Below are 72,089 nucleotides of genomic sequence, written 5' to 3'. Positions count from 1 at the left end.
CTGGGACCGGCCCGAGGAGTTCCGCCCGGACCGATTCATGGGCAGCACGCTGGATGTGAAGGGCCACCACTTCCAGCTCCTGCCGTTCGGGGCCGGCCGCCGCGGCTGTCCAGGCATGAGCCTGGGCATCGTGGTCTCCCAGACCATCCTGGCCACCCTCGTCCACGCCTTCGACTGGTCTCCCAACGGACCCCTGGACCTCACCGAGCTCTTCGGTGCCACCGTCTGTATGGCCTCTCCCATTTGCGCAAAGGCTACCCCCCGCCTCCCGGACCACGTTTACCCAAAGTCTCAGCTTTGAACATGCTGCTGTCCTTACTAGATCCTCCCTCGCCATCACAAGGATCTACCAAGCACTCTTTCATTGTAATATCTCGAGTCACAGCTTTGAACATGCTGCTGTCCTTACTAGATCCTCCCTCGCCATCACAAGAATCCTTATAATATCTCGAGTCCGCCCACGTAAAAGCATGAATGGCTCTATTAAAGGGGCACATATCTTCAGTAATCATAACTTTTCCACTACAGACATATCCTTTTCACAATTCAAAAATCATTATTCCCAACTATATCTTGTTACCAAGCGCTCTTTCATTGTCAAATATTGCCACACAACAATCGCTAACAAGAAAACCACAAAAAAGCCAACCCAGTAGTAAAATCTAACTTTTTTACATTGCGAAATGATGCAATCTAAAGAGAGACTATCCCACACATGGAAGCATTAAACCAACACTAGAAAGAACTTCTCTTTGACCTAGAACAAATACACACTTAGGTGAATTCCACTTGCAAAAGATGTGTAGCTAAACTTAATAATGCATGGATGACTTACTTAACCACACTCAACTTTTGTGTCATGACTTTTGGAGTTGATGCATTATCTCCAAAACTAGAGGTACTCCATGGACTAGCTAGAGTTAAAATGACATAGTGGTCATTCATTGGTAGATTTTACATTGTCTCGTCAAGTTTCTCTCCTCTAAACAGTTGCATGCACACACACTCTCTTAGTTGACTCTAGTGGGGTAAGTGAAAAGTAGGGCGACTGAGGAGAAAGGCAAGCCGATGAAAAGCATTGACTAAATATGAAGCTTGGTTTTTTTAATTTTGCATTACCAAAAATATAGGTGGGGTAGGCTTTGGTACACCTTCAACGAGTTTGGAGATGACTTGCATGTTGAGAAATCAAATTATGTATGTCCAAAAGAGGTTGGCCCATAAGTGGCTTTGTATGAGAGATATGACAAAGATGTATGCTCTAGACGCTCTAGGAAGAGATGTCCAAAATCCCATAAGCACCGTGTGAGGAACAGTGGTACTATCCAAAAGATATATAAGCATGTACTTGACACTCATTTCAATGTATGGTATCTTTTTAGTTTGAGTCACTTAAGATTGTGTTTATGAGTCCAAGCTAATCTATCTTGGAACCTAATTCACTTGAGTTACAATTCCTTATTCTGATAATGTATCATGTGTTTGATTTGTGTCCACCATAGTTGATCTAGTTCTAGGTCCATGTTTTTCAATATGGTATCAGAGCCATGGCTAAGCTAGGTAGCTAGTGGTGTGTTTTCTTCTTCTTTGCAAGCTCTACAATGTTTTAGCCTATTTCTATTCCAATCTCTCAAGCTATTAAACATCCATTGGTGTGTATGAGGTACAAAAGCTCCAGAAAGGAGGTGTTGTGGTGTAGCTATTGAAGGCTAGTTCACGGTTCATGTTGGTATGAGGGTAGCTAAGGGCCTACTTAAGGAAAGGGTTCTATTTTCTGGTTTCGAGATCGAGAGAGAAGAGAAGAAAAAGTGGATGAAACAACAAGTCATTTGCTCTTTTTCAGCTTGATCAATCTGTTTTTTTTTTCAGAAGCAAATCTGAGAGCCATTGCTCACAAAAGCCACAACAACTAACAAAGAAGATTGTCAAGCAGGTTTTGAGTCGGAGAGAAGAGTAAAGAGAGCCTTGAAGCTCTGTACTCCATAGCCTCTACAAGCAAACCCTTAGCTCCCAGCAGCTAACCCGCCACAGTGCTTGCCAGTGCCGTCACTACAAGTTACAGGCCTTATACCGACGTTCAAAGCGACAAAAATGTTCATACAGAAATTTACCCCCGTTGTCGCAAAAAACATCAATATTAGAGACCCCATAGAATAGTCGATATAGATACCGATGTAGATAACGACGCTTTGCGATGCATATCGCGATGCTAATAGCGATGCATGCAGTAAATTTTTGACGCTAATAGCGACGGTAACTGGGAAAAAAATTTGTGGCAGTAATGTGTACAATGCTCATATAAATGAAGGCAAAGTGTACTTGAATCATAACACTGATACATGAAATAAATACATGATCGCATAATGAAAGCAACAGTACAATCATGGCAAGATACTACTACTACATAGAAAATGCCTACACAAATCACATGACCAAAAAAGAAGAGTATGTGAGCTCCACGGATCCAAGGGTGAGCTATAGATCCTTGCCATCCGAAACCTCGTCCCGTCGGCCCCGCAAAGGAACATTGAATGAACTCTGCAAAAAAAGAAACAACTACACATCAGTCCACCATATAATAATGCATTTTAATTAAATTTAGTAACTACGGACAAGAAAGATGAGTGACTTACAGGGCCGCCGCGTCCATACAATCGGTCGATCAAAGCAATGAGGCCGTGTCTCTCTACATATCGAGTCTCTAGGCCAATGGGATCGCAGTTTGTAATGGAGTGCTGCAAAGAAAACAAAATACAACTATTAGAAATACGATTGTTAGTACAAGGGATATTGCAAAAAAATAAGCAAGAAAAACAAAAGAAAAACTTACAGAGTCCTCCAAATATGTCATGTGGCCGCCACTCCTAAGATGATGGACCACTCCTGCCTCCAGTCGTACCCTCATCGCCTCACACTGATGTCTCCAACCTCCTGGAGAATCTGCAGACTCCTCCCTGAGTTGGCACCAGTCGTCCGCGTCTAGCCACTCGAGCTTTGAGGCCCCACTCTTAAGTGCCTTGTGTGAGTTCAATCGTTTGTGTGACATGTACGCACGCATGTACTCCATCATCCAGTCGATGGAAAACCTATTTACTGCAGCAGGTACCGAAAACTTCTCACGCAAGGATGCTACTATGTAGTCCTTGCTTCCCCCTCCAATATATTCTTTCAATGATCCAAGACGTTGTGCCAAAAAACTTGTTGGCACAACTCTCTCATACGAGCCATCACCCTCCTCTCCGCATCATTCATGATGATGGCTCTTGTCATATCATCTACAAGGTATCCATACCCCTCTGGGATATGCCTAAGATGTGTCTTCTCCTACCCGCAACCATCCTCCTAGGCATATCCAAGAGACCCATATACATCTGGTATAGCTACGGGGGTAGTATCTCTCAGAGTAGCACCCATAGGGATGCCATCTGTGGATGATTGGGAGCAAAAGCTAGAGTGATTGGAGTAGACGTCCCCACAGGTGTGACAAATCCCATAGGTGATGCAACTCTAGTAGAACGACGAGATGGAGACACTACGTCGATACCTTCACAACAACCACCTGAGCCACGCTCTCTCGAACCGCCACGAGAGCGAGGAGTAGCATCTATATCCCGAGCCGAGCGTGGGCTCACTGCATCCATGCCTCTACAACATCCCCCAGAACCACTCCCTCCGTCTATCCCAAGTCTGGAGTGTCGACCACGTCTACTGGAAACTGAAGCATCAGAGCGCACCAAAGTAGATCTAACAAAACGGCATGATGGTGTCTAAGATAGCTCCTGGTCCGCCATATCTCTGAATTGATCCATCTGATCTAGAGATATATGGGTGAATATCTCCTGTAGCTGGAGCCCCAAGAGGAACACTAAGGAAAATGAAATTCTCTTGCAAGAAAATCTATCTTGTAACATCAACAAGCTTTTATTTCATTCTTCTGATCATTAAAACAAAGAAAACAACAATTCTTCACGCAGCATCATAGTAGAGATCTCCCACGGATTTGATAGAATCAACCATAATCTTCAACATCTTCATAGAATCCATCAATATAACAAAGAACACAAAGGAATACACCATCTTTGAATGGAAATCAATCACATATTATTCATCTTCAATGTCTTCATAGTTCTCTCTCTCAATCTCTCATATACAGTTACACTGTTTTGATAGAATTGACTATCTCTCTCTCTCTCTCTCTCTCTCTCTCTCTCTCTCTCTCTCTCTCTCTCTCTCTCTCTCTCTCTCTCTATCAATAGTACATCATATCCTCACTACAATACTCTCATAATAACTCTCAATAATCCCCCTTAGATCGTGGATGCACCTCCCAAGAGGTATGTCTGATATGAAGAGTCACCAGAGCCACTACAGTGTCTTTTCACAGCTCACTATTGTCACTGTCAGTTAGTCTTCTCTTCAGTCTTCAGCAGTTGCTTCTTCCACTTGTTTTAGCTCTTTTGAACTTAGATTCATCCTTTCCAAAGATCAGAAAACTTTCCCAAAGTCACGCATACATTCTACAGAACACTTACAGAAGGTCTGCAGAACAGTTACAGTACAGCACTAGAACAGCTACAGTGCAATTACAGTACAGAGACAGAGCAGAGACAGAGGCTCTATAGAGAGTCTACAGAAGGTCATCAGAACCTCATAACTCATACTCAAATCATTCCATACTATCAAAAACTATTTAATAAGCTTTCAAAATATCTCAATCTTCATCTCATCAATCCATGCTTCATACAGAAGAAAATTAGAAAAAACAGAAGCTATACAGAACCAATCATAAGCTCAACAGAACCTACCAGAACATCACAGAGCTTCATATCTCCACTGAGAATCATCATGAACTTCTAAAACATAATCAATATAATCCAAAACACTCTCAAATACTTCCATTAACAACCATACATCACTCTAAATCCATCAAAAATTAATCATTTAGACCTCAAAAACAACAAAAATCAGTCAAAAATTAAATCTTTTTCCACTCTCAACATATCCCCACACTTAGAAAGGAAGCTTCCTCGCGACCTAAGGAAAAGAAGAATATAAGTTCACTAAATAGCTCAATTTTATCTTCCATAGGATCTTCAATAATCTCTCTAAACCACGACCCCAACTTATCACCTATATCTGATAGAAAATACTACTAAAGGAAAACTTCCGTTATTTATTAACTCATCTGATTAATCATTTAAAAAATTATAACAAATTTGTAAAGGATATGAGAGGTTCTCTTCAGCTTTCCACCATAGGCTTTTCATCCACTATCAATAGCTTGAAACGAGCTCTCGAACAAATTATGCTCAATCAGCACGAACTCATCACATACAATTATTACAACACACACACAAACACTAACACAACCATCTAAATGACACCTTCAAAAAGATATATATATCATTAAGAATCATCCAAGATACATTACAAAGGCATCAATGAAGATGATTCCTTTTGAAGGCTTGGTGGTTTCGAAAACTATCCATGGAGAAGGATTTATCTACAAATGTCTTTGGAGGATTTTGAAAGAACTGCAGGCAGCACATCCTTTCTAGCAAAATAAGATATCTACTAGGGAGACATAGGACATGAAAATACAGGACATCCAACTGGTGGGAGTCAATGTTTACATTGGCATTCATACAAAGTTTTGGAATGGCCTTTTGATCATTATGGGAATGCTTATGCATGTATGCTAGATACCAAGCAAAATGAGTTGTCAATCTCACCGAAGAATCTAGAGATTGTGAATATTGATGAGCAAAATGAAGGTAGTTGTGGTATGCTTGACTGGCAGTTGTCCAATCTCCTGAAATTATTGGCCAGTTTATCTGGGGTCCTGTAAGAGAATCAGTCGAGCTCCATCCTCTTCTTCTAGTAATCTGCTGATCAAACCCTTCATATTCACTAACCAACTGAGGGGGTTGAGAAATAGAAGTGACAGGAGATGGAAGTGGAATAAGTAAAAGAGAATGAAGAGATGGGTAGGCAAAATCATAAAAGGAGGAATAAGTTAAAGAAGGAGTGGCTGAAAATTTTAGGGAATCAATTAGGAAATGTGTTAATTGATAAATAGGAAAGGTAGAAGGTACATGGATAGATGGAGAAGGGCATGGTGGAGAAGGGGAAAAAACTCTATCTTCGATAAAAGAAAAATATGTAAATATTGGAAATTGAGGAAAAGATTGAGGTTGGAAAAGAAGGGGTAAGATTGCTGTTGAATTGGTTTGATAGAGGGAAAGATAGGTATCATAACGGTGAGCCATTTGTTGATAATATAGTAGCCTAGGAATAGAGGGACCTAAGATAGATCTTCTCTGATAGGCATAAAAAAAGGTTGAATCAAATGGATGGTTTTTGGAAAGGTGAGCTAAGAAATTCACCCTCAATTGTGGTTAGTGCTCTGTACATAGGTAGAAGTTGTGTTCTGACGTTGATTCAAGACCACAGAATCAATCATTGAGTACCAGGAATTATCAGGCCAAGTAGCCACTTTTGAGGAGTAACTCTGGAACATGTCATTTATTCGTAACTCCAAATAGTTTAGATATAAAATAGCTTGTAAAACCACATATCCCACATACCAGGCCATATCTACTTCATTTGGAATCAACAGATCTTCCCGTAGATACATATATGACAACAACATGGTATCCGTCGTCACAGAATCTTCAAACACCATAAGGACCACTTTTGTTAGCGACTCAGGAGACCAAGCCCTACTCCAACCATCCTCTAGAAGAGGAAGATCCATCGTTGAAAGCTTCATGTAAAAGGCAAACTTGTAACATACTCTTGGAAATGCTCAAATGTAGACCATAGCAGATCCATCCTTGACTGCAATCGTTCCACTTTATCTTGGAATAAAGGACACAAGGTAGCCTGTCTCTAGAGAACTGCCAAGTCCTGCTTTGAGAGAGAAGGGATCATAGGAACATTGGGGCTTGGAGGAACAGACATTGACTGCGTTAGTTGGTCTTGCAACTACTTGATTTGGAAAGCTTGTGATTCCATTGTGTCAGTAGCAGTCTGTAAGGCTGAGAGTTTTACATCTAAGAGAGTGTGAAACTCTTGCGCTTCTTTGGACTTCCTCTCTTTCTCCTCTGAGATTTTAGTGACCTCAGATTGAGCTTCTGTTAACTGAATCTTCAAAGAAGATATCTCTTCTCTTTGGGTCTTAATCATTTGGGTTTGTTGCTCTATCTGCTTAAACAGATCTGCTAGTGTGTCTTCAGCAGAGGCTAATTCTAATGTTGCCTTATGCAACAGGTCTTTGGACTGCATCAGTTCTTCATAAAAGAAAGCATACAGCTGTTGAACACAGGCTGTTTACTGAAAGTTCAATTGAACTCTGGATGTCTTTACAGAGGAATGGAATGGCATCTCCTGACACTAAACTGTTCCAGTGAAGGGATTGATATGTCCAAGTAACCCTCTCTATGTGTCCTAAATAGGTTGTTACATGTGAGATAAGCAGGAAGGTCACTGCTAGATGTAGCAAGAATTATAACTGAAGGAAGAACTGAAGGAGCTTTATCTGCCACCCACTTCAAGTGCTTTCACTGAATGACCAGGGGAGGAGGACAATCCAGATCCTCTATATCAATAGGTTCTGACTCTTCTGAAGGTGGAGGGGGAGGTACTGGATCAGATGGAGGAGGTGGTAGCACACCCTTCTTTAAACCTGAGTATGTCAAGAAAGCATACAAATAGGATCCATATGTAACATTTGTGACATTGCCCCTAGTTACTTTAATGAAATGTTGATCCATCTTTGTGAGTAGGTAAGTGCTCCAATCAATAGTTGCTCCTTTTAACACCATCCTGGAAGTCATAAAGAGCTCTTTGGACAAGTAATGGGATGATGTTTTTGTAGGCATAATCCTGTCTTGGAGGAACTGGCATACCAACTTCCACACAGGATCAGTGATCATGGAAAAAGAGACTCTTGAAGTGTTGATCACTTTCTTGACATCCAGAATTTCCTTGGTCTGCTTCTGCAACAGCTTGAAAATCTCATTGTTAGAGAATAGTTGTCTAGCTGTAACAAAGGGCTCTCCTTTGCAGGGAAGAGACAGAGCCTTCCCTAACCCTCGGAGTGTCAGTGTTATGGAAATAAAATGGACCAGTCTCGACTTCTTACTGTATGAGGCAAGGAACTCATCACACATGAATGGATCTTTTGGAATCAAGGGGAAGAAAGCAACCACGAAAGTCGCAAGGCCTACTTTCGCTATAGGCTCAAAAGTGAGTAGGGAAGAGTAATCCCTACTAACCAGCGGGACATATTGAAGAGGAGGAGGAGCATGAGGCGCCATTCAGATGGAAAACACACACACCACAACACAAACAGTCACACAAAGAATGCTTACAAAACAACCAAAGGGCTATAAAAAAGAAATCAAGTAAAAAAGAAGGACACTCATACAGACATAGATGTAACTAACCCATGTACCACCCCAGACAATACACATCCTAGAAAAAATTTGGCATGACCTCAACACATATGCGACCGAAAACTTCATGCGATGCAACAATCAGGCACCCAAATCCCCGTATCAGGCAAGAAAGAAAAAACATCACACCGCACCGGTAATCGTAATACATAGACAAATCAGACTACCAGAAAAATGTACATCAAGACTTGACCATAACCTGGACCATCAGTGTCAACTAAAAGACATTTACGCGTCCATCCCACGAAGCGTGTTTATTAAAAATGAAAAAAAAGTGCAATGAGGGGAAAGTATGTTAATGAAGGGTTCATTTTAATAAATTATTAACAATGGGTGGCATTTTATTAGGTTATAAACCTTAATAAAAAAACGGCGGTTCCTTCTTAAAATTTAAATTACAAATTATTATGGTGAAACGGTGCTTTAGCGCAACCCAGACTACGATTTCCAAACTGGGTCTCTAAATGCAAATTCCTTAATTAAAAATTAACAGTGATGTGAACCGTTTTTTGACCAGCGTGTGCTTCTTCATGATGGTTGATTCATTTTTATTAACAATTAAGGTGCCTCTAAAGCGCACGTAGCGTGTGCAAAGTAAACGGTTGGTTGATTTTTAAAATTATTAAATTGTGTGTTTAGCGCGAATGTGCGTGAAAAATGTGGGTGAATAAAGTTTATTTGAATAATTAATTGTGATTAAGGAGATAATGAAAATAAATAAATCTCAAAAAATAAATACCTAGTAGGGGTGTGTATGCAATGGCCTGAAGGCGCACAGAGGAGTCCCCCAAAAGCAATGAATCCAGTCAAACAAAATCAAAGACCACTGATGACTGAACAAAAAAATAAAACTCCTTAGTGTGTTTGTTGATTTGTATTTTATTTTTAATTTGTTTTTTATTTTGTATTCTGTTTGATTTGTATTTATTGTTTGGTTTGGTTTATTTATTTTTATTTTTAATAATAATAATAATAATAATATCAAGATATATAACACATGGATATGTGATAAAGGGAAAAAATAAAATTATAGCCATATAAGAAATGCCCACAATTTATGTTAATTCAACCAGGATTTTCAGATGGTTTGTAGGATTTAAAATGAATTTTTATGATGGTTTTGATGCTTCAAAAAATATTTTTATATTTTACGAAAATATTTTGTTAAGTGAAAAATTAGTAGAAAAATGGCAGGGGAATGTGTGAAATTTTTTGAGAGTTTTTTGAATTTATTTCTGTATTTTTACTAATTTTAAATGAATTTTATCTATTTTTTAGGGAATTTTAAATGAATTTTCAAATTGTTAATTTTCGGTATTTTTAAAATTTTTGTTTAAATTTCCACCTTACAAATATTTCAAAAATTTACAAAAATAGGGGAGAATTTGTAGAAATTTTAATGTAATTTTTCTAGGTTTAAATGAATTTTTGAAATTAACTAAATCAATTAAATGATGTAAATCAGATTAGTTGAAAAAGTAAGGTCAAGTTAAGTCAACTAAGTCAAGTTAGTCTAGGTAAGTCAGTTAAGTCATGATAAGTCAAGTCTGATCTAGGTAGGTTAGTCAAGGGTGATTAGGCTAGTCTAAGTTAGTCTAGGCTAGTTAGGTCAATTAAGTGAGTCTAGGTTAGTTAGTCAAGTTAAGGTAGTTAGTCAAATCCTAAGTAACCAGGGTTCAGTTAGTAAAGGTGGAAACTAACTAGGGGTTAAGTTAGTGTGGGTAACTAACTGGGGTCAATTAACTGGGGTCAACTAACCCTAGGTTAGGTTAGTGGGGGGTGGAACTAACCTGAGTTAGGTTAGTGATACTAACTATAGTTAGGTTAGTAGGGACTAACCCTAGTTAGGTTAGTGAGGACCTAACTACAATTAGGTTAGTTGGGACTAACCCTAGTTAGGTTAATGAGGACCTAACTACAATTAGATTAGTTTAACTTGAGTAGCGTTAATAAACTAAAGTTGGGTTAGTTTAACTAAAGTTAGGTTAGTTACTAACCTGGCAGTTAGATGGTGGGGGGAGGAGGAGGAGAAGGAGAAAGAAAAAAAAAGAAAGGGGAGGAGAAGAAAGGAAGGAGGAAGGGAAGGAGGAAGGGAAGGAGGAAGGAGGAGAGAGGAAGGGGAGCTGGTGGCTATGGAGAAAGAAGAAGCAGGGAGGGAGGGACGCGACACGCAATGGACAGGTAGGAATTTTTTTTAAAATAAAAAATAAAAATAATGCATTTTCTTGATTTAGTGCTTCGTTCTTTTCTTCTTCTTTTTTGTTTCCCTTTTGTTTTTCTCTTTTTTTTTTTTTTTTCTTCTTCTTCTTCTTTTCTTAGTTTTTTTCTTTATGCTTGGTTTTCTTTCAGTTCTTTTGGTTTTATTTTTTGTTTTTGTTTTTTAAATTGTGTGTGTTTTAATTATTTTGGTTTTGTTTTGTTTTTTATTTTTTTTTCTATTATTTATTTATTTTTTAATTTTTGAATTGAGGTATTATTATTTTTATTCTCTCTTTTTTTTAAAAATATTTTTATTTTTTCTTCTTTTGTTGTGTTTGTATTTTTTGTTTTTTTAATCATGAAAAAAGAAAAATAAAAGAAATAATAAAATGGAATAACACATCCTTGGCCCGTGCGCATGCGCGGGTAGGGGTGAATTTTTTTTTTTGCAATGACAGGGTCAAACATGCAGGGATGGGAACGCGCTAGCCACAAATGCCACAGGGCGTCCCGAGGCGTGTAAATCCAAAAATAGGCGTGTTCATGCGCGAGACAAGAAACGTGGTTAACGGGAAAAATGAAGAAAATTTAATAAAATCCAAACCGTTTGTCGGATCAAAAATTTGTAAAAATGAAAAATAAGCCGGGAGACGAGGGAAAAATGTTGGAAACATGCAATACGGGTTCCGGGACAAAATCAGGGTATTTACATGAAAAAAACGCAAAAAAAACCTAAAAACACATACGGGCATTCATATCGGAAAATCCGCGTATCAGAACGAAGGGCAAAAAGAAGAAAAAGTGTGTAGAACAATGTGTCTGACAATCTTATCAGGAGCAAACACAGTTCGGATCGAGATAGGATGCGTTCACATGGGAAAAATCCCAAAAATGGGCCCGAAAATGGACTCGGACATTAATACGTGAAAAATCGTGCGTCGGAATAACAGGCGGTAAAAAGGAAAAATGTCTGAAAAAAATGAATTCACAGGACTGGTGCATCAAAACTCAGTTTAGGAGAAATTAGAAAGGGTTCACGTGGAAAAAAACACGAAAAATGCATTCGAAAACACTCGGAAAAATTAATAAGTTAAAATCCGGCAGTTGAAAAAGGGGGGAGGGAAAAGGAAAAAGTGGGGGAAAGGCTGACAAGACACGACTATCAAATTATATTGGAATTCTGGTGAAAATAGGGCATGTTCATATGGAAAAATGTAAAAAATAGGCACAAAAAATGCTCCAAAATCCGCAAAAATTAATAACGGATGAACCGTGCATCGGAATGACACGGAATAAAAAGAAAAAATATTAGGGAGAATGGGTAGGATAGGGCTGGCACATCAGATTAGGGTTCCGAAGCAATAATGATGCGTTCACATAGAAAACTGTCTAATTTATGGGAATTATTTCAAAAATTAATAACTTGAGAATCATCTGTCGGAACAGGGATTGGTAAAAAGAAAAAATAGGTAGTTCGAAGGGACGAACAAGGCTGCAAGATTGTATTGAGTTTTCGGTGAGAACGTAGGGTACATTCTCATGAAAGAAGCGCAAAACCAAGAATAAGGGTAAATGATTAAGAAACAACCCCGAGGACAGGGTGAAATAGAACGAAAGGGTAGGGAAGGGACCCCATCAGGGTAAAATGAAATCATGGCATAGATGCATGATTAGAACATGGCGTATGCATGGGGGTATGCAACATAGACGTGCAGGGATGCGTCCCCACACTTAAGACCTTAACAGAAAGGTTAAACCAAACTTCAAGGACTTGGTACCTCACATCAGACCGATGTCCCTACACTTAAGACATGACCAGTACTGAGAAACAGAAGGTGTAGGGTTAGAAAAACTTGGCCCATATTGCCGAGAAGGAATGTCGACTATCGAGGTTGCATCTGGAGGGTGGCTGCAGGAGGTAATAAGGTATCTTCACAGCACTCATCCCACGTCCTTTGTGGCAGGGACCACGCGGCATCACCCACTAGGGAGGTAGCTGGTTGAAGGAATCACAGGAAATTCGTTGATGGCAAGAGAGATATTGCACTCAACTCATAATCACTCAAATGGATTGAAAGAGCAGGCACTCGCCCCATAACTAATGTCACTCGAGGAAATCAAGATGAAACCCATAGCTCACACCTGGTTTAGGAATCGACAAAGAAATGATGCAAAGGGAGTATGCCAGGGTGCACAATTGATGGTGCATCAGTGCGTCCAACCCGTGTGGCATAGGTGCAAGGAGAAAGGCCAGGTAGCCTTACAGTGCAATGTATAGAACAAAGTGACATGTCCTGTGCTGATGGCAGAAACCCAGCCCGTGGGTGCATAGGGAAACAGGAACGTACCTGACTCCAAAGGTCATAACGTCCCTCAATCATCACCTCTCGATAATTGATTGAAAAAACACTAGTCACACTCAGCCCACCCTCTGTCTCATGCTCTGTTGAAAGATACAGAGGGCAACCCTTTCCTGAAACCCATTGATGTAATCCTCACTGTCACTTGTGCAGAGGTTGTATGCCTTGTGTGCTTTTGATGGTGCAACATGTCAATATTGTGGGAGAGAAGGAAGGAGTCTCACTTGTAGCTTTCTTGCTTGCACAATGGGGGAATACACACAGAGATGGAGGCTGAAACAGTTTTCCTCTTCTTAGTTGTGTAAGCCAAAAAGAACTCTCTTACAAAGAAATAGAAGAATCCTATATATGGGTCTCACACCAAACTCAACTAACTAAGGTGGCATACTAACTGAGCCACGAACTAGAGTAGATAAGAATAGCTATCATGTAGCTATTATTCATGGGCGGTGTACCAATCACATCTGCACAACTGACAAGTCGGTGACATAAATACACAACGGTCACCCTGGCGTATCACGAGTAGAGCTCGATATCTCAACACTCCCCCTCGAGCTCAATCCCAATTCCTGCACACCAAGCAGGTCTCTGAACTTGCGCAGCTTCTCTGCGCCCAATGCCTTCGTGAATATGTCAGCTACCTGATCCTCTGTGCTGACATAAACTAGATCAATAAGACCTAGTAAAACCCTCTCCCGCACATAGTGATAATGCACCTCAATGTGCTTTGTTCTAGCATGATAGACTGGGTTATTTGCCAAGTGTATACTACTCATGTTATCACAATAAATGACAACTGGCCCATCTGTAGACTGATGCATATCATAAAGTAGCTTATGCAACCAAGCTACCTCACATGCAGCCATTGCTGCACCCCTGTACTCAGCCTCTGTGCTCGACAAGGCAATTGTAGGCTGTTTCTTACTGCTCCAAGTGACTGCAGCACTCCCAAAAGAGAACACATATCCACTGGTAGATCGTCTATCAGAAATGCTACCAGCCCAATCAACATTAGTGTATCCATGCAACTGTATATGAACCCCAGTCTCATAGAATAGTCCATACTGCAATGTGGACTTCACATACCTGAGTATGCGTCTAGCAGCATCCAAATGCGGTTTCCTTGGAGCCTGCATAAACTGACTTACCAATCCAACAACATAGCTCAAATCCGGCCTGGTAATAGTCATGTAAATCAAGCTTCCTACTATGCGTCTGTACATAGTAGGGTCTTCCAGAAGCTCACCTGCATCTGCGCTCAGCTTCACATTCTGCTCCAAAGGAACTGAAATAGGCTTACAGCCTGTCATCCCATATTTGGACAGCATGTCCAATCCATACTACCTCTGCAAGAGCTGTATCCCACTTGGTAATCTAATCACCTCAATGCCCAAGAAATAACGCAGCTCTCCCAAATCCTTCATCTCAAACTTCTGCTTCAATAGCATTTTCACATGAAGGATATCTTCATCACTGTCACCTGTCATAATCAAATCATCAACATAAATGACAAGTAGCATAATACATTTCTTTGTTTTTCTCACATAAAGTGAGAAATCTGCCTTGGAAATCTGAAAGCCAATAGTGACAAGATACTGTCCTATCTTGTCAGACCACGCTCTAGGTGCTTGCTTCAAGCCATACAATGCTTTCTTCAACCTGCAAACAAACTCAGGATGAACAGCATGCACATAACCTGGTGGCTGCTCCATATAGACCTCTTCTTGCAAATCACCATGCAAGAAGGCATTCTTTACATCCATCTGATGTAAAGACCATTCCTTTGATGCAGCCATAGCAATGACTGCTTACGGTTGCCATCCTTGCAACCGGACTGAATGTTTCTTCATAGTCAATGCCATATGTTTGTGCATACCCCTTGACTACTAATCTTGCCTTGTATCTGTTCACAGAACCATATGCATTGTGCTTCACCGTATAAACCCACTTACATCCAATTGCATTTTTACCTTTAGGTAAAGGTACCAATTCCCATGTAGCATTTGCTTCCAAGGCATCCATTTCTTCATCCATGGCTTTCTCCCATTTTTCTTTTCCCATGGCTTGCTCAAAAGAAGTGGGTTCTGGTTCCTGTATCACTTTGACCATATATGCATAGTGAATGGCTGTAAATCCATCATATTTCAGCCTATCCACGGGATACCTAGCTCTCGTAGACCTGCGCAAAATAGGTTCACTCCCAGGTGCTCTCAAAACATCCCTAGTCTTCCTTACTCCAGGTGTAACAATAGAAGGAATACCCAACTCATCATCAATGCTCTGTTCTGAGCCACTGGATTCACCATCCACATAAGAGTGACCTGCATTCACATCAAACATGGGCTGATCAACCTTCTCTTTTCCTTTTCGTGATACCTGCATACCACTATCTGCATTGCTTTGAGAAGATTCTCCTGATCTCAATCTGCCTGTCCATGGTGAAGAATGTGAACCATTGGTAGAGGACGCTCCAGGTCCACTAATATTTTGTGACTGTTGTTGTGAATTCTGTGCAGCATTACCATTTTGTGCATCTATATCATCAATCACATTTACTGGTTTATACCAGCTACTCATCTCATCAAAAACAACATCTCTGCTCACTGTAAACTTACGAGTAGAAGGGTTATAGTATCTATACCCTTTTTGCTGCAGAGAGTAACCAATAAAGATGCACTTCTCAGCTTTTGGATCCAACTTGGATCTCAACTCATCTGGCACATGTACATAGGCAATGCAACCAAAAATTTTCAAATGAGAAATATCTGGTTTCCTACCAATATACCTCTCCTCTGGAGTCATCCCATGTATTGCTGCAGTGGGAGTCCTGTTCATTATGTAGACTGTTGTAGCAACTGCTTCAGCCCAATAAAAATCTGGCAGGTCTTTTTCATTGAGCATGGTACGAGATACCTCTCCAATATGCCTGTTTTTCCTTTCTGCAATTCCATTTTGTTGTGGGGTATGACTGCATGAATATTGCTGCTTTATGCCATGCTCCTGCAAGAACCTTGCAAACTCATTTGAGAGGTACTCTCCCCCTCTATCTGACCTTAGGCATTTTATTTGCAGGTCTGTTTCTTTTTCAACCATAGCTTTAAGAGTTTTGAAATGCCCAAAAACTTCACTTTTCTTTTTCATAAAATACACCCAAACTTTTCTGCTATAGTCATCAATAAAAGTGACGAAATAATAATAGCCTCCAAGAGATGCAGCTTTAGTAGTCCACACATCAGAGTGGATTAATTCCAATGGCTTCTCACTCTCTTGAACATGTCTAGGAAATGGTTTCCTTGCCTGTTTTCCAAACTAACAGGCTTCACATACCTTATGCATTTCTGCAACCTTGAATTTGGGCAATCCTGCAACAATATTTTGGACCTGCATTGATTTAAGTCGTTGTACATTAACATGACCAATGCGTTTATGCCAGATATCAATATCTGCAACTACACCGGTCCCATGTGCAAACATTGCTGCACTCAATTCAGACATGTCTGCATCCAATGTAAACATTCTGCCCTTCTTATTTCCTTTTGCTATCAAGCGACCTTTATTTTTCATATCCTCAACAAAGCATCCATGAGGATTAAATCTGACCTGCAAGCCCTGCTCAACCATTTGACCAACAAAAACCAGATTCTTGGTGATATTCGGGACATGAAATACATCGGACATGTATTTCTTTTTCCCATCCTGCATAGACAAAGGAATTTTTCCAATCTGCACAACAAGATGTGCAGTATCATCACCAGTCTCCACAAATCCTGGTTTTTCCATTTTCCTTGCATCCTCCATCCATTCTGCATGACCTGTCATGTGGTTTGATGCACCTGAGTCAACATACCATACATCATTGCTTTCTTTTGCACTTGTCACAGAATTGTTCATGTGCTACACCATAAACAAATGCTCATTTCTGTCATCACCCTATCTACTAGAAGATGCATAATTCCCTTGTTGCAGTTTTCCATTCATGATGTCATTCTGCTTTTTATAGCAGTCTTTAGCCATATGACCCATTTTACCATAGTAGTAGCATTCAACATTACTGTTTGCATTTTGGCCTCTTTGCCATCCACCACGACCTCTTTGGCTCCCCTTGCCTCTAGAGTTACCACGTCCTCCTCCATAGGACTGGTTTTCTTGAGCTTGCTGCATATTCTGATTTCTACCACGGCCTCCAAATCGGCCTCCTCTACCTCTGCCTCTACCTCTTCCAGCATTTGAGTAGAAGACAGCTTCTTTTGAAGTTTCTCCTGAATAAGATGCACCACCATTTCTTTGCTCCTCAAAAATTAGAAGAGCAATCAGTTCCTCAAAATCAGGAAATCTTTCACGAACTGAAATGGATGTCCGAAACTGTGCATAATCCTTTCCTAGACCATTCAAGGTCACAGAAACTAAATCATCATCTTCCACTGGCGACCCAATGGAAGCAAGTGCATCTGCAATCTTCTTCACCTTCATGTGGTAGTCATTGATGCTCATATTTTCTCTTTGCACATTATGCAACTCTTGCTTGAGCTGCATTTTCCTGGCTTGCGTATTTGTGCTATACATTTTTGACAAAGTATCCCATGCCTCCTTTGGCGTACTTGCATCTTGAATATGCACAATCATAGAGTCTGAAATGCTGATAGACAGCCAGTACACAACTTTCCTGGCTCTCTCATGCCATACTTTAAATGCCTGCATTTGCTGTTGATTGGGAACATCAGGAAGAACTGGTTCTTCTTCATTTCCTGCAACAAATTCCCAATATCCTTTTCCCATAAGGAAATTCGTCATTCTAAACTTCCATGCTTGGAAGTTGTTCTTATCAAGCTTTTTAGTGACAATCTGTGAGAGAAAATCAGACGCCATTATAGAACACTGCAAAAAATTATGTCACTGCAAAGAACACAGCTTCAGCCTCACAAAGGCAAATCTGCAAAACTGACGAAAGTAGTATTTGACCACACAGTCACTTCCTAGTGACGATTTTGCATCAACAGGCAACAGGGATGATTCTGTAACTCCCAATGTCTCTGTACACAAGCATACGATGCAATGTCTACAGTAACTTTTCACCTACTTGTAGAACAGTGGCTGCACAGCATAAAACTGGGCCTTTTCCTGAGTGCGTGCAGAAAACTTCCGCCTCCAAAACAGGCCCTGAAATGGCCTCAAATAAAAAAAATAGGGTCGCCATGGGCTAAAGCCCTCTCCCGCAGCATATACTGCCCTCTTGCTTCACCGCGAAAGGCGTCCCAACCTGAGACAATGCACTCTTGCAATTTCCAGCTGTGCTACCTGCAGAGATCTGCTCCCAAAACAGAAAATGAAAGCAACACTGCTCCTCTTACCAGAACACCGCGAGCTTGGCTTGCTTTCTTGAGCTCCTTACCACGAACAAGGCTTTGATACCATGTCAAGATTGTGGGAGAGAAGGAATGAGTCTCACTTGTAGCTTTCTTGCTTGCACAATGGGGGAATACACACAGAGGTGGAGGCTGAAACAATTTTCCTCTTCTTAGTTGTGTAAGCCAAAAAGAACTCTCTTACAAAGAAATAGAAGAACCCTATATATGGGTCTCACACCAAACTCAACTAACTAAGGTGGCATACTAACTGAGCCACGAACTAGAGTAGATAAGGATAGCTATCATGTAGCTATTATTCATGGGCGGTGTACCAACCGCATCTGCAACTGACAAGTCGGTGACATAAATACACAACGGTCACCCTGGCATATCACGAGTGGAGCTCGATATCTCAACACAACAGTGCATCCCGCCCTGTACCGGCATACAGTGCAAGAAGGAAGGCCAGGGAGCCTTATGGTGCAATGCACAGGAACAAATCGTTCTTTGTGCATTGAGAGGCCCATTCCATGCATGCAACACTCCGTTCACACATCTTCACCTCTCATTTGATTTAAAGGGAAAGACTGGTCACTCCCCCTCCCCCTCTGTCTCACGCTCACTGATAGATATAGAGGGCAACCCATACTCACGTCCCCATCCTGTTAGGATGAAAGCTCGCATCACTCAAGGGGTTGGTGATGAAGATCATGTCGGCTGTTGTTATCATGAGGATCTTGAGGACGAGGCATACCCAGGGAGGCAGCTTACAAATCTCATACTTCAATGATTTGTAAGAAGAGTCGTCTTAAGAAGGGCAGACGGATTGATATTGCAAAGACAGCGCACCAAGGGAGGTGGCTTCAAATTACTTGCTGAAGAGGTTCTGCTGGTGAGTCAGCTATCCTGAACTGCGGGGTATTACCACCTTTTCCACAGTCAGCTTCTCGTCCAAGGATGTTTCCACCTTTTCTTGGAACGAGACCTGTTATGATAGGGAATTTCTTCCTTTTCTCCCATAACAGTTTCATTTGTTTTTCTTTTTTTTCTTTTGCTTTTTCTTTTCTCTTTTTTTTCTTTTGTTTTCTTTTTCCTTTTTTTACTTTTTTTTTCTTATTATTATTTTTTGTTAAGAAAGGGAATGGTAGAAATACCATATATTAGGACCAACCTCACTACCGTTGGATCAGAAGAGACGAGAACAATGTCAGGTTGAGATGGTTCTGCGAGGGGGTATCAGAACGAGACCTCCTCATGAGGAGAATCATAAGGGCTATCAGAAGCATGACAAGAAGAATAGTGCGACGCCCAAAAGGAAAGGGGTAGGTCAATTGTGATTGTCAAGATCCCCAGGAGAGTGAAGTACTTCTTCAGGCGATAGCCATTGATCAGGAAAGGATCATCATAGGCATCATTGGTCTGCACCTGAACAGAGCCGTTAGGATTGATGGGGCTAGTACCTTGTACGGGCCCGTTCACCATTGTTGAAGCTTGTCAGGAAACTTGCCAAATCTTGAATCATAGGCTAGAACAAGATCACCTTCTTCAAAATCCTTGTGCTTGATGAAGCTGTCATGATAGGCCTTGCATCGCGCTTGAGTGGTTTCCATGCACTATAAGGCCATCCATCGTATCTCATCCAAGCATTCCAAGTGCAGAAGACGGCATTGTAGTGACTCATTATCTCCCAAGTGTTCTTTAATTGCCACTCGCAAAGAGGACAATTCCAGCTCAACAAGGAACACAGCTTCTGTACCATACACTAGCTAGAAAGAGGTATGTCCTGTAGCTGCCTTATGGGAGGTTCTGTACGCCCAGAGGGCCTCTATAAGTCGATCGTCCAAGTCGCGACGATGTGCGGCAATCGTTTTTGTCAGAATCGAGCAAAGGATGCGATTGGTGACTTCAATTTGGCTATTGGCTCTGGGGTAATAGGGAGTGGACTTATAATGGCAGATCTTATATAGCTCAGTCAGCTCCTCCATAATTTTGTTAAGAAAATGAGTACCTCTATCACTTATTACCAACTCAAGGGGGCTACTAAAATGGGTGATAATATTCTCGTACATGAACAAGGCTACGCTATTACCATCATCCCACTTCAAGGCTTTAGCTTCACACCACTTTGTGATATAATTCGTACACACTAAGGTGTATCTGTTCTACTTTCGTCTGGTGGGTGGATCAATAGGACCCACAAAATCAATCCCCCACTTCTCAAACGGCTTTAGGGGAAGAATGGGTTGCAGTGGCATGGCATTTGTTTTGGTGGGTTTTCCCATTCGCTGATAAGTATCATATCTCTTACAGTAATCATATGCATCCTTGTGGAGGATCGGCTACTAGTATCCTGCTACTAACAGAGCCTTCCTGGCTGTCGCTTCTCCTGCGAAGTGTCCACCACATGGTTCTCATGGCATGCTTTCAATATTATGCCGATTTTGTCCCCTGCAACACATCTTTGCAGCACTTCATCTTTTCCTTTCTTGTACAAGGCTCCGCCTAGCAAGGTGTAGGGGGTTGATTCTAACAGAAGCTTCTTCCTCTCACGGCTTGAGATGCCAGGAGGATACTGTTGAGTTACCAAGAAATTGGCTATGTCTGCATACCAGGGAGTAACTGTTTCAACTAGAAACAAGGAAGCGTCAGGAAGGTCTGGATCATCTTGTTCCTCTTCTTTTGTTTGAGGGATCCGTGATAGATGATCGGCTAGGACATGGGAACGACCAGGCTTAGTGACTACTTCAAAGTTGAACTCCTAGAATAGGAGCAACCATCTCATCAGTCATCCTTTAACATCTGCTTTGTTCATCAGGAAGGACAGGGCTTCATGATCCACATAGAACTTGAAATGTGTTGACAATAGATAGTGTCGAAACTTCTCCAATGTAAACACCATTGCCAAGTACTCAAGCTCTGTCACTGTATAGTTCCGCTCCCTACCAGAAACCTTTTGGCTTGCATAATATATCGGTTGATCTAATTTAGAGAGGCCCTTTTGACATCAAACAGCACCTAGCTCTTCAACTGATGCATCGGTGTGCACATGGAACTCCTTCATCCAATCAGGAGGCTACAAAATAGGTGCTTGGATCAGGCACTGTTTTAGGATATTAAAGGCTTCTTCACAGTCATCCATCCAAAGAAAATCAGCTTCTTTCCTTAGAAGGTTGTGCAAAGGGGTTGCCTTGGTTGCAAAATGTGCAATAAATCTTCTGTAGTAGCCCACATAGCTAAGAAATCCTCTTAATTGCTTGAGGTTTGTTGGTACTGTTAAGGCGGTAATCTTTTCAATCTTTGTCTGGTCTGTTGCAATCCCTTCTACAGAGACAATATGGCCTAACAGAACTCCTGAGGAGACGCCAAAGACACATTTGTCGGGGTTGAGAGAAATCCCATACTCTCGGCATCTGTCAAAACATTGCTCTAGGTGTCCCCAATGCTCACGGATCAAACTATAGACACAAAAGTCATCAAGATACACCTTTATGAAATCGTGCAGATGATTTTGGAAGACAGCCATTGAGGGCTGAAATGATGAACGGGTTGCCTCTTACCCATCCAACCTCCAATCCTCACTAAGAGAACTAATGAGGGGCACCACCTAGCCAAAGGGAGGATGGGCTAGGACATCCCTTTTCTCAAAGAGAATCAAGAGAACCAAGACACAAATTTACAAGAGACAATATATGTGCTAGACACCATATTGGAATATAAGAGAGAGATGAGAGGAGAGGGAGACAAGAGGAGAAGAGGTAGAAGAAGCTTGCCATTATGCTACATGGAATGAGAAGATGAGAAGAGAGGGAGATAATAGGAGAAGAGGTAGAGGAAGCTTGTCATTATACTTTATAATAAAAGAACTTACTCATGGCTTACCTCAAAGAGATGAGGATATTCTAGAATGCTCTCATGGACTTGTCATTGTCCTTCCTCCCCCCTTCTTCATTCTCCATGGGCTCTTTATATAGCCTCCATGAGGGATTAGATTAAGCTAATCTTTCTTATTAACATAATCCTAGATGATGTATGGCATCTTTGAAAATATGGAGAGTAGTGGATGGGACAAGTCCCCACCTTGGTCATCATACAAGAAGCCAAGGGTGGTGGTAGACAAAATAGAGAAATGGAGCTAGATTACAAGAGATGGGTGCCCAAAGCACATTATTATAATATATTTACAATAAGGATAGAGTGGAAAGTTGGTGTGGTGAAAGAGAGAAGAAAATTGCATGTAGCCAGCAGTCTGCGCCTTCGTAACTTCAAATCCGTAAGGAATTTGAAAAAAGTTTCTTCTGCAACTTTGTAGACCAGGTCGAAACCGATCGGGCAGTGTGAGAATTTTCTTGAAATTCACTTTCTCTTGGGAGTTATTGAGATTATAAAAAATGGCTTCTAAAAGCTGCTTTGACTTTAGTTCCCCATATGTATATAAATACATATAAGCATGTGACAAAAGGGGTCCGTGCTTGTAAGCTTTTGTGCAAGATCCAAATGACACCATGATGTGGATATTGACTTGTGTGCTAGGATGAGGTGTCCTCTAATGATGATGATAGATTCCAAATCTTAGTGATGTAAGCGGAGCCCATGTGTATTTGGAGACTAGTCCTTTGAAAAATCTATGCACTCACTCAACTCCTAGGTGTAATCCATTTTCATCTTCACTAAGATAACCATTCCTTTTACCCTTTACATTGACATGCCTCCTAAGAACTTGTTTCCCCCATTTGCTAGAGTTATCATAATCGAGAAGCAATGTAGCATACCTAGTGCTTGAAGAGTAAACCCGAAGTGATATGGTAAGCTCTTGATCGGGGCTTTGGCCAAATTTTGTGGTAATAATCCGGGTTGTAAAAAACCCGGATCATTAGCCCTCCCCTTAGGCTAGAGGTATTCATGCCTCTAGCTTGATAATGATAGGGTCCAATAGAGCAAGGAGGACTACACCCCCTCATTGGTGGCTCTTCATTGAATGACTGCTCCAAAGTGTTCATATTTCTTTGAAAATAAGGCTTCAGTTGCCATCCATTTACCCTTGTCTTGTGAACCTTCCCATCCATGTCACCTAGCTTATAGCTGCCATTTGGATATCTCCTTATGACCATGAATGGCCCTTCCCACTTGAACACAAGTTTAGCATCCTTTCTATTATCAAAGCAGTTATCATAGCATAGCACAAGTGATCCTTCCCTTATGTGTTTGCTAGCCAGTTTCTTATTAAAGGTCTTCCTCCTCTCTTCAGCCTGCATGGAATAGTGTTGGACTGCTGCTTCTCTATCTAACTCCAACCTCTCTAGACCCAAGATCATTTCCTCTAACTTCTTCTCTTGATTCTTCTCTTGACTGGCTACTAAAACACGCAAACTAGTCAGTTCCACCTCTATAGGAAGCAAAGCCTCTTGGCCATAGACGAGGTGAAATAGAGTATAGCCAAGTGAGGTTCTGAATGAAATCCTGTAGGCCCAAAGATCTGCATTCAATTTTTTATCCCAGTGCTTGGGGTGCATGTGTACCTGCTTGGTAATTATCTTACAAATCAGCCCATTCACTTTTTCGACCAAACCATTACACTGTCGATAGTAGGGAGTATAATGCATGTGCTTGATTTTTAGCCTTTCCATTAGCTCCCCTACTAGGTTCGCCCTAAAACCAGGACCCCGATCAGAGATAATTTCCAAAGGTGTGCCAAACCTGCAACAAATATTTTCAAACACAAATTTTCCCACTTCTTGGGCTGTGATCCTACTAGTTGCTGAAGTCTCTGCCCACCTCGTCATGTAGTCCACTCCCATTATGATGTATTCCTTGCCAGATTGAGTTCGTGGGCGTGGCCCTATTGCATCAATCCCCCATTTCTCAAATGGGCCATATGTAGTTATGGGATTTTGTTCCTCATGCACTAGCTTCATTGGTCCGGCCTTTTGGCAATTGTCACAAGTGCAACACCAATGTTGCACATCTTGATGTAGACTAGGCCACACAAAACCGGCTTGGAGAATCTTCCTACTGGTTATTTCTTGAGCAAAATGTCTGCCACAAACCCCTTCATGGCAGCTCTTAATCACATCTATAATCTCCTTTGTTGTTGGCACCCTTCTAAGCACTGCATCCTTTCCTTTGCAATACAACACATCATTTATCAAGCGGTATTTAGTGGCCTTAGTAGCTAGCTACCTTTTCTCACTTTTACTCATATGTGTAGGTGCCTTACCTTGCTCAAGAAAATAAAGCACATCTTGTAGTTGAAACTTACCCTGAAACAAGGAAGCTTTACTGTAATGATGCCCACCTCTTTCCATTTTTCAGCTGCTAGAGCATCCGCATCGCCATTTGTGCGCCTTGGCACAAAATAGATTTGGGCTTTCTGTAGCTTTCTCATGAGAGTTTTAGCTTCCCTCATTTTCACTGCTAAGTTATCATTTTTACAAGCCCAGATTCCTTTCATTTGCTTAACAATTAGCATAGAATCACCAAAAACATTAAGCCGAGTGATGCCATGTGAGAGACACCTCCTCAAACCTAAAAGCAAAGCTTGATATTATGCCTCATTGTTAGAATGGACATCCTCCAAGCTGATACCTTCTCCATAAAGTTTGTTACCTTCAAGACTGAACACCACTATTCCTGCTGTCGCTCTGTCTTTAATATGCTTGTAGGCCCCATCGAAGTAGAGGGCATAGGCATTCTCCACCCATGGCGGCTCCTCAAGAGGAGGTGTCTCCTCTTTTATCTTTTCCTTCTCCTTTTCCTTCTTTTGATGGCATCTATGGGTCAACAAATCAGCTAGGCAAGCTCGAGTAGAATCCTCCACCTTGAAGGTGTAGTCAAACTCTTGGAGTTGTATCACCCACTTAGCAATTCTAGCTGAAACATCCATGTGTTGTAAGGCATAGGGAAAATGCTCTTTTGTCGTGATCACTGTGAATGGCCTAGGGAGAATATAAGGACGAAACTTTCTTATAGCAAACATTAGAGACAAAACCATCACCTCGACCATCTTGTACCCTCGTTCTGATGTTGTCATTACTCTACTAGAAAAGTAAACCGGTCTCATTAGTCCAGTTTTAGCATCCTTTTGTATTAGTGCTGCCCCTAGAGCATCTTCCCCAAAACTCAGATTGACAAAAAACTCTTGATCCCAATGAGGCTGTAAAATTATAGAAAGGGTGCTAAGAGCCTTCTTCACCTCGTGAAAACACCTTTCGCTTTCGTCACTCCACAGGAGCTCCTCAGAGTGGGTTAGCTGTTGTAGTGGAAATATTAATTGGGAGAGTAGATGAATGAACCGCCCCATATATCGCACCTTCTGAATGAAAGAGGTTAGTTGCTTCACAGAAGATGGTGATGGCACCGCCAATAGGGCCTTAACTTTGTTTGGATATGCTTCAATGCCCCTCTCACTTACGACATGCCCTAACAAAGTTACACTGCTTTCACCAATGCGACACTTCTCATGGTTTAATTGCCCCCCCATTTGTGCAAGGCGGTTGAAAGCTTCATCCACCTTTCCTAGATGTAAAGCCTTAGAACTATAAATACAAAAGTCATCAATAAAGACCCTGATGGATTTTCCAAAATATGGCTGGAAGACATAATTCATGAATCATTGGAAGGTAGCTGGGGCATTTGTTAATCCAAATGGCATTACTTTGTAAGTAAAACAACCCCAAGATGTAATGAAGGTGGGTCTTCTGTTGATCCTTCTCAGCTATTCGGATCTGGAAATAACTTGAATACCCATCATAAACAGTGTATCTCTCATGCCCGGCCACCTCGTTGAGTATTTCATCCTGAAAGGGAAGAGGAAAGTGATATCTCTTTGTTGTAGCATTTAGCGGCTTGTAATCCACACAAATCCTCCATTTTTCATTCTTCTTAGGTATCACCACCACAGGTGAAACCCACTCTGAATCCCCTACTGGATAGATGAAGCCTGCCTTCAAAAGTCGTTGCACCTTAGTGAGTAGAGCGTTTTGTTGAACTACTCCCAACCGTCGTAGTCACTGCACCATCGGCCTTGCTCCCTCTTTAAGATTAATGTGATGTTGTACTGCTGTCACACCTGTGATGTGTTCATAATCAGAAATAAAAAGTGCAGAGTGTTTTATCACCACTTCCATGTAGGCTGCCTTCTCCTCAACTGATAGATCCTTAGCCAACATTTTTTCTAACCCCTCCTTCTCGACCTTTGGAAGCTGCTCTGGAATTGCACTACTAGAAGGCCCTTTTAATGTAATCCCCATCACTTCTAGAGAGCTTTCTTCCTCCTCATTAGAAGACTCTCCCTCTGTAATAGATGACCAACCCTCGTCGTCGCTGGAACTCCATTCATCAACGGTGGTCTCTAACACAAGATCCTCCTGTCGACCCTCCTTCATGTTGTAGATAGTGCTCTTCCATTTTTTATGTAGCCCCTTTTGTGGCCTTAGCTCTAAACCCCCAGTCTCCCAATCTTGTCTGGCTTTCATTCCCATTAGCCATGGTCGCCCGAGAATGAGCGGATAGCCGTCCCCCTTCATTGGCATCACATACATATCAAGCTCCAATTGCACTCCACACACCTTTACCTTGACTTTCTTTATAACTCCCAAACAATTTACTACTACATTGTTAGCCATTTTGGCCCCAAATTTAGTAGTTTCATTTACCTCTAAGCCCAAATGATGCATCAACTTTTCCGTCATGACACAAATCTCTGCACCTCCATCCACATATGTCTTTGACACTCTCTGCCCATTGATTTCGGCTTCCACTAGAGGCACAATATCTTTTATCTTTCTAGCCTGGATTGCATTCACATGTCTATTCTTCATGGGTCTAATGCTTACCATCTTTGACCATTGTCACCGCACTGTTGGAGATAGATGTAGTAATTGTGGCCATGAAATTTTTGGCCCTTGATTCCTCACATCAGCAAAGCAAATCATAAGCTCTAGTACCTTTACCCAGGGAAAAATCATCTGGCTCAATGTGTCGGCGTGAGCGAGCCCTCCTCTTTTTACTGTTGCGTGTCTTTGCAGCCATTGATGACTCTGCCTCCTCTTCCATATTTTCAACCTCCTTTGGTGGTGTAGGCTCCATTCTCTCAATTCTCCGGGCCTTCTTCACCAGCATTGCTTCAACCTCTACTACTTTGGCCTTCCCTTTGACATCACTCTCATCTAAACTAATTATCCTAACATCATGATTCTCTGGCGGTTGGACAGGCAAGGGCGGCACCTCTGCAAGTGGTCGAGGATGCTGGAGAACTTGAACCGGTGGTGGAGGCCTTGGATTCGATGGAACAAACCTTTCCCTAGGTGGTGTCACTTGTTGTCCCCTTCTTCTTGGTTGGAACCCATTTCCTGGAAAACGCCTAGGATGAGGGCAAAAGTACATACCATGGTCAATCTCCCCACAATTATAGCAAATGTACTCTATTTCTTGTCTCCTTGGATCTCGATTGCCTTTATTTATGAGGGGAGGGGGTCGTACTCCTTGCACCAAATTTAATGAAAGGCTTTCAAGTTGATTAGTAATGCGTTGTAGGAGCTCTTGCTGTGGTATCTCCAGTTCAGGTGGGGCCTCTGCTGTTTCTCTAGGCCTTGGCATGGTTGATAAAACCTGCATGGGCTCAACTCCCCCCTTCAACTGGACTTGATACTTCAATTTTCTATCTTTCTCCCTCGCATAAGTGACTGATTCTTCATAGGATGTGGGAAACTTTCCTTTGACCTTCTCCCTTAGTAAAGGATGGAGTCCGGCTAGAAAACAATCTTTCTTAAGGCAATCAGGTACTCTTTCTCCCTCGGCTAAAGAGGCTGTCCATTTATCCCACAATTTTATAAACATGCCTTCATATGCTTGGTACTCCCCTGGTAAGGTTTGGCGAAGATCTAAGAGTTGTCTCCAAATATCTTCAGGTGGCTCTGTATCTTGGTACTTGTGCATGAATGCGGTCTTGAGATCCTCCCAATTACCCCTTATAGCCTCCGAGAGAGCTTGATACCACACTCGAGCATCACCCTTTAGAACTAAAGAGAAGGCCCGTACTTTGGTTGCTTCATCATCCCAGCCTGTGACTAGGAAGGCCATTTCTAAGTCATCCAAAAAGTCTAGAGCTTTCTCCTCTTTGTGCCCAAAAAAACTTGAAAATGCCATGTTGCCTTAGTAGAGTACGAAGATGAAAACGTCTAGACTTAAGTTGTATTTTATAAGGGGAAGGATGAATGGGTTCACAGATGCATTGATTTCAGCAAGACGTCTAGGCCCCAGTATGCTTCTAATAATGCCTTGGAATCTAAGCTTTGTGCTAGCTACAATATGCACAGTTTGCATAGCAAGTGGGCGGATAGGTCCATACAACTCGTTCTGATTCATGAGAAACTATTATAACAGGATAAAGACATGTACATTGAAGGATGCATTGTAGTCTAGCATTGGAAAGATTATAGGTTCTGGTGATACAAGAATCTCCCTTAATCTTTCAGCCCCAAAGTACATGACAAGACGCTGCTGGAAGAAACTCTTCCTATTGATGCATACATTAACTCAGATGTTTTGTACAGAGTGGAAGGTGTAGAAATTCGGGCCATTATTATTATTCATGAGTGGAGACTACTTAAGGGAGTAGAGGGAATGCACTTTCTTGAATTATGAAGGATTTTTCCCATAGTGTTTCTTTTTGGAACCCACCAACTTTGCTATACAGAGAATTTGCTCACCAGTGATTGTTCTTGCCTTGATGTGTCCATCCTCGGTGACATATATTTCATAAGGTGTGATGGCCACCTTTTCAACCACACCCAACCTTCGAGCTAACAACAGTTGAAGGTAGTCTCCATACTTTGCACTTCTACAAAACTCCACACCGTTCATGCATAGTTGTCCTCCTTTGATGTGGATTAGGCCAGAGAGAGAGAGGGATTTGATGATTTGGAGACGAGGACCTCTTGGAAGGGCCTTCACTTTGTTTGCAAAACACTCACCACAATTATGAGAACCTAGCAATTGATGGCAACATAATTTTTTCCGTTGTGAGATAATGGAATTTCTAAAGTGAACACCTTTTACCCGCATGCGTGCCGTCATCAGATAGGCATACTTTCTTTCTTGAGCTTCTTTAGGAGACAATTCTGGGAGTCATGGACTTCGACCAGCTTCAAAAATAGTTGGTGAAGGCATTGAGGAAGAGCCACTCGGGGAACTTGTTGTAGAGGATGCATCACCATGTGTTGTATCATTCCACATAAGGAGGTAGAGAATTGTGGTTGAGAATGTCTTCAGCGGGGGCACCAAAAATGAGGGCTGAAATGATGAATGGGTTGCCTCTTACCCATCCAACCTCCAATCCTCACTAAGAGAACTAAAGAGGGGCACCACCTAGCCAAAGGGAGGATGGGCTAGGACATCCATTTTCTCAAAGAGAATCAAGAGAACCAAGACACAAATTTACAAGAGACAATATATGTGCTAGACACCATATTGGAATATAAGAGAGAGATGAGAGGAGAGGGAGACAAGAGGAGAAGAGGTAGAAGAAGCTTGCCATTATGCTACATGGAATGAGAATATGAGAAGAGAGGGAGATAATAGGAGAAGAGGTAGAGGAAGCTTGTCATTATACTTTATAATAAAAGAACTTACTCATGGCTTACCTCAAAGAGATGAGGATATTCTAGAATGCTCTCATGGACTTGTCATTGTCCTTCCTCCCCCCTTCTTCATTCTCCATGGGATCTTTATATAGCCTCCATGAGGGATTAGATTAAGCTAATCTTCCTAATTAACATAATTCTAGATGATGTATGGCATCTTTGAAAATATGGAGAGTAGTGGATGGGACAAGTCCCCACCTTGGTCATCATACAAGAAGCTAAGGGTGGTGGTAGACAAAATAAAGAAATGGAGCTAGATTACAAGAGGGGGGTTCCCAAAGCACATTATTATAATATATTTACGAGAAGGATAGAGTGAAAAGTTGGTGTGGTGAAAGAGAGAAGAAAATTGCATGTAACCAGCAGTCTGCACCTTCGTAACTTCAAATCCGTGAGGAATTTGAAAAAAGTTTCTTCTGCAACTTTGTAGAACAGGTCGAAACCGATCGGGCATCGCGAGAATTTTCTTGAAATTCGATTTTTCTTGGGAGTTATTGAGATTATAAAAAATGGCTTCTAAAAGTTGCTTTGACTTTAGTCCCCCATATGTATATAAATACATATAAGCATGTGACAAAAGGGGTCCATGCTTGTAAGCTTTTGTGCAAGATCCAAATGACACCATGATGTGGATATTGACTTGTGTGCTAGGGTGAGGTGTCCTCTAATGATGGTGATAGATTCCAAATCTTAGTGATGTAAGTGCAGCCCATGTGTATTTGGAGGCTAGTCCTTTGAAAAATCTATGCACTCACTCAACTCCTAGGTGTAATCCATTTTCATCTTCACTAAGATAACCATTCATTTTACCCTTTACATTGACATGCCTCCTAAGAACTTGTTCCCCCCATTTGCTAGAGTTATCATAATCGAGAAGCAATGTAGCATACCTAGTGCTTGAAGAGTAAACCCAAAGTGATATGGTAAGTTCTTGATAGGGGCTTTGACCAAATTTTGTGGTAATAATCCGGGTTGTTAAAAACTCAAATCACCATCATTACTCGTTGAAAAGTGGCAGGAGCATTAGAGAGCCCAAATGGCATCACTCTATCAGCATAGGTCCCCATTCTGTGGTGAAGGTTGTTTTGGATTGGTCCTCTTCTACGATTTGGACTTGGTTATATCCATTGAATCCATCCAAGAGGAAATACAGCTCATGGCCTGCCAACCACTGTGTCCAACACTTGGTCTGCAAAAGGGATAGGGAAATGATCCTTCTTCGTCTTCGAATTGAGCTTCCGAAAGTCAACACATATTCGAAGTTTCCCGTTCTTCTTGGGTACTACCACAATGGGCGAAATCCATTCACTATTAGCCACAGGATAAATAAACTCTGCTTCAAGAAGTTTCAATAATTCGGCCTTTACCAAAGCAGAATAATTAGGATTCATCCGTCTTTGTCTTTGCCTTATAGGTTTGGCATCGGGCTCTAGGTCAATGTGATGTTGGCATACTGTCGGATCAATCCCCTTTAGGTCTTTATATGACCAAGCAAACACATCTTAGTTCTCCTTGAGTAGGTCTCGCAGGACCGCTAATTCTTCTTCTAGAAGATTGAGACCCACTTTTAGGTGACGTTCAGTATCGTCAGTATCCAAGAATGTTACTTGTCTTTCACATTCCACTTCACGGATAAACGTCCCATGGATTGCTTCTGGATAGAGGTCTGACTCTTTCAAGAGAGTAGTATCCTCGTCTGATGTCCCACTAGAACCGGTGTCCTCCTTCTGTACAGAAGACTCATTCATCTATTTAGGTTGTTGGAAGGGAATCAGTGCTTTGTTTGCTTCTGTGTGAGTGGTAATTTCTTCTGGACTTAGGGATTCATCTTCCGAAGATGCATCCAAGAATGTCACATAGCACGGACCTTCTAGGGGCCATGGCTCGGAGGGCTTTGGCTTCTATTGACAAGGGGCATCATCATCATCTTTTCTTTGGACTGAATGGTCAGGGCGACAGCAGACACTGGTGAACTTAATTTTTATGATTTTAATCCATTGCTTATACAGATTCTGCATACTTTGTGGTCCATTGATCAACCCAAATGGAACCATAGTCATTCCATCCAACACCCTGAGATCTTCGCTTCTGAGATCTCTGTAGGGACATCAACAAGATTATCCTCTATCAGAGGGAATTTTTCATCTGCACTTTTATAACTTGCTTCATTTTCTTCCTCATCATTTTCATCCTCTTTCTTTGGAGGCTCTGTCTTTGCTTCTGTAGTGGCTCTGTAGGATAAGAACAGATCTTCTACCTCTGCATTTGCTTCTACTTCTGCTACAGCTTCTAACTCTACTTCTGGCTCTGGCTCTGTATCTGGCTCTATATCTATTACTGTCTCTGTATCCACTTTGTCTTTATTCTGTAGCCGCTCTGTATCTGCTCTACCTCTGTACTGTCTCTGCTCTGTAATTGTATTGTCTCTGTACTGTCTCTGTACTGTCTCTGTATCCGCTCTATCTTTGTCTTGTAGCCGCTCTGTATCTACTCTGCCTCTGTACTGTCTCTGCTCTGTAACTGTACTATCTTTGTACTGTCTCTGCTCTGTCTCTGCGACTGTCATGTAACAGGGAGAACAGTACATCCATGCTTCTATTTCACTGTCAAAGGTGATTTTCGAAGTTAATTCTAGTTGAGGCATGAGGTATTTACCCATGAACAAGGATTTTACATCACGTGGCAGTTGGCTTACAGTGCCCACTGTTAGGGACTGTACTTCTATTTTCTTAAGAAAGATTTACTCAACAGCTTCTTCATCTCCTGATGTACCATCTGTTACCTCGTTGGAGGAATCAGTTATGACTTCAATGGATGTGGATCCATTGCCTTTTTGCGATCCATACAGCTTTAACACCGCTTTGTTGGGTCCTCTACCTAGGGTTAGGGTTCCTTTGAACCAATCCGTCTTGGCTCTTGCTTTAAATAGCCTTTCTTCCCAATAGCAGAGGATATGAGGTCCCATAAGAATTTGGTTTGACCACCAAATATGTCAGCCAATAATCTCTTCCTACAAGGGTTGTTTTTACGTATGGGAGAATGCCCAACAATTTGACTCTGCTTTGGTCCGCCAATCTGATAAGCCACTGTGTAGGTTGAATTCCTTGCAACCCTAAGTTTTTCATTGTCACATCCGTCATTATGTTTACTGATGAGCCTCCATCAATCAATGTATCAGAAATGAAGCATCCTTCTATCCATACACTAATCTCTGGGGTTCCAGAATCTAGGAAGGCATTAGCCACGTCGACTTCCTTTACAGGCTCCTGGGCCTTATTGGTCTTGGTCGTTGTTGAAGAAGCGATCCTTAGTCCATGCCTTCTTGTTAAGATACTTTTGAATCTCTTTCGACAGCTGGGAGACAGCATCAGCAAACTGTCAGAATGTTAAGTTTGGTTTAAAAGTGTCTAGGTCTTTGACCAAGTCATAATCTTTGATGGGATCCACAGGCTTTTCCAGCCAGCTAGGAAATGGAGCTGCACCCATTTTCATTTTTTCCTTTTTCTGCTAACAATTGCTACATCGACACTTCTTCTGTTTTTGAAAGTGCTTCTGTATCTTCTATCTCCTAGGCCTCTGGTCCTATCTCTGGGAATGTCTCTGTAGCTCTCTGTGGCGCTACAGTGCTTTGTACTGTACTGCTCTATCCCTCTGTAGGTAGGTTGAACTTCACAGTCTTGGCAAGAGAGTTATTTTTGTTCTGAACCACCGGTTCCTTCTTCTTGGTGTGCGTAACAGCAGCAACTTTCAACTCTACCAAATTGGAGGCAGGCTCTTGTACCTTCTATTGGCTATCAGAGGCATTGGCCTTTACAGGGGCTGGACTGGGACAGTCCTTTGCAGTGTGGCATTCTCCTTTGCATCAGCTGAATAAGGGCTTGTAATCCACAGATCGTCTAGGGTTTGGACAATTTGGGGAGATATGTCCCTTTTCTCCACACCTATAATATTCCACCTCTGATCTTTGTCCATCGCCAGACTGTCATCCTCTGTAACTTTGAGAGGGAAACCTCCTTGGACCAAAATTAGGACCGAATTCCCTAGGCTTTGGTCCAATATCCTGTGTTGTCATTTTGGATTCCAGCAAGTTGAATCTTGCATTTTCATCCTTCTATCTTCGTTCATGCATCTCTTTCAAAGAGCAAATATCCTCTGTATGGTTCTTCTGCAAATAGTAGGAACAGAAGGCTCCAGGAATGGTTGGTTTCTGGGTACATTCAGTGGCTAAATGTCCCGCTTGATGACACTTTCCGCACCATGTATTAGAATGCATCACATCTCTTCCAGCTCCCGCAGGAGTGAATATATTGGCAATATTTACCTTCAGCGTCTGTAACTGCTCTGTAGTCACATCTAGAAGCTCTTTCTTGATACTTGCAAAACTGAGTTGGATAAGTGGTCCTTTAGATTTTCACCTCCTGAAGTGCTTGTAGTAGAGTTTTGGGAATCGTCTGTAATTACTACATAAACTGGTTGGGTAGATCCAGAAGGTCCTCTATTCTAGCTCTGATTCAGAGCTCCTGTTGAGACTTGGGGTTGTTGATTCCAGTTGGTAGGGTTCCACTGTTCTTGAGTCGCCATTGTAGAAACTGTTTGAGGCCACTGTTGTTGTGGTTGAGGCACTATTGTCTGTGGTGACCACACTGGATTAGGTGCATTATACTGTGGCACTGTTTGCATCTGGGGATAGGGGTAGAGAACTGTCCATGGGACTGCATTTGGTGGGTATACCATTCCAGGCATGGGAGGAGGTAAGACTCCTCTTCCTGGAGTCATTGACAGTCTTGCTTCAACTTCATCATACAATCTTGCACCTTCCACTGCAACTTGCAGATTGACTGGTCTTCTCAATTCCACGAACATGCAAACTACTGGTTGTAGGCCCCTAAGAAACACTCATTTTTGGATTCCTTCATCCAAACGATGGTTAGTCCATCTCTTCAGGATAGATTTCATTCGCGAGACATAAGCTTCTACTCTTTCTCCAGAGGACTGACTTAGGTTCATGAACTCCTCTCACATCCGCTCTTCAAAACCTTCACGCCTAAATTTAGTGAGAAATGCCAACTTCAGGTCATCCCATGTGCCAAAATTTTCTGCTGCTTGTCTCTCATACCACTGCAATGCCGCGCCCTTGAAAGTGGTGGGAAATATTGCTAACCAATGCTCAGGGATTCTGGCATTGTTAGCTACACATGCTACCATGAATTCTGCTACATGAAGATTAGGGTCTTCATTGTACTCTCCCTTAAAAATTGGCAATGGGACTACATTTGCTGGCCTGTCATCAATATTTCCAGGATGGATCTGACTAGGAAGGGGACCTTGAGTTGCCATGGGGACTTCTATAAAGAGTGCTTTTAGGGCATCAAAGGAGGCTTTTGCTACGAGCTTGTTCTCAGCTTTGATTTTTTCCTTCTCTCTTCTCACATACCTCTGGACTCGTTCCAATGCTTACCTCTTTATTGCATCATTCATCAGGGGTTGGCTCAAACCAGTTGGTTTGGACTCAACAGGATAGTATCAAAGGAGGCTTCAATCTCTGAGGGATTCTCTGGCCAACATCTCCTCTACTTCCTTCTTTTCAACATCTCTGAATTCAGCTTTCAAACCATTACAGAGGGGAAGATATTCTGTTCTGAAAGTATCAAAACTCATTCTTCTTAGGATCATTGTTGCATCATTATAATAATGCAAACTTCTGAGGGTTTCAATAGTGTATGTTGTGAAAAACACATTGTCTACCAACTTCCAGTGGGTTGCTAATTGGACAAACAGAAGATTGTCAGTGCACCAAGCATCCCATGTATCTTGTTGTTGAGTATCCACGACAGATTCCTATTTTTTTCCTTCTTGTCTTCGTGAACCTCCACAGACCACAACTCCTGAAGTTTCTTCACAATCTCCCACTTGATGATGTCTGGAAACTTCTCAATGAATGCCAAATCTTCCATGGATGGTCATTCTCTTTGTTTTCTCTCTTCAATTTGTTCCCAAGCAATTTGCCACCAAGATGCAAGTTTCTGCTGCTTCAAGAAGAAGAGGAAACAATCCACTACATAGAGCATGCATCATGATGGTGATATGTTTTCGCCATTGTGGGATAAAATTCTTGTGGAAAGTGGCTTTGATTATGAGAAATTCCAACTCTTCAGTGGAAGAAGGAACTTTGCAAACATCCATTGAATTCTCCTCTTCTTGACAATGCCATTTCTTTCATTTTCAGCCTCTTCTAGCGCTTGTTGATGGCAAGTTTTCCCGGCTGCGCACCAAAAACATGGAGCCCTAAGAGGAACACCAAGGAAAAGGGAATTCTCTTACAATAAAATCTATCTTGTAACATCAACAATCTTTTATTTCATTCTTTTGATCATCAAAACAAAGAAAATATCAATTCTTCACGCAGCATCATAGTAGAGATCTCCCACGGATTTGATAGAATCAACCATAATCTTCAACATCTTCATAGAATCCATTAATATAACAAAGAACACAAAGGAATACACCATCTTTGAATGGAAATCAATCACATATTATTCATCTTCAATGTCTTCATAGTTCTCTCTCTGAATCATTAGAGCAAAAAACGCTTCAAAAACGGCACTTGTAAGAAAGTGATTAAGTTGCTAACTAGTTGAGGTTTAGGAAGAATAAAACCTCTAAATTTGGTTGTCCAGATGTGATTAATGAGAGAATATTTAGTTCATTGAAGAGGTCGGCCATTAATTGCCCTCATCTTTTAATCCAGATCAGGGGTCACCTTTTTGGCTGTTTTTGTCTTGGAACTCGAGAGATTTTGTATTTTCGAGATTTTTGTACGAAATTCGCATTTGTTTGCTCCCACGTTTTCTTTCTACACACTATTCTCTTTTACCATTCTTTTTGTTGCACTTGCTTCCTATCACTGTGAGATTCTTGCTCGGTTCATTTGCTAGAATGTCTAGTAATACCCCTTCAAATAACACAGGCGCAAGCACATGTAAATACAAGCTAACTGTTCAGCCAGATCCAATTTACACATCTTGGAGAAGTATACATCATCGAGTATTGAAAGATGAGATCGAAGCCAACAGGTTGCGAATACAAGGAATGAAGCATATAGATTTGTGGGTGGACGGAAATATTTATCCCAGGGATCCTTCTACAGGTAAACCACCTCCTTTTTTCAATGTCCATGACTATATAAGATATGTTGGAGAAGGTTACAATGGGATTCTTGGCTACTGTATGAGGTTATACTCTGCATCTTACACATATATAGCTCAAATGCACGAAATGAAAAAAACACTAGAAACTACACAAACAAATATTTTAGAGTTGACAAGTCAGATTGATGTTTTGAAAAATGTTAACAAGTCATTGCAGGATAAGCTAACATGCTTGAGAGAAACTCCAATAGGATTTAGAGAGAGGAAGAGACCATTAAAAAATATAACCAACTTATGTGTGAGAGCAAGAAAAGGAGACTAAATCTTACAAAGAAATATGTCTCTAACATATTAGGCATCAATATCCGAGAGAATGAGGAAAGAATCGAACTTTTGAAGGAAACCATGAATAAGAAAGATATTTTGAGGATTCTTAAGTCACCCGAAAATGCAGATTTGAGAGGTTCAACTCTCAAAGAGTTAGTGAAGGACTTAAAAGGCACGGTGAAAGCAAATGAAATTGTAGAGACATGTGATACTATGGGTATAAGTCGAAAAGGTTATCGTGCTATCTCTGGATTATGGTTTAATAATCTTAAACTCAATAGGATAACTGTATTTGGATTGCCCCGAGCCCTTGCAGTTTCGACTGCAAGAATTGCCATGAATCGCAAGATTCCACATGTTTTTGGAGATTACATTCACATCGAAAGGTCTATGTCCTATGAAAAACAAAAAAAATGTAATTTTTTATTACAATGCATTTAACAATATATGGGTTGATCTAAAAAAGGTGCAAATTGCAATGGTTCACATGTATAAAATCACAGTAGAAGAAAGTTATGGTGTTCTAAAGTTTTCCTTGAAGTTGGATGAAGCACAGATTCAAAAGGGACAGAAGATGGAAAGAATTAGCATTTGCCTCATGAACATTGCATTGGACCATAGCAATGGTGAGGGCCAAGCTCCGTTGCATAAGATCCAATCCGAGATGGAGATTTGGTGGATTGGTGCAGCCCAAGTACCAATTGAAAATCATCAAACGTTGAAATGGTTGTTCAACCATACAAGTATTCCAAATATCATTACGTCTCAAAGTGAAGGCAAAATGTTCGTAGTTGATGGGGTTGGTAATTTTAATGTGGAATGGCATATGAGTGTTGATTTAAAAACTATCAAATGTATGCTTGGAATATGTAATGGTGCAAATGTAAAATATCCTTGCATTTATTGCATGGAAAGTATTGGATCCAAAGATTGGAGTAGTTTGCGACCAGTAAGAAGAGCCCCAAATAGAGACTCTATAGATTTGAGTAAATTTAAAAACATAGAAGACATCTAGGATCCCATTCTTTCAATCTCTCTTAAGAATGTTCATATTTGTACTTTGCATATGCAGAGATTAGAATAATCGATAAGCTTCTCAAGTTGCATCTTGACTACGCATATTCCATTAAGCTATTATCTTTATCAGGTGAGTGTATTGATAAATGCGAGGCATTACTATCGAAAATGGGATTTCATGGGGGCCAAGTTCACTTGAGAAAGGATCCAATACTTTCAGGAAAAACAAGAGATATCTTGGCCGATGTCTCTATGGGAGGCTCAAAAGCTAGATGATTCTTAGGAAACCATTCAGGAAAGCAGGTGAATGAGGCTTGGGAGTGTTGGAGAGAGCTATGTGAGATCACAACAAATGTTGCAAGCACGCTGAGGCTTGCGTTTCTTAGAATGGAGGTCTCGATAGACCTTGATGTTTTTTTGAAACCCCTCAGGCAACATAAGACAACATATACATATGCGGAAGAGTTCAAAAGATCAATCACAAATCTTGTTCAAGCGATAAAAGAGGCATGGAGAGAAAAAGATATCACTTTTTATCTGATAAAGTAACAATTATTTAATATGGGTTTATTTTGACAGGTTTTTCAATTGGTATAAAATTAGTGTTACTTTGTATTACAGCATATTCTTCATATTCATGGGCCTTACTTTGTGGAGGAGCATGGCCCCTTAGCAACTTATAGTAACCAAGGCATGGAAAAATCCCACTATCAAGCACGCACAAGTTATTTTCGAAGCACAAGGCATGGGGGAGGAGTTACAAAAAGCAATGCTTTGGAGGAGCTATTCAATTGGTTTTTTCGATGACAACTTCAAAGAATGCAGATAAAAGACGACAATGACACATGAGCAGTCGCACTTTTATATATAAGAAAGAATATATACAAAGCTAGCTTTCCAAAACTCTCACATTCTCTTCCTCCTCGGGAATCTTTCCTCTATAATGTAAAAATTTTCTTATCTTGTAGCCAGCTATAGATTTTACATTAGTTTGGTTTGCAGCCAAGGCGTAGGATGTGAATGCCAAAAAGTGTCCTGCTCTAGAAGCAGAGTAACCTCGACCGTAGCCAAAAATCCTAATTGCTGTAGTTTTTTCCAAAAACATTACTTTGTGGGCATTATATTGTAATCCTGAGAAACCTAGAAGCCTTGTAAGAGCTTGAATACAAAGTATGGGCCATGCTGCATCCTCTGAGAAACTACTATGAAGTACTAAAAAGGAATCAGGGTCAATCCTAGCCAAGTAGCGGCCGAGTGCAATGTCTTTCAATGTACTACCACCAGCTCTCGATCCTTTGCCACGTCCCAAGAAGTTATCTGAATCAGCAATCTCCAACTGCAAATAAAACCCATACTGAATGAGCGTGAAATGCAAACCTACCAATGTGTAAAAGCAAATTCAAAATTATCTTACCACTTGGTTTTCATCGTACTCCAATTTAACTGGATTCCATAAATTTATTGATGATGATGTCTCATTGGTGTTAATCAATTCTTTAATGTATTCAGACTCCTCTCTTCCAAAATTGGAAATCCCAAGTTGGCTTTGAATGCGATCGAAGTCCTCATCAGTAATACTCAACTCTTTCTCAGCTTCTTTTGCCTTTTCAAAACAAAGAGAGAGGGCCTCACCAGCATCAATAAACTTATCATCTAGAGTTTCTTTATCAAGTTTGAGTATCTCTTCCTTTGATTCATTCTCTATGTCAATTATCCCATTTGCAGCATCAGAAGCCTCTGCAATAATTGCTAGACAATAATCTTCCCTAAGATTGAAAAGTTTTTGAATATCTGATAGTAAAATGTACTCCTTCTCCTTGAAAGGTATAGATGGTAGAGAAGGAATAGTGTGGTGAGAACTCTCATCAGTTGCAGGGTTTGCATCTCCTTGGCTCTCCTCAATGATGGTCTCAGCTTTGAAGTGAGCAACATCCAACTTCTCAGCAATAGAAGCCTCAAAATCTGCATCTACAATCTCCTCTATTTCTTTTTCATCTGCCAGATCATCTAACATGCAAAAGTTAGCAGACTTTGCTCCTTCCAACTGTTGCTCATCAGCTTTTAGAGGATATTTGACAAGGGTAAAAACAATAAAAGCAGCAGACTTTGACATCATCTTGCAGTTCTTGGAATGAGTGGAGCACAATATGTCTCTTGCATAAAACCTGTCCAGAGAGTGGGCACCACACCTCTTAGTAAACATTGACTTTTCATTTCGTGTTGACCCAATGGGAACATGGACATATTCCTTTGTACCAACTTCAATAGAAGGACCTGCTAGATTTTTAAACTCCAAAAAGTCCTCCAAAAAATATGTTTTACAATATTTCAAAACACTGTCAAGGTCCCAATCAGGATTAAAGACATTCTTCACAACTCCATAGAAAGAGAGATCCATGCCATTCTGAAGGATAAAATCAAGAAGCCTCTCTGATGGAGTGACATCAGTAAGCTTTGATACTCCAAGACCTCTCATTGCCGACTTTCGCTTCCCTGGAGATGTGCTTGGCATTTTGACACTAGTGGCAGAGCATGGGGAAGAAACTGAATGCACAGGCTCATCACATGTTGAAGCCCTTGAGCCTTTTGAAAGCCTTCTCCTTTTCCCAGTTCCTGGCAAAACCTTGGAGCCCAGAAAATCTGTAGGTTCAGACATGTTTGCAACTTTTACTTGATACGGCGCGATGAAACTCAAACGCTAGACACAGATGTTCGTACTCGCACCGTATCGGTAATGCAAACCAAAACAACTTAAAGAAAAGGGCCGCAATCATAATGACGCGATAAGGCATAGCCAAATTCAGTGATCATGCATCCTTGTGCAATATCGGGTTAGGAGCCACGCCGAAGGAAAGCTCTAAAGAATAGGAAAGCCCAAAACAACGCGAACAGGCAAAAGCGCAAAAGAGGAACACTCACTCTTGCGTCGTATCGGGAGAAGAAAGAGAGGTCCAAAAAGAAAGCGAAAAAAGTTGTACAGATGAGGGACACCCCCTTATGTAGGCGTGCAATAATGCCATGTGGCACTAACCATTGGGCTTCGACACGTGGCATTAGCCGTTGGGCTTCAACACGTGGCACTAGCCTTTGGCCGACATGTGGCCGACAAACTCGTGGCAAACACGTGGACTGATCGTTAGTCGACATGTAGCATATGGACGATAGGCGAACACGTGGCACAATCAATGCGAGACACGTGTCTGACACGTATCATGGTTGACGAGGGTATATAAGGGGTTATTTTTCTTACGTGTACACTTTACATTTCTCGAGCTCTCGTGCCTTGCTTGCCGATACGAAGTGATCCCAGTGTTGTGTCTACTTTGTTTCTGTCCTCTCGCGTCGTATCGGTTCCCGTCCTCAATTCAGAGCGAGTGTGCATTTGCCTCTTTCCCGATTTTCTCATTTCGGTTGTCTTTCCTCAATGGCCCGATACAGAGCGAGGGCGTCCTTTCGGTGGTCTTCACAATATCCATCTCATGCCATATCGGCCTTCTCTATCACGCTGTCCTCGTCTCCGATACGGCGCAAACGTGACGATCCGTATTTTTTGTTTGTTCCTTCTCGTGCCGTATTGTGCCTACTGCGTTGTTGTCAGATTTTCGAGAAAAATCCTATATCACTTTTATCTTTCTGGCTCTTCTATTTTCTCCTCTGTTTGGCAAGGACAAAGCAAACTATAAGAAAAGTGTATGTGGATAGGAAGGACACTGGGGGTAGAAGGAAGTTACAATTTGATGAATCTGAGGAGAAACCTTCTTCAAATATTACTGAAGCTGCACCATCAAAGGCCCAAAGCATTTTGCCACAGAAATCCCCCCTACACCAAGTATTGGCCTAACATCTTCCATGAAATTAAAGCATTTCAGTGCAGAGAATGTTTCTTCTCCTGAAGTTGAAGAAAAAAAGGGTGAGACTTTCCCTGTGAAGGATTCATCCCCTCCAATTGCACCTGAGCCTACATCTGTTGAAGCCACTAAGCCTCCCAAGCCACAAAAGAGAAAGAGGAAGTCTCGGTTCTTCTACATGTAGAGGTGTTTCAGTGAGATTAGAAAAGCCCAAAGAGCTACAGAGCACGTGATTCCAAAGGGTGCTTTCATAAGAGTTGTTAAAGAGATCTCTGATAGATAGTCTCAAGTGGCAACTGTCTCTGGTCTAAATAAGAAGTAGAAACTCTCAGCAATTCTTGCTCTACAAGAGGCCAAAGAAGATTTTGTTATTGATTTCATGAATGATGCTTACATTGCTGCTGTGCATGCTCATAGATTTACCCTTATGAATAAAGATTTCAGCATCATTAGCAGAATCAGGTATAGGTTCGATAAAGTGTTGAGACCCTTGCCTTCCAACGATCAAAAAGCCCTTGAAATCCTTAACATTCCCCCGAAATTGTCCAGGAAAGGGAAAAAGCTAAAGGTTGAGGATGTAACTCACCTTTACTCTACAAGGGGTGCCATCCACAGCAGGAGTCTATCTTGAGTGAAAAATTTCAGGAGATGTTGGAAACTCAAGACGAAGTTTACAAGAGGAAAGCCGCATCACTTGCTCTCGTCAACAACGAGAGGATGGATAAAGTGTATGGGCAAATAGTTGTGAATGTTTCTGTGGAACCTGAGGAGGATTACCTTAGTATATCTCCCGAGGACAAGCCCATGTTGGAGAAAAGGGATGTCCAACTATCTGACTCCGTTGTTTTTTGTTGCATAAGGTAAGGCTTATAGGTTCAAGTATATTTTATATGTAATTTGTATTGATTTTGATCGATTCAAATAGCTTTTGCTATTGATTGTAGGGCATTCGTCTCCTCTCTCACTCTCGATATCCGTAGAGCCATATATGTTGTTGATCCACTTCTCTCTATGAAACTATTTGCAAGATCTGGGTCTAATATTGCACCATTCTTTCGTACTTTCGATAGTGTGACAAATTACCACATCTTTTTCCCTTATATAGAAAGGTTTTTTTTTTCTGTAGAGAAAAATTTATATTCATTTGCTTTCACCCTTTTGCTCACCTCTATTTTGAATTTGCAGAGGGCATTGGAGTCTTATCTATATTAACTGTCTTACTAGAGAAATTATCTTTATGAACTCTCTCAACGGTGTTCATGGCCAAGCACAAATGTATGTTGAAAGAAAATTACTTGCTTTGATTATATCTACAAAAAATATTTTGAACTTACAAGGCTTTCTTTTGCAGTGCTGGTAGACTTGTTTCTACATTTTTGGATACTACATACAAGGATCTTGCTGATCCTCAAAAGCCTTATACGTTTCTTCTACAAGAAGTTCCATTGCAAAGCGATGTGCATTCTTGTGGATGGAGAGTTATATCAAATATTTGTAGAACAGTGGATTCAAAGTTGTTACAAATAGAAGGAGTGAATGTAAGTTAATTTCATTTGATTTTTGTGTAACCCTTATCATGATGTCTTTTCACTAAATTATAACATTTATTCTTACAATGTAGAGACTATCCTAATTCATATGTTTGGTGGATAAGGGAGAGATGCATTGAGCTGATTTTGAACAAGGCAATCACACCATATGATCATGGCTCCCCTCTTCCTCCCAAAACTTCAATGGCCAAGGGCACAAGCAAGGGAAAGGGCAAGGGAAAGGGTAAAGGCAATGGTAAGGGCAATGGCAATGGCAAGGGCAAGGGCAAGGGCAAGGGCAAGGACAAGGGCAAGGGCAAGGGCAAGGGCAAGGGCAAGGCCAATGGCAATGGCAATGGCAATGGCAATGGTAATGGTAAGTCAGCCACACAGGCCACTACTGTAGAGTCTAAAAAAAAGGAATGCCAATGCTTTCTTCTCTGAAATTTGATCCATCCCCTTTTAAACCCCAAGAAAAAAGAGTACATGTAAAGGTGAAATTCTTTCAACAATCAAAGAAAGGCCCTGTGAGAAAAAACATCTTTGAAGAAATTGATAAAGAAGCCACAAAGCCAATAAGGGAGAAGGCAGCAGATAAAGAATCAAAAGAGCAAACATAAGCATACACAAGCCTTATTATTTTGGCTTTGTACATTTATATGACATTTTTGTACCTCGTGATGTAATAAACTTTTTCACTTATAAATCGAATGTAATGTACATTTATTTCTATACATTCGAAGGGTAACTTGCTTCATGATAGCTTATGAGTTCCCACTAAGAAATATCTTAAGGACAGTCTATTAAGATAAATTCCTGCAAAGTTTTCATTCTCAAGGCTCAAAACTCACAATTGTGGGAGACAAACAACTCGTACAAGAGAAAGAGCGCTCGACTCTTGTACCAATTGTTATGCCATTCACTTTGAACTTATATCTAGGGGATGTATTATCTAGCAATTCCAAGGTATCCCTCACATCTTTCAGACTCCAATTGGAAGTAACATTCACCTTCTTTACTTCTTCATGCGGCAAAATGTGCACCGCGAGTTTATATGGTGTGCAATCTGTATCGGAATCCAAGGGAACCCAAATACCCAAAACACAATATTAGTGAGTTTGGGAATCTCCCAATTTGAATACTAAAAAGGTGGCACCCGGATAACATGCCCATAAGTTTCTCAAAACCATATGATATGACCTATCATTGGAAAGCACTTAAAAAATGGAATCTATTGAGCTATAGAGCGCTCGATTTGGAGTTATATTGTTCAAGTTATGACAAATCCAAAGATTTGACCACGTGTCCCAAACTTATGGGAAATTCCCATATTCCCCAATATGGTGTTCCAATCTTTGTTTGTATCTCCTATAACCAAATCCCAAAGCAAGAGTTTGGCGAGGGATACTGTAAGCCAAAGCCAAGGATTGAGGGCATGCACTGTACCTCAAGATATCACCCTTATGGTCGCACTCTCTAGATTTCCAAAGCGTCCGTAGTGTTGTCCAAATCCTCTTCCGAAAAGTTTCTACTTAGCTAGGATACCTTTGTTCTTTGTAAATTTGCTGTTTTGAAGCAAGCCACGAAGATATGGAGGGGTACAAACCATGATAAACGTATTCTTCTTGAGATCCTTCCAGTTGTCATGGACTTTTAAATATCCTGAGATATTTTGAATTTGAAACTCTGCACCGTTACCTTGTCAGGAATCTCCCAGTTTAGAGATGAAAGGCTTGGCAATGGCAAATCTTCGATATTCCCATTCCTATCCGCTTTAGAGGGAACCACATACTGTGCATAATATATAAAAACTTTGCATTCACTAAAACAAGACACAGCTTGATCGGCATAAATAATGACTGCCAATACCTTATGAATGGCATGGAAAGTCCCACTTAGGCTTTCCACAGGTTACCATTTAATACTTGTTGACAGAAAGATATCTGCAATGACGAATAGGTTGTTAGAAGTTGCCTAAATGGAAAAGAATTATATACGTTATTCAACTAATAACTTACAATGTGTTTGTCGAGGAACACGTTCGTTTGGAGGCAAGTGCATATCCTTGGCCATGTAAACGTGTTGCACCTTGACAAACCACCCTTCGGGCATAATTTTGAAGGCAATGATACGCCCCTTCCAGTGATGTTTTATATCATCTTGTTTTCTTCTTTTCACCTTATGAGAGCCCTTGCAAGATGGCAGCATGGTAACCCAATCGTTTACAGTAAAGGTTTTGGGCTTCCAATTTCCATCTGCTCCTTGGCTATAGACTATGCAAGAGTGTATTAAACGAGAAGGCCACCTAGAGGAAGCCATGAAAAGAATGAAAGCGCAGAGAAACAAGCTCAAAGAGGGGTGAATGAACTAAAAAGTAGCGCCAAGAACACAAATGAGTATGTATTGGGCACCAAAAAGAATATTGAAAGATCTCTCGACTTTCAAAAAACTCATTATTAATTTCATCACATCTCTGTCACGTATTTTGTCAGATTTGTAAGTAAATAACGTCTATGGGACTCCAAAACATGTCAGACTTTAGGGATTTTGGCTAAAAAAGAAGAGAGAATCACGAAATGGACTCCACTATCTCTAAAAAATAGGAGATAAGAATACCATATTCTTGCACACGTGGCAAACTCTCTTTGGCCCTTTCGTTAATCCCGTGATTAACAAAAATGCATTTTTTGAAGCGTTTTTGGCCCTAATGCTCTTATATACAGTTATATTGTTTTGACAGAATTGACTATCTCTGGCTCTCTCTCTCTCTCTCTCCATAAATAGTACATCATATCCTCACTACAATACTCTCATAGTAACTCTCAATAATCCCTCTTAGGTCGTGGATGCACCTCCCAAGAGGCATGTCTGATATGAAGAGTCACCAAAGCCACTACAGTGTCTTTTCACAGCTCACTACTGTCACTGTCACTTAGTCTTCTCTTGAGTCTTCAGCAGCTGCTTCTTCCACTTGTTTTAGCTCTTTTGAACTTAGATTCATCATTTCCAAAGGTTAGAAAACTTTGCCAAATTCACACATACATTCTACAGAACACTTATAAAAGGTCTACAGAACAGTTACAGTACAGCACCAAAACAGCTACAGTACAGTTACAATACAGAGACAGAGCAGAGACAGAGGCTCTACAGAGGGTCTACAGAAGGTCATCAGAACCTCATAACTCATACTCAAATCATTCCATACTATCAAAAACTATTTAATAAGCTTTCAAAAGATCTCAATCTTCATCAGTCAATCCATGCTTCATACAGAAGAAAATCAAAACAAAATAGAAGGTATACAGAACCAATCATAAGCTCAACAAAACCTACCAAAATATCACAGAGCTTCATATCTCCACTGAGAATCATCATGAACTTCCAAAACATAATCAATATCATCCAAAACACTCTCAAATACTTCCATTAACCATACATCACTCTAAATCTATCAAAAATCAATCATTCAAACCTAAAAAACAACAAAAATCAGTCAAAAGTTCATTCTTTTTTCACTCTCGACAATAGCTCCTCGTCGCTCATCTCTCAACTCATCGTGCTAATCTAAATATCCACAAAGGTCACCTGCACAGACAAAAATTAATACTAGCATAATCAATATAAATCATACAAAGCACGGTAATATAAATCTTTAAAAAATAATCTTACTTAAAATACATATCTTATGTACCCTTATAAGTGATTTGTCAACGAATTGAGTAGGTGGATACTCCAAGTATGAAGTACCCTATGGTCCCATATCAATCTCCTGACACAACTCTGCATACACTGGAAGGTCGATAGACATGTCACCACAAAAGAATGAGTCCACCTCGTTTCTCAAAGAATTCTTGGACTCTTATATTTCCATCATTGTTACCCGATTCTGGCTCCTCTACATGCTCCAAGATTTTGATGGCCTCCACCTCTTGCAATATCGACCCCTCTATTTGCATATTGTCCTGATCTACACTCGGAACATCACTTTAATCATATACTTTGGCACTTCGAGGAGCTGAAGGTATAACATATCACCATCGAGGTTGTTAGGGGTTTGGATAGAAAATTATCTATTTAAAATCGCCTACAATAGAGATTTAACTTTTGTGACATGTACCATATCGTAATAAAATAAAAAATATATATAAGTTCATGCACATGTTCACAATGGGTGGGCAACGCAAATGTATCGCACAAATCCGTCCATCTTTTTTCATCGGAATCTATTTCGAGAAATCTAGATGGACCTAACGAACTATTGCTCCAGCTCCTTCAAGTACCACTTTGAACCACTGCACATTGAATAGGATCATGGACAAGCTACGGTAATCCACCTTAACAATACTTTGTAAGTTTCCAAAATACTCCATCTCATCTATCACTATGTTTGGATCCGTTGCTCGTCGTCGGCTCTCTTGCTCGAACTTTGCCATGATACCACAATCTGTTGTGAAGCACATTTTGTCAATACGCACGGCCACGCCATACTATATATTTTTTATTGTACATTAAAACACTCAATTAGTTGTCGCATATAAAATATAGATACGACAAACCCTAAACACGGCATCATCTTTGGGCAATATCCCCTCGAGAATTCCCACTCCTCGGTTGAGACCTCCGCCCCTTCGCGAGACGTTGCGGTCAAAGCTCCACGCAACCATCTCATTGACATGAACCACAACATTTCCTCCATGCCCTCGAGATATCGAATCGGTCGATGGCATGTACTACGTCAAAATTTAGATCGTGCTTCTTCTCGATCTTTCCTAGCTTGCTTATACCTATCGAGTCACATCTCCATGGAGGCATGGTGCAACATACAAAAGCGGTTCACTTTCTCCTCCATTGTAACATCCATCTTTTTTCCATCCCATTTCCAACCACCACATCTCCGATCAGTCTATCATCGTCCTTCAGTGATCATATCATACTGTTGTTTGAATCCACCATTGGTAGCCATTGTGAAATATGCACTAACGCCTCATACACAAATCAACCTTTAGCCATGCTACCTTCTGGCCCAATGTTGTCTAAATCCACCATTGGTAGCCATTGTGAAATATGCACTAACGCCTCAGACACCAACCAACCTTCAGCCATGCTACCTTCTGACCGAGCTCGTTATCGCACAAAGCCTTTTAGGGTTTTCATGAAGCGCTCCAAGAAGAATATCCATCGCGTATGGACAGGTCCAGCAATCTCCACTTCATCTACAAGATGCACAAGAATGTGGATTTGTATCATGAGCATGCTGATAGGCAAGTATTTCTCAAAGAGACAGACCATCTCCACTGCTCCCGCCTTGCAAATTCAATAGAGGACATCTTAATCTCCTTCTGTGAGATCCATTGCACTAAAGTTGACAACCTGTAAATCGCCCCGCGTATTTCTGGAGTAAGGCATCCTGCGATCACAATCAGTAGTACAAACTACCACAAACGAGGAAGCATTATGAACAACGACTACACTCCAAATAGCAAAATACGTAGGTCGCTTTTAATCCATTCGTAGTTCAAACCCGACATATCTTATGCCAATCATGGGATTTTAGCCCTGATAATTGGTCATCTTTAGAAAACACAGACCTGAGAGAACGCATCATACCCGTCGGAGTGTGGATAGATTTGACTATTTGCTTCACAATACACTCTTCTTTAGTGAACAAAACCCAAGGAGCGTGAGGTAGCTGCAAGCCACTATCAATACTCGACTACGGTCAAAGTGCCTCCATCTTGCCTACCTCCTTTCCATTTATGCCCCTACAATGTCTCTCTTTCCTGTGATGTGGCCCCATAGTAAGCTGCCCACGTTCTTAAAAATATGCATGGGATCCAATAAGTGGTTGATCTGTAAGTGGATCCAATACAGCAACTCATAGAAAACTGAGAACCGTCGCATTCCATTTGGATGTGACCCCGTGTATACCATTTTCAGCTTGTACCAACTTTGGGCATTCATACTTTCTGGAGGTCGTCCAAGAAAACATTCTCTGAGTTCATGACCCTCTAGCAAGAAAGCTGTATATCCTTGATATACCATCTTCTTTATGGTTCATGACCTTCGGGAGTCTAACTGTGGCCCACACAATGGACATGCATGATAACCTAAGGTAACCAAATATGTCCCAACACCTCTATCCAGTGAATACAAACTTGAATGAGCTATGATAGATATTACCAATGAGAATGAAAGCCTACTTACCTGAGTACTCTCTGAATCCTAGAAAGTCATACATGGTCCACATGAGAATGGCTCAAATATTGGCAGATAGTCGACCCATCACACTTGCTCATATCTTCCATGGTGACCCCCTCCTCCCACAAAATCTTAAGCTCATTGACTAATGGACAAAGATACACATCCATATTTTTGACTTTGTAGCAGCCGGGAATGAGCAAGCTAAGGATGAGATGTCCTTTATTCATAGAAACCATGGAGGGATATTGTAGTTGACAAGGACTATAGGCCACACACTATAAGAAGTTGAGCACAAACCCTAAACCCTAAACCTTCCAAGTGGTGGATTGGCTCAGGTACTCCATCCATCGCACACCCAAGAACTCTTCTAACTGGCCGCAAAGGGTGCACTCCTTAGGACGAGACGTCACCTCCCTGGATAGAAATTTTACCAGTCACACCCAATATTTTTGTAAATGATATTCAATTAGCTTGCGAATACAATATATGATTGATATACACTTTTCTTACTGTGTGCTCAAAATCTGAGATCACTTGATCAATGATCTCTAATTGAAATTGGCTGAAGCATCGTACGTGTTCTATAGACAATCGATATTTTTGTCTAATTTCTAGCTTACATTGAGAGCAAGGACATGGGACACGATAATTAAGATACACCTCGCGATCTTGAGCATCACGGCCTTCATCATTTTTCATTTGGTCTACATTACGACAAACAATTTGTTTTTGTTATCATTCTTTTTTCTTTCTTAAATTGTTTGAGAAGGGATTTCTTCTCTTATAACTCAACAAAATTAAAGTATGTAAAGTCTCCACCCACCCACAAATTAACGTATGTCGGAGTGTTTTCCGTCTCGTGGTATTGCACCGGACCTCACCACCACCACCACCACTACTACTACTACAAACAAGATAAGAAGAAGTTAAAGAATAAGATCTTATCCTCTCTTTGTTTTGTATCCATTCATTCTCTTCTCTCCCTCCATCTCTCTCTCTTTCTCTCTTTATTTATTATGTTGTATGTTTATTCTCTCTCTCTCTCGTTCCTTCTTTCTTTTTCTCTTCCTTTCCCTCTCTCGTTTTCTTTAACAAAACATCTCTCTCTCTCTACTACCAATTTCCTTTAACAAAACATCTCTCTCTACTACCACTACAATAAACAAGAAAATAATAAGAAGAAAAAAAAAAACAACAACAACTACTACTACTACTACAAAAACAAGAAAACTAAATAACAACAAACAAGAAAAGAAGAAAAAACTACTATTACTATTACTAGTACTACAAACAAGAAAACTAAACAAAAATAAATAAGAAAAGAAAAAAAACTACAACAACAACAACAACAACAAACAAGAAAACTACTACTACTACTACTACTACTACCACGACCACGACCATGACCACGACCACAATAACTATGACCACGACTATGACTACCACAACAACAACAAACAAGAAAAGAAGAAATTAAACAACTACTACTACTACTACTACCACTACCACTACTACTACTATGACTACCACAACATCAACAAACAAGAAAATAAAAAATTAAACAACCACCGCCACCACCACTACTACAAAAACAAACAAGAAAAAAAGAAAAGAAGAAATAAAACAACAACAACAACTACTACAAAAAAAAAAACAAAACAAGAAAAGAATAAATTAAAGAACTACTACTACCACCACTACTACTACTACCACTACAAATAAGAAAAGAAGAAATTAAAGAACTATCACTACTATTACTATCACTACAAACAAGAAAAGAAGAAATTAAAAAACATGATCTTACCCTCTCTTTGTTTTTTATTCGTTCATTCTCCTCTCTCCCTCCCTCTCACTCTCACTCTCTTTCTCTATTATGTTTAATGTTATTTTCCTCTCTCTCTCATTCATTCTTTCTTTTTCTCTCTTTCTCTCCCTCTCTCATTTTCTCTCTTTCTCTCTCAACACACATGATTTTTAACAAAAACAAGCAAAAAAAAGGAGAAAAAACAAAAACAAAGAAAGAGGGAACAATGCACTCACCGCAAAGGCCCGATGATGGATTCAGTGGCTCCTCTTCGCCCTCCATACACTTCCCCCTCTTCTTCGCAAATGGCGGCGGTGGCAGTGAGAAGCGTTCCTTCTCCCTCTTTCTCTCTTTTTCTCCCTCTCCCTCTCAAACACGAGATGCAGTTCACTCTCCCTTTCACTCTCTCTTTCGTTTGTTCACGCAAAATGATGCGCTCGGGCTTCGGCCTGCTTTTTTTTCACCTAAGTACCGTCGCTATTTGTGTCGCTAAAAAAAATGGAGTTGTTGAGTAGAAAAACATGCATATTGCAGAGGTGGTTCGTGCACTAATGTCATAAAGAAGCTTGCCTTATTACTATTGGATTAAAGCAGTTGCTACTACTGTATACATTAGGAACATGGCACCCACTCTATACATGTTGTTGTACATGGTATGACACCTGAAGAGAAGTTTATGGGTAGAAAGCCAAAATTTTTCCATCTAAAAGTATTTGGATGTATTGCTTATGTGGATGTTCCTAACAAGTTCCACGGTAAATTGATCCCAAAACAGAAAAATGAGTATTTATTGGATATTCTCTTGAGAAGAAGGGATATATATGTTATAACCCTATTACACGTTGAGCTGAGAGTTAGCAAGGATGTTGTTTTTTATGAAATGAGTAGTTGGTATAGTAATGTGTAGAATACAATTGGGGTTGAGAGGCATGAGAGTATAGCTCTGCAGAAACTAGGTCAGCAGTCACACAAACAATGAGTGGACCACAAGAATCTCCTAGTCATGGTTCTGTTGATAGACTTTGGAGTGGCAGATTGAAATCACGGGTTACTCCACCAAGGATATCACATATATCAAGAAAAGGTAAAGAGAAAGTTGGGGACAAGAGGATGCTAAAGCATATGGTAGTGATCCATGTCCACACAGGTCAAGTAGAGTACAAAAGTCAATCTAGAGAGACTGATATATGATAGCTATGTCACTATGCATACATAGCTAAGATTGTGCAGGATGTGAAACCCACTTGTTTTGAGGTTGCAATGGGTAATGAGTATCGGGATCATGCTATAGATGAAAAAATGGCCGCACTTATGGATAATGACATATGGGAGTTAGTGCCCTTACTTGCTGTGTTGAAAGTAAGAAAGCTACTGACTGCAAATGGGTTTACAAGGTCAAGCATAAGTCAAACGGATCTATTGAGCACTATAAGGCACGACTGGTTGCCAAAGGGTATGCGCAGACTCATGGTATTGATTATGAGGAGACCTTTGCTCCAGTAGCTAAATGGCCACTATAAGGGCTGTCATAACAGTGGTTGCATCAAAAGATTGGATCATGCATCAAATGGATGTTAAGAATGCATTCTTGCAGTATGAGCTGCAAGAGGAAGTTTATGTGGAGTAGCCACTTGGTTATGTGAACAAGAATAATTCAAATTATATATGCGGGTTTTGTAAGGCCAATTGAAGCAAATAGGATTGCAGAATACCTTGTCAGTATTGGATTTCGCAGAGGATAGGTGGTCACTCACTCTATGTATATGAGAGTGATGCAGGTATTGTGGTCATTACTATATATATGTGGATGATTTGATCATTATGGATGATACTAAGACAAATTGACAATGTGAAGGGTCTTCTCAATGCTGAATTTGAGATGAAGGCTTTAAGAGAGCTACCCTACTTTCTTGGCATAGAGATAATCAGGACACCAAAGGGTATATGATTGTTAAAGAGACAATGTATTGAATATGTTGAAGAAATATGGTATGGCTGATTGCAAGACTATTTCTATACCTTTGGATGTTAATGCTAAGTTTAGTGCACATGAGGGTGACTTGATTGAGGATGACACTATGTATTAGAAGATTGTGGGTAGCCTTATCTATTTGATGATCACTAGGCCAGACCTAAATTACATAGTTGGTTTTTGAGAGTTAGTTTATGCAGCTTCCATGGAAGCCACATTTGGATGCAATGCAACACACATTGTGATATGTCAAGTCCACATTGGACTATGCCTTATTCTATGGTGTAGGTGTACCATTGGAGTTGCATGGTTACACAGATGCAAATTGGGTTGGTAGTATTTTAGATAGGAGATCTACCAATGGTTTTATGTTTTCCTTTGGCAGTGTTGATGTTACTTGGAGTAGCAAGGAATAGTCTATTAGCAGTCATGTTTGTCATGCCTTGTCATCTCTTGCCAGTGAGCCTCAATCTGAGAGTCAGACAAGGACTTTAGGACCTCTGACATGTCTATCACTTACTTTGACAGAGGAGGTAGCTCATTCTAGAGCACTCAGTTTATTGCATTTCAGTGCATTTTCTCCTCTAATCATGATTTTATGTGCATTTTTTGGGGCAATTTTTCTGCATTCTTCAGAATTTGCCTCACCTGCCAGATATTGTACACCCTTTCTAGGATTTTTTGAGTATTTTTGATATTTTACCAACATTAAATGCTGATCAACCATATTTTTGGCCCCAAATTTTCTCGACCAATTTTTGGGATTTTAAGCTATTTATAGTCATTTTTCACTTGGTAGTCAACTAGATTATCATCTTTCCTCCTTCCTTAGTAGGTGCACACTCCGACTTCGTCATCTTCCTTCGTGTTTAGTGCTGCCATCATCATCAACTTGATCTGGTGCTCTCACTGATGCTGTGGGGGCTGCATCAAGGGCTGATTAGTCCTCCTTCTGTATTCAACATTTGTTCCTTGTTTAGTGTAGATTTCTATTCTTCTCTTGCAGATTGTCTCTCTCTTCCTCTGTGTTCGAGTTCCTTCTTTGGTTGTGCACTCTCACATGGTATCAAATCATGTTATCTGAGAGCAGCATAGAGTTCATGAGGCCATCCACATCTACATTTGTTGAAAACGCAAGCTCCTAGTAGATGGCGACTGCATCTGGTGCTCAGGATGCATCATTTGAACCTACTGGGTGGAGGCAACTGTTTGTTGGCCAGGCGACTACATCTTGCATTCAAACACAACCTTTCAAGAGCAAGCGATAACATTCACATCAACGTTTTGGTGCTTCTACATCCTTCATGAGTAGTCAATAGTATTTTCTCCCTCAGCCAGACCTTCTACATCGAACTCTATGTATCCTGTAGTAGCTGATTCCGCTTGTCTCAGGGCTGTCCATAGACAAATGTAACTTTTTGTGGGTGTTTTGTAGATATATACGAAGACGTCTTATCAGTAGCTCTTTGCTATCTCAGAGGATGAGGTGTATGTTTCTTCCTATAAGAGACAGAGAGATTTTCATGCTAGTTCATGTGATGATCGGAGGTTACCTAGCCCGTTTGTGTATGAGATCCCTCTCCTTTGCGTTCTCTCCATGTTTCACAGAAGGCTCATTTTGCTAGCCTTCATATGCCTCCCATGGCACCCTCTATAATAACATGCGCTCGTACTCCCTTCTTTCCCAAAATAAGACTGGCTTGATGGTGTAAGGTGGAGTGTATCCTTGATACCTTCGATCTTTGGGAGTTTGTTACCCACCCTATTCTATCCAGTGGAGGATCCCAATGTTGGATCATCGATGGATTGTGCGGCCTTATGAGATCGGCTCAACTCACGAGCTGGATCTTTCCTCTTTATGAGCTTACATGATTTTGTCCTATTGCATATGCATAGGTTGCAGAAATTAGTGGAAGTGTGGACAACACTTGCTTCTTTATACTATCAGAAGACATTTGCCCATTAGATTACTCTCGAGAAGAAATTACAGATGCTCGTTGTTGATGATTCTTCTTCTATGAAGGATCATATCAATAGGTTAGAAGATATAAGGATGAGCTTATGTCCATTGGTAGGATGATCTCTTTAGAGGATATGGCCATGATTCTTTTGACTCAACTGTCATCTCCTCAATTTGATGCCTTCTACACCAGCCTTCTTACATCAAGGATACATGAGAAGCTTCTATGGGAGGAGCTTGCCCCACTTCTTTTGGAGCATGACGAGTGCATGAAGAAAGAGGTAGCTAGTGGATCCATCTCCACCAAAGATTTTGTTGCGGGTTTAGGAGAGGGGGGATGCAGATGAAGGAAAGTCACATGCTAAAAGACAGGAGAGTTCTTCATGTCTTGACTTTGACTTGGAGAAGCCTAAATGCTCATATTGTGTGAAGGGGACACATCCAGAGGAGATATGCTGGAAGAAATACCCTCACCTTCGTCCGTGAGTGAAGGATGGAGCTAAAACATTCGAGTCTTTTACCTCTACTCCAATGATTACCCATGAGTGAGTGTTTCTTCATATTGTTGACTTGGAGGAGCTTTCTTCCATGGTTGCCTCATCTTTTGAGAGGCCCTGGTTGGTTGATAGTGGAGCTTCTAGTTATATGACTGCATGAGGTGATTTGTTGCATGATCTATGCCCTTTTGAGGGTTTAGTCACTATTGGTGATATTATTTCGGTGCCTATTTGTGGTGTTGGAACTTTTCCTTTATTTCTCGACCACGCGTCGAGCACCCTTTCACATTTTCAAGCTAATTAGAATAAATTAGTTGCTAATAACTAGATTCCAATTGATTCTTTGTCTTATTCTGATGGATTTATGCTTTATGAGAAAAGATTGTGTGTCATTGTTCCATTTAGATCATTTGTGTTTTACGAAAGTCATTGTCCCCCCATATCAAGGTCATAGAGGTATTATTTCTACTTTAAGAACATTCGTTGTAGATTTTTACTAGCCACAAATGGAATCTGATGTTTCTAACTTTGTTTCTGAGTGTTTAATTTGTTAAAGAGTCAAGTGACACCATGGTAAGCAATATGGTTTGTTAATGCCTTTACCAATTCCTAAACGACCATGGGAACATATTTCAATGGATTTTATAACTGGTTTGCCTAAGACACAAGCTAATCATGATATGATTTGGACTATAGTAGATCGATTTAGCAAACAAGCATATTTCCTTCCATGCAAGAAAACATTAACTACATCTCAACCTGCACAATTGTTTTTGAAGACTATTTTCACTAACCATGGTTTGCCAAAAGTTATTATTTTTTATCGCGATTCTAGATTCTGTAATAATTTTTGGACTACTTTGTTTGCTAATTTAGGTACTAAGATTGATTTCTCATCTGCATTTTATCTTGAAACCAATGGGCAAACAAAAGCTACTAATAATACAATTTTAGATCTTTTGTATGCATACACAATTTCAAAACCACAAACATGGGATACACATTTGCATCTACTTCAATTTTCATACAATAACACACCACACACAGCTACACAAAAAGCACGTTTTGAAATAATTTATGGACAACATAGATTGCCTACACCTGTCACATCATTGTCAAACAAAGTTAAAGCTGGTGATGATATTGCCTATATGCATGCTGCTATTTTTGTTGAAGTCAAAGACATGATTGTGAAGCCCAGCAATCATACGCTAGACAAGCTAACAAGAAAAGAAAAGCCATGAGTTTCAATGTTGATGATTATGTTTGGTTATGTATTGAAAAGAGAAGATTGCAAAGTGTTGAGAAACACCTTGTTGTTAAATTAGTACCTAGATTTTATGGATCTTTCAAAATCATCCACAAAATCAATGACAATGCATTTAAATTAGAACTACCCCAACACTGGAAAATTCATAATACTTTTCATATTAGTTTGTTACGACCTTTTAGAGGCCAATTACTTATCCACTCTGTCTATGAAAATCCTCCTTTGTTAGAAGAAAAAACTGAAATCATTGAACCTGAAACTATTATAGATATTGACTTTATGACCACTAGAAATAGTTGTAGATATTCTAGATATTTGGTTAAATTTAAAAATCATCCTGTTGAAGAAGCCCAATGGATGCATGTCCTCGACCTAAGTGCTTAGCCCTCACTACTCACTCCACATTGAGCTAATAGCAATTGAGGACAATTGTTATCCCACCTCGGGAGTATGATGCCATGAGGCATATTCCACAGTGAATTCAGTAAGGTTTTTATTCCACAGTGGATTCCGTGAGTTTTGTGGTGGATTCCGTAAAATTATATTTATTTACTGGGGCTCGTACACAAGGTGGATTCCTTGTGCGAAAAGTTGACGGGAATGCCTGTCCTTTTCGGGCGTCATGTTAATTTAATGTGCACGTGGAAGATTTCACAAAATAAATATTTAAATTAATGGACATTTATGAGTTTAGAGTACACTCGTATTTAATTAAGGTTAGGACATGGTTCCAACCTATTTATTTATTTTATAGTTGAAGACTACTAGGTATTCACTTTTGTTAATTTAATTTTATTATTTTTTAACAATTGTAAATGTTTCAGTTGATGTGTAGAGCAAGCAGCGGTGGTGTTGGGAAGCATTGGGTGATGGCATGTATTCAAATTACGTAGAAGAAATTGTCATTTTTTATGGGTGTGTACCTTATCATTAAAGGCATGGTGCTAATATTTATTTAGGCACACTTATTTATTAAAGCACTTGACAAACATTTATTACTTTGTATGCGCATAGACACTTGGTTTAAATATTTCATTATTGGACATTGTATTTGGATATAGCTCGACTTTTTGGACACCCAATCGCTTTATTTTTTATTTGGGCAAAAGCAAATACAAAAGCCAAAGCATGCTTATTGTAAATTGGGCTATTTTTGAGCTTGGAGATGAATAAATTTATAAATACATGCCTTGTGGTTGTCAAGAATCGCGTGGTGGGGGGAGTTGCTCAAGATGCTGCGCCGAACACACATAGAATGCACAAGGAGAAGCTCACTCAAGAGAAAAGAAGAGAGATGGAGGCCAAAATGTTTTCTTGCTGATTTCTTTTTCTTCTTCCACACTCTTTACAATGTATACAAAGTATAGATAAGATACAACATAAAGGAAAGTGGCATGCTAAGTCAAACAATGCATAACCAACTACACTAGTCGACTGGCGCTATAACTATGCCAGCTCTGTAAATAGGTGTAACAACCTGAATATAATAAGTAATGAGTCAGTGGCCATGTGAGAGTCATAATGACCACCGACGTGCTAAGTGTAGACGTGTGGACCCATCTAACCAGGCGGTCCATCATCCATATCCACATGTATTGAGCTTGCCATCTCAACACTCCCCCTCAAGCTCAACTGCATCTCTGCAACTCCAAGTAAGCTTCGAAACTTTTGAAGCTTCTCTGTACCCAACGCCTTTGTGAAGATGTCAGCTATCTGATCCTGTGTGCTTACATATACCAAGTCAATCTCACCTGCTAGTACCTTCTCTCTCACAAAGTGGTAGTGTACCTCAATATGTTTTGTCCTGGCATGGAACACAGGGTTCCTAGCCAACTGTATACTGCTCATGTTGTCACAATAAATGTTAACTGGACCTTCCACCTGCACATCCAAATCAGCCAATAACTTTTGCAGCCATACTACCTCACATGCTGCAACAGCAGTACCTCTATACTCAGCCTCTATACTCGATAAAGCAACTGTAGATTGCTTTTTGCTGCTCCAAGCAACTGCTGCACTACCAAGAGAGAACATGTATCCGCTGGTAGATATTCTATCAGACATACTACCGGCCCAATCTGCATCTGTGTATCCAAACACCTGTACGTCTGTACCTGCCTCATAGAAAAGTCCATAATGTAATGTGGACTTCACATATCTCAATATGCGTCTCACTGCATCCAAGTGTGCCTTTCTAGGTACTTGCATAAACTGACTCACAAGACCAATAGCGTAGCTCAAGTCTGGCCTTGTAATGGTCGTGTAGATCAAACTCCCCACTATCCTCCTGAACATAGTAGGGTCTTCTATCTCATCCCCAACATCAGCACTCAACTTTACATTCTGCTCCAACGGAACTGAAAGTGGTTTGCATGCTGTCATACCATACTTGGACAACATATCCAAGCCATACTGTCTTTGGGAAAGCCATACTGTCTTTGGGACAGCCATATACCATCATCACATCTGATCACCTCAATGCCAAGGAAGTACCTTAGCTCACCTAAATCCTTCATCTCAAACTTCTTCTTCAAAAAGTCCTTGACTTCTGCAATCCCACTATCACTATCACCTGTAATAATCAAGTCATCCACATAGATGACTATGATGACCAAACCTGCATCTCCCTTTCTCACATAAAGTGAGTGATCAGCATCAGAAACATAAAAACCAATATTGACAAGATACTCTCTAATCTTGTCAGACCATGCTCTAGGTGCTTGCTTGAGCCCATAGAGTACCTTCTTCAACCTGCACACATACGTGGGATGCTCTAAATCTTCATAACCTGCTAGCTGATCCATATACACTTCTTCCTGCAAATCACCATGCAAGAAGGCATTCTTCACATCCATTTGCTGCAACCTCCAACCTTTGGCTACTGCCAAAGCAATCACACATCTGAAAGTTTCCATCGTATCAACTGGACTGAAGGTTTCATCATAATCTATGCCATATGTCTGGGCATAGCCTTTTGCAACCAGCCTAGCTTTGTACCTACTAATATAACCATCTGCATTGTGCTTAATCTTGTAAACCCACTTACATCCAATAGCTTTCTTGCCCTTCGGCAATGATACTAGATCCCAAGTCTTATTGGCCTCTAATGCAGCCATCTCCTCATCCATTGCTGCATCCTAATGAGTATGACCAACAGCATCCTCAAAACAAGTGGGCTCAATATCCTCAACTAGTTTCACCATATAAGCATAATGGTGAGCTGTATAACCTTCAAAACCAAATCTTTTAATAGGGTATCTCACCCTGCTAGACCTGCGTACCACTGGATCACTCAATGGAGTCTTTGCATTAATGCGTGCTCTCTGCACACCTGGAGTCCTCACTGAAGGAATGCCAAGCTCATCATCCAAGCTCTCTGAGCCACTGGAGTCTCCATCAAGAACTGCATCAATGCCTTCTGACACTTTATTATTTCCTTTGTCTTTACCTATAGTGCTACTAGATGCTCCTGAAGATGTAGAGGTACTCCTTAGTCTCCCAGACCAAGGACTACTAGATGATGTCTCTGGTCCACTAAGAGTCCGTGATTCTTGCTTTTCAGCCTGCACATGAGTGTCATGATCATCATCATCATCCAATGCATCACCACTAGATGCATACCAACTGCTCATTTCATCAAATATGACATCCCTGCTCACTCTGAACTTACATGTGACAGGGTTGTAACAGCGATACCCTTTCTGCTCTAAAGAGTATCCAATAAAGACACACTTTTCAGTCTTTGGATTCAGTTTCTTCCGCAACTCATCTGGCACATGAACATACGCAATGCAGCCAAACACTTTCAAGTGTGAGACATCAGGCTTCTTACCTGTAAAACATTCTTCGGGGGTCATACCATGAACTGCAGCTGTGGGAGTTCTGTTCATAATATAAACAGCAGTATGAATAGCCTCAGACCAAAAATGCTTAGGCATATTCTTTTCAGCCATCAAGGTGCGTGCAACTTCTGCAATATGCATGTTTTTCCTTTTTGCAACCCCATTTTGCTGTGGGGTATACCTGCATGTGAACTATCTCTTTATCCCATGAGACCTCAGAAAATCACTGAACTCATTTGAGAGGTACTCTCCCCCTCCATCTGACCTCAAGCACTTTACTTTCAAGCCTATTTCTCTTTCAAGTGCAGCCTTGAAGGTTCTAAAGTGCTCAAACGCTTCACTCTTTTCCTTCATAAAATATACCCACAGCTTTCTAGAACAATCATCAATGAATGTGACAAAGTATGAACAGCCTCCAAGAGATACATTTTGTGTAGACCCCCAAATGTACGTATGCACAACGTCAAGGATATTTCTGCTTACATCTCTGTCATGTGAAAAGGGTTGTCTTGCCTGCTTACCAAACTAACATGCTTCGCATATCTTATGAAATTCTGCAACTTTAAATGTAGGCAAACCTGTAACCAACCCTTTGGACTGCATTAATTTCAGCCTTTGTACATTTGCATGTCCAATGCGTTTGTGCCAAATTTCAATATCTGCAACAACACCTTTTCCTTTAGCATACATAGCAACATTCATAGTAGGAATTCCAGCATCCAAAGTAAACATATGTCCAACTCTACTTCCCTTTGCTACCAACCTGCACTTGTCATTGAAGTCTTCTACAAAGCAGCCCTTTGCATTAAATCTGATCTGCAGCTCTTGCTCTACTATTTGACCAACTGACACCAAGTTCTTTGTAATAAATGGCACATGTAATACATCTGAAAGACTCTTTGTCTTACCATCATGCAAGGACAAGGGAACTTTTCCAATGTGTGAAATCGGGTGGCATGAGTCATCACCCGTCTGCACATAACCTGCATTCTGCAAATTCTGCATCTCTCCAAACCATTCTGCATGGTTGGTCATATGATTGGATGCACCTGAATCAACATACCAAACATCATCATGTGCTCCCTTTCCTGTAACAGCATTCAGCATATGCTGCATAACAAACATACGTTCATTTTTGTCTTCATTCTGTCGTGAAGACGATGCATAGTTTCCTTGCTACAACTTACCACTACGGATATCATCTTTCTTAGCAAAGCATTGGGCTGCAATATGACCTATTTTGTCACAGTAGTGGCACACAATACCAGAGTTGTTAGAACCTCTGTTCTGCCATCCATCTCTACCTCTAAAGCTCCCTCTACCTCTAAAGTTACCACGACCTCCTGAAACCTGCATATCGCCAAATTGTTGATTCAATCTATTTTGCTGGTTTTCACTACCACGTCCTATACCACGACCTCTTGAAGATAACCTGCCACGTCCCCTTCCTGAACTTGAGTAGAAATCTTGGACATGTTCACCGCTTCTTTCAAATGTCTCACTCTGCATGTTGATCTCTTCAGTGATCATAAGGAAGACCAACTCATCAAAATCTGGAAATGGCTTTCTGACATATACGGAAGTTACAAAAGACTTCCAAGCCTTTTCATTGTTAAGTCCACCCAAGATAGACGACACCAAATCATCATCATCGGGCATTGCATCAATTGCTGCCAAGGCATCTGCAATGCTCCTTACCTTCAATGCATACTCATTGATAGACATCTTCCCTTTCTTCAATGTATTCAACTCTTGCTTGAGTTGAATCTTTCGTGCCTTTGTATTTACAGAAAACATACTTTCAAGTATGGTCCAAGCTACATATGCATTCTCTGCATTTCTAATGTGTTATTGTCAATTACTGCAGACAACCAATACATGACCTTCTTGTCTTTTGCATTCCATTCCTTTCGTGCCTTTGTCTCTTCTGTAGTTGGAGGATCACTCACCTCCGGCTCCTTTTCTTCACCTGAAACGAACTCGTAGAGGCCTTTTCCAATAAGGAAGTTCGTGACACGAAACTTCCATGAAGGGTAGTTGTTCTTGTCGAGCTTCTCAATGATGGGGCTTCCACTATTATCTGCCATTATCACAAGAATAATACCAAATAGCAAGAAAATCTTCTACAACCCTCGACCTGTAGTGCACAGCAATACACCAGACAACCTTTTTCACTGCCTGCTCAACAATACATGCAATCTGCAACCTGTTTGCAGATAAACCTTGTGTTTACTCACTGGTAAACACCTTTGAACTTACAGATCTGAAATCTGTAACCTGCGCACCCACGTTCGGTCAATACAGTCGAAGTCACAACGTACCCTGAAACTGATATCCGCAACCTTGCGGCTCCAAAAAGCCCGGGCTGTAAAACGGCCTCAAATGCCCAAAATCTTTGCAAGATAGCCCTAAAGGGCTAATTTGCAGAATACACAGCGCTCTTCGTGCACATCAAATCTCACTGCAATCTGAGATTTTTGCTCTGCCCTGCTTCCGGTGCCTCCACAGGCACTATCCAAGAGAAGGAGTGGAAGAATGGGAGAGATTCTTACCCGTAGCTTGCTTGCTCGATCCTTGCTTCTTCTCCTTCAATTCAGCCTTCAAAATCAGCCTCTCTTAGTGGCGTGGCTCTGATACCATGTCAAGAATCGTGTGGTGGGGGGAGTTGCTCAAGATGCTACGCCGAGAACACACACAGAATGCACAAGGAGAAGCTCACTCAAGAGACAAGAAGAGAGATGGAGGCCAAAACGTTTTCTTGCTGATTTCTTCTTCTTCTTCCACACTCTTTACAATGTATACAAAGTATAGATAAGATACAATATAAAGGAAAGTGGCCTACTAAGTCAAACAATGCATAACCGACTACACTAGTCGACTGGCGCTATAACTATGCCAACTGTAAATAGGTGTAACAACTTGAATATAATAAGTAATGAGTCAGTGGCCATGTGAGAGTCATAATGACCACCGACGTGCTAAGTGTAGACGTGTGGACCCATCTAACCAGGCGGTCCATCATCCATGTCCACATGTGTTGAGCTTGCCATCTCAACATTGCGGAGTGCTCACACAAGGCATGGGGGGAGATTGTGCCCAATTTGTCTTTTTGCCTCATGTCGTGCAAAACCTTCTTCTTACTTTATGAGTTTTAGTAGAGTTCTTTGTTCTTGGGGACCTTTTGACATTCACTACGCACGCATATATCATCCAATTTGCACACCACAAAGCCTATAAATAGACTGAAAATAATGGAAAAAAAAAATGCAGGTCGACTATAATTAATGTAGCGGATTGCAGGCCATGTAGCACCTGATCGATTGCTAGCCACATGCCACCTGCTTGTCCGGGAGATGACTTGCTTAACTGAAGGAGCTAGAGAGTATTGATTGAAATGAGACTTGGACCTTGGTGGATGATTCGAGTCACAAGAAAATCATCGAGAGGAAGTGGATATTTAGAACCAAGCTAAAGGTTGATGGGACTTTAGACAAGTACAAGACTCCCCTTGTCGTGCATGGGTTTTGAGAGAAGCAAGATATTGACTATGAAGGGACCTTTGCTCCTACTACACAATTGATATCTTTTCATCTGTTCGTTGCACTACCCACTCACCATGGTTGGATTATTTATCATATGCATGCCAAAAGTGCCTTTGGGAATGGTTATCTAGAGGAGGAAGCCTATGTGGAGTAGCCACCCTGATTTTCTTTTGTTGATTGGAAAGATAAGGTCTTTCACTTGCGGAAAGCTCTTTATGGCCAAAGCAAGCACCATCATGGTCTTGGTTCCAAAGGATGGATTTGTTGTAAGGAAACTTCTTTAGTTGATTCATACTAGGCCAAATTTAGCATACTTAGTTAGTTTGCTCAATCATCATTTCACAACATTAGGATGTCACATTGGATTGCAAATCTTCATGTTTTGAGATATTTGACTGACCTATTCTTATGACTGTTTATGGTTTTGGTTTATGTTTGCAAGGGTACACTATTTTTTATTAGGTTGGAGATCCTAACATCTGATGCTCCCATGGTGCTACCTCTTTGCCTTGGACATAGCTCCCATTTCTTGGGTGAGTCATAACTAGGAGATAGTGACAGCTTCCATATCCGATGTTGAGTATAGGGCTCTCTTTGATGGCACTATCAAGGCCATTGACATGAGGAGCTTACTAGCGGTACTTTAATTCCCATGTGTTGCAAACAATTGTCATGTACTGTGACAACCAGAGTGTGATCGCAATAGTTGGTAACCCGATCATTTATAACCCAGGATCTGTTTGGGTATATGCTCCTTTACTTCTTTAGATTAATGGGGAGAGGGTGCTTCCCTCTAGCTTTCCCTTCCAGTTTGAGAGGGGGTGGCTTCCTTCTCTTGATGGTAACATGGTGTTGTTTATAGTTTTTGATTCAAGCATTATGTACATTATACTTTGTATCTTCATCCCCATCATTAGGATGACCATGATGGTAAAAGGACACTTGGGCAAGTGAACAATTTCCCTATGAGGGCATTGTTCAAGTGGAAATGTTGCATTGCATTTTACATGAGGATGATCACACTTGCATTGTCTCTTGTATAACTCAAGTGCATCGTTTTTTTCCTTGTAAACATCCATAATTGCACATTTATCTCTTTTTAGTCTTTGAGTGGTTAACTTTGGATCCACATTGCACATGGTAGTTTTTGAGGTAGTCTCCCTTGCCTACTTAGCTTGTTTTCACACTTATTTTTTGCCTCTCCATATACCCACCATATTCTCTTCATCCACTTAGCCTATTTCCTTCGGCACTGACATCCAGTAGTGGTAGGGATAGTCTTGTTTATTTGTCAAGGTCTTGGAGTTGACCACTAATTTGGGATCCCCCAAATTTTTTATAAATAGATAGCCTACCCTTCCACTTAGTCCAATCTTATTTTTGCATGTCTCAGGTATTAGAGCTTTGTTTCTTACACCCCATTCGTGAAGGACATCTCAACCAAAGTTGCCCCACATTGTGTGAATGGTTGACCAATACCCCATTGAGATCTAGAAAAATGCCCTTTGATCCTCTACTCTAGGGACCCTTTGTGTGCCACTATGCGATACCTAGATGTTTCACTATTTCTATCTCCTGAGTAGAAGGACTTTCTTTCTTTTCTGCACTTTCCTTTATTTAGCACATTCTACCTAAGGACTAATATTTTCTTCAAATATATATCTTCTACTATGATTGGTGTAGATTTTGAAAGACTGTATGGAACACACTCATGTTACTAGCACAAGAGCCCAAAGGGAGGAGTGGGGACACTTGCACAACGTAGATAGAACCCCCATGACCAGACTCCATTGCAATACAGAGACATGGAGGCAACCATATCACTCTAATGGTGCCAATATCAAGGCCCATATGACACCAGTTTGTTGCCTTCTCTTTATTATCCTCACCTTCTACTATTACCACCAGCTCTCTATCCTCATCAAGAGACTGTGTTTACAGCTTGTCGGCCTCTTAGAGGCTACATTTATTGCATTTGCACTATCCCTAGCTGGTGGAAACATTGTTTAGGTTATGTTCTGATGAGCTAGAAGATTGCATTTGATCTTCATTAGCTCATCTATAATTTCTACTCCGTTTTGACCTTCCTAGAGTCATACTGTCTACACCCACACCCTAGAGGCTGCATTTTTAGCTTTTCTCTCTTCTGTGCCTACATGGTAGCAAGACTGGCAAGACTACCTTACTCGTCTCCATTAGAGGGATCATCTACTTGATCCACATATGCCACTACTATGGACTTTGATTATCAAGCACTCCTTATCTCACTTAAGGATATACTTGATGAGTCTCCATTTATTTTTTAGGTTCTCTCTACATGAGTGTGCAACAAGAAGAAGTTAAGCCCACTTTTCCTATAGATCCTTCGATCCACTAGATTATGGAGCCTTGCAATAGTTCAAGTGTCAATGCCACTGACCATAGGCCTAGCAAACCTCCCACCTGCATATTTGTTGATTTCGTAGGGCATGCTATAGCCTAGCTTCTCTCTTCCACTTCACATTCCTACTCTTACTTTCCTACCTCTTTAGCATGCCTAATTTTTGGTAGTGGGACCATCTCATAACCCAACACATTGCACTCACAAGCACTTTTTCATTGAAATTGAAATATGTGTGTTTTATGGTCTTATGTAGTATTTTTTGCTCCTAACTTGCCTTTACTAGTTGGCACTACCCTTACAAGACCTATCGATTGATTAGAGTGGAGACTTGAATCATTTGGCCCTCCTTCTCTTGGTTGCCCTTTTGTGGTGGAGTTTCACAGTCTGGACTAGCAAAGAGTCTTCTCCTCTCGATGCCCACTTATTGCCTTACTTTAGGCAACCTCAGAGGCCATTCATTTCACAAGTTTTCAATTGAATATCACTTCCTCTTCTTCTTTGGGCACTTCTTCTTTCCCTCATTGACATCAACATCTTGGGGAGAGGGGGGTGCTTACTTCTCCTTCCACTATCTTCTGATGGAGGTCAAAGGAGGTGGTCTTCTCCCCTTGGCATATATAGGATTTTGATTACCTTAAAGACATTATTTTTGTACTTTGTATAATTATCCATATGATTAGGATGATCATGATGGTAAAAGGGTGCTTAGACAAGTGAACAATTCCCCTACTATGAGGGCACTGTCTAAGTGATACCCTTGCATAACATGTTGCACGAGCATGACATCTTGCATTTTCCCATGCATTGACATTTTGTTCTTGTAAACATGCATTTGTGCACATATATACTGGTTTTTTGGTCAGGAAGTGGCCATCTTGTTTGTGGTGGTATCATTAGGCAATCTCTCTTCTCAATTTCTCAAAATTTTCCTCTTCATCAACACCCATAAGTGGTTAGGATAGCCTATCTGTTTTTGTTGTGTTGGATCTAACCATCCTTCTTATTCTCTCTAGGGACATAATTGCTTAATAGGGTGCAAAGCATTACTTTTAAAAAAAGTTCAAAGTGGTCCCATTTGCCTTTGCATGTCCTCCTAGCCCACTGGCCAACTGGTGAGCACCCTTTGTTCGATCCCTTGGTCTCTCTGGGATAAATCTTTTGGCTTGTTAAGATAATCATCGCCTTTGTAGTCTTGTTAGGTCATTGGGCAGTCTCGATAAGCACCCTTTGCCCAATGCCTTGGGGTTGCTTTGGGGTAGGATACCTTGAGGTTTAAAAAAAAAGGGGACTTGAGCTATCTTGATAAAATCCCTTCCTGATTCTAGTTTTTGGCTAGAGAAGGGGTGTTGCACAAAAAATTCATAGCATCTTCTGGCTCTGCAAGGATGTGACTGCAGTACTAAACACAGCATCCAATGCTTGTTGTAATGTTTTTGCAATACCATCTATAATATTAGGATCAACGAGTGGTTTATCCCCCTTGAATATTCACTACAAGGTAATACTTCTTCTTCAACTTTCCCAAGGCTTCTTGGCAACACTTAGTACCATTTGCACAAGATGCTGATGTCATAACCAAATGTGCCCCAAAACTTCTACAAATGATTTTTCCACTGCTAGTCATCCTAAAACGTTTGGCAGATGCCTTATGTGTCTTCATCTTATAGCTTTGATGCATGACCACGAGTAGAAGGAGTGAAGGCATATAAAAAGAAGCGAGAGATATATTGCTCGGCTTATGTTGATGCTGAAGAGAGAGGCCCTGGAACGAGGAGCTCAAAGAAGAGATGATGCTAACTTTGACAGGTGGTTCTTTCGTTAGGTACTCTTTTTCCATAGTAGGTGCTGCTTCTCGACCCTTCTCACTAGAAGATGCTATAGCCTAGGTTGATACCCACTACAAGGATACATGCATATAGCAATGACGATTTCCGACGTAAATTAGTGGTGTCGCTATTTGTGTCGCATATGTGACGCAAATAGCGATGGATTATATCTACATGTATATTGCCTTTGTATACCATTTTTATGCAAAAAATCAAAAAACTCATTGGAGAGATGTTTTCCCCTCCAATCCGACATTAGGTATTTAATATTCAACCCTGTCTCCTTCTCAACCAAAGCCTTAAAGCTTTTAAAGTGAGTAACATTTCACTTTTCTCATGCATAAAGTAAGCCCATACTTTGTGAGTATGATAATCAATGAAGCAAACATAATATATGCAGCCACTCAAAGTTATAGACTTTGTAGGACCCCACACATCATAATGTATAAATTCAAGTGGCTTCTTGCATACATGCTTTTTATGTGAAAACTTCCAAATTGACATGCTTCACATACTTTATGCATCCCGTCGAGCCTAAACTTGGGCAAGCCATCCACAATTAGTTTTGACTACATGTCTTTCAACCGTTGCACATTCACATGACCAATTCTCTTATGCCAAATTTCAATATCAACCATACAACAACCTGAACCTTGTGAAAACATGGTAGCATCCATTTTAGGTAGACTTATAAAGAGTAAAGAATCTACCACCACGTTTCCCTTTTGCAATCAACCTGCAATCATTTTTTGTAACAACCATCAGATTAGATATCAAACCTACAATCCATGTCCTATCATCTGACCACCAATAGAAACCAAGTTTTCTGTGATATTTGGTACATGTAGCACATCAGCCAAGTACTTAGTTTTGCCATCATGCATACTCAAAGGAACATTTTCAACATGAATAATGGGGTGAGTCATATGATCCCCTTGTCTCCACAGAGCCTTGAGACTCTAGACTACACATCTCTCTAAACCACTCTCCATGAGAAGTCATGTGGTTACAGGCACCTGAATCTACATACCATACATCATTCTTTGATGAGCCATCAATAGTCATAGTATTCATAAAGTACTGCATAACAAACAAGTGTTCACTTCTCTCATCATTGTTTCTACTAGTGCATGTATAATTACCTTGTTGCTTTTTTCCATTTCTAATTTTTACTTTTTTAAAAGAATTTTTTTAAATTTTGGCCTTTCTAACCACAATACGAGCACTCTCTGCTATCACCAAAATTATGTTGCCTATTAGAATCTCCAACTTTCCCTCTTTGACTCCCCCTTCCTCGAGGCTATCCTTCTCTATTTTGACTCCCCCTTCCTCGAGGCTGTCCTTCTCTATTTTGTTGTGCATCATAACCTTGACCACCACCATCACCTTTGCCTCTGCCATGACCTCTACCTTTACTAGTAGAGTAAAATACTTTTTCTTTGAGAAGAAGAGGAATCCAAGCCAATTTTCTCCTCCTCAAATATTAGCATAGAAATCAAGTCTACAAAATTAGGAATATCATCCCTTATATTCATAGATGACCTAAAGCTCTTATATTCATCTCCAAGTCCATCTAAGCATGCATGCACAACATTATCATGATCAACTACTACACTAATATATCTAAGAGCTTCCACGATACTCTTGATCTTCAAGGCATAATCATTACTGGACAAGTTCTCTCTTTTTACTTGGTTCAACTCTGACTTGAGCTATAGCTTTTTGTCGCTGCAACTTTCTATCCTTTGTATTTACTTCGAATAGCCTTGAAAACTTCTTCCATGCAATAGCAAGGGTTTCAAATTCCTGCAAATAGCCCATCATGCTATTAATGACACTAACAATAGCCAATATATGACTTTTACTTTGTGTTTTTTCCCAATCTTTCTTAGCCTTTACCTATTCTGCAGTAGCATTTCGTGCAAGAACTTCAAATGATGCTACCATGTCTCCTTCAATGTAATTCCAAACACTTTTTCCCTTCAAGAAATCTCATCATGAACTTCCATGCAGGGAAATTGTTCTTATCAAGCTTCTCACTAACAATCTGGTTGAAGTTGTCAGACATTGTGACAAAAGAGAAAACCTTACAAAACACTACAATCTACAAGCAAGCTGATACCAAGTGCACCACAACTAAACAACAGCCTTTTTCACTGGCTACACAATAATAGCTACAATTTGCAATCTGTATGCAAATGCATTTTGTGTCTGCAACCCAGCAACTACCTAAAACCTTACAGATTCAATATATGTAACATGGATACTTGTAAACGGCAAGCACGATAAAAACTACAATATACCCAAAAAATGTTGTTGAGACCACTTGCAAGTCCAGATCAAAGGCCAAAATGACCTCAGGCACCATTCTTTCTACTCACCAAGTTTCATTGCAATTGAATTCTGCAACCCTACCAACCTCAAGAACCTCCTACGGGGCTTTAACCTAAGGCAAATCAAGCAAGGTGGAAGAGCTTTTTACCCATTGCTTACTTGCTTGCTTTCATGCTCCAACGCCTTCACTTCAACCTTCAATTGATCTCTGCACAGCCATGGGATAGCTCTAATACTATGAAAATACAAAATAGGGGAGAGAGGTAAAGCGCCCAAGAGCGCACACACACACAAAAGCAACGGAGACTTGAGAATATAGAAAGATAGGGCTAAAATCTTCTTCTTCTTCTTCCACATAAAAAAACTAAGTCTATAACATCATAAAAGACTAATATGTAAGTACCACAACTTATGTACACGTGGTCACTAAGTGTGAACCTACTAGGAAAGAAGAGGTGGCACAATAAATATGTCATAACCAAGGATGAACTACGTGGGTATAGTCCATCCCAACTATAGAATCACTGGTGTATCCTTATGTTGGTCACCTAACATACCAATGAATAAAATCGTACCACATCACCAAG

At 40.6% G+C, this 72,089-nt stretch overlaps 1 protein-coding gene across 1 annotated transcript in view; it reads left to right on the top strand.

The window, feature by feature from the left end:
* Positions 1 to 1,371, top strand: part of LOC148030844 (flavonoid 3'-monooxygenase CYP75B137-like) — a 3,123-nt gene extending 1,752 nt beyond the window's left edge. The window contains exon 2 of the mRNA XM_087684378.1: positions 1 to 1,371. This exon is cut by the window's left edge and continues 323 nt beyond it. Coding sequence (XP_087540504.1) covers positions 1 to 301 — 301 coding nt within the window. The 3' untranslated portion in view covers positions 302 to 1,371.
* The last annotated feature ends 70,718 nt before the right edge of the window (positions 1,372 to 72,089 follow it).

The sequence above is a fragment of the Lygodium microphyllum genome, chromosome 9 (assembly GCF_053477565.2).
Source record: "Lygodium microphyllum isolate KBCC chromosome 9, Lygodium_microphyllum_v1.1.10, whole genome shotgun sequence".
NCBI lineage: Eukaryota > Viridiplantae > Streptophyta > Polypodiopsida > Schizaeales > Lygodiaceae > Lygodium > Lygodium microphyllum.
This window is presented reverse-complemented; position numbering and strand designations above follow the sequence as displayed.